This window comes from Larimichthys crocea, chromosome VI (genome assembly GCF_000972845.2).
Source record: "Larimichthys crocea isolate SSNF chromosome VI, L_crocea_2.0, whole genome shotgun sequence".
Taxonomy (NCBI): domain Eukaryota; kingdom Metazoa; phylum Chordata; class Actinopteri; family Sciaenidae; genus Larimichthys; species Larimichthys crocea.
In genome coordinates this window covers 21951811-22008720 of record NC_040016.1, presented here as the reverse complement: position 1 = coordinate 22008720, position 56910 = coordinate 21951811, and the positions used below count along the sequence as shown (strand labels likewise).

Genomic DNA, 56910 nt, shown 5'->3' with positions numbered 1-56910 from the left:
ATTTAAAGCTTCGTCTCCTCACCCGGCCCAAAAGTCAGATTAATAGGAATTTATGTTGTTATGTTGTTATTGTTGTTGTGTTGTTGTTATATTATGAATAGTAATCATAGTAGTCGAAGTTGTGGTCAAAGCTGCAAATGCTTTTGACCATTTATCATTTTTATAACAAACAAACACATAATTCATGGAATCGTTAATTTTAATCAAAGTATCAAAGTATCAATACTTTTGACAACCCTAGTTCGACACTATTGGTTGCTGAAGTGAGCAGACATGAATCCTAACGTCTGCAGTTAAACTCGCATCCTTCAGTGAGCAACAGGGCTGTCCCACTTTCTATTTTAAGAGATCAATTTATTTTTTACATTTGGCTGGTATAACTTGAAACCTTAAGCTTAGCTCAAATTAATCTTCAGGTTTCCACGTTTAAAAATGATTATAACCACTTCTGAATAACGCACTGACTGTCTGACCACTAAAACAAGACAAAAAAATACATGTATTATAAAGTGAAAGACTTTATTCAATTACATAAAGCAGCAAATCCTCACATTTGAGAAACCAGAAGCAAAAGCTTGAAACATTTTATATCAGTATCATAATTTTAAAAACCTATCGAATTTTGAATTTTTTGGTATCACCTCAAGACAAAAGAGGAACACTCTCTGACTCCCGACTGTGCTCACAGCGACATGTTTCCGTTACCCCTCGAGTGACCCAGCCGGGCGTGACATCAGGAGTTAGTGGGACGTCTCGTGCTGTGAGGGCACAGCGGGAATCCAAACGCTGATGACACGTAACACCGCAGCCACTCAGTGCATCACAGTGACGGAGGAAGACGGAGACATATGGATGTGTTTACCTACACACAGCAGGGCCGACTGTGTTTCCATGTTAAGGGTTACACAGGAACAAATGGTGGCTCCGCTTCCCTCTTACTCAAACATGAACATTGACATTTTGTCCTGTTACAACCAAATAATAGGGGTATGAGGAAGTAACATAAAACCAAACGAACAGTTCAATTGTTCTTACAAAAGGAGGTGAGGCAAAAAGGGAACGAGAGCTGTTTAAAAGAACAACCAAAAATAAAAAAGGAGAACTCTGAACAGAGCCTGTACATCTGACAAAAACCTGTCGATAAAAAAACACATCAATAAACAGACCCCTGAACTAGTGGATCTACAGAACTATCCTCAATGTAATAGTGTTAACCTAAAAAAACCCGCCCAGTCCCAACAATACAGTTACCATCCAGCACACCATACAAACAAGCCGCCTGGATTCCTGGTTTAAATGTCCATGATGCTGATGTGGGCGCTGCACAACTCGAAGACGTGTGCCGGTGGTGACCCCAACCTCCTCCAGTTGGGTCCGAACCGGCAACCGGGGCGGCCGAACAGTACCATTTACTCCAAACGACATACACCTCATAGAGCTGCGACCATTCTTCAAAACACATTTTCGTGTCCTCCCTTGCAGGCAGCTGTCGGCGTTTCTTCATTTTATCACAGCATCAAATTAATCTGCGAGAAAACTTGGAACTTTTTTGCGCCACCCATCACAGCGTAAATCACATTTCCTTTTTTATGTTTGTCAAAGTGCAGTCTGAAAATGATGAAGGCTTTTTCTCAGTGCTATTTTCTTAAAGCTTTGTTAGTTCCAGGTTTGACGTTGACAGAGCCCAAAATACAGTTTAAACACAGTGAAAGTCAGAAAATAAAAGCGGGTCTTTAAAGCTTCAAGAGCCTCAGCCTGTGTAAAGATCCAGAACTGAGGCGTCACTACAGAACATCGTCCCTGGCCGGGACGCAGCCAGCATGCCGTGTTCTGTAGACGGTGAGACACGCTCAGATATATGCAGGAGCGAGTTTAAAATGAAAATTAATCAATTAAGACATTTTTAAAAAGTGGCAACACAATGACAAATGTACCAGATACATTTCAATGAAACACTTAAATTCTTTTCTGTTTTTTTTTATTTTTTTATTTCAAAGCTTCGTCTCCTCAGCCCGGCCCAAAATGTCAGTATTAATATGAATTTATGTTGTTATTGTTGTTGTTGTTGTTATTGTCGTTGTTATTATTATGAATAGTAATCATAGTAGTCGAAGTTGTGGTCAAAGCTGCAAATGCTTTTGACCAGTTTATCATTTTTATAACAAACAAATACATAATTCATGGGAATCATATAATTTTTATCAAAGTATCAAAGTATCAATACTTTTGACAGCCCTAGTTCGACACTATTGGTTGCTGAAGTGTAGCAGACAGTGAATCCTAAACGTCTGCAGTTAAACTCTGCATCCTTCAGTGAGCAGACAGGGATGGTAAGAGTGAACTGAAGCCTGTCCAACTTGCTATTTTCAAGAGATCAATTTATTTTTTACATTTGGCTGCGGTAACTTGAAACCTTAAGCTGTAGCTCAAATTAATCTTCAGGTTCCCAGCGTTTAAATGATGTACACCACTTCTGAATAACGCACTGACCTGCTAAAGATATTCTGACCCACTAAAACAAGACAAAAAATACATGCATTATAAAGTGAAAGACTTTATTCAATTACATAAAGCAGCAAATTCTCACATTTGAGAAACCAGAAGCAGAAAGCTTGAAACATTTATAATAGCAGTAGTCATAATTTAAAAAACCTTATCGAATGTTGAATTTTTATGGTATCACCTGTCAAAAGAGACAAAAGAGGAAACGCTCTCTGACTCCCGACTGTGCTGCACATGCTGACATGTTTCCGTTACCTCGAGTGACCCAGCCGGGCGTGACATCAGGAGTTAGTGGGACGTCTCGTGCTGTGAGGGCACAGCGGGAATCCAAACGCTGATGACACGTAACACCGCAGCCACTCAAGTGCATCACACTGACGGAGGATAGACGGAGACATGTGGATGTGTTTACCTACACACAGCAGGGCTGACTGTGTTTCCATGTTAAGGGTTAACAGGAACAAATGGTGGCTCCGCTTCCCTCTTACTCAAACATGAACATTGACATTTTAGTCCTGTTAGACTAGATATAGGGGCATGAGGAAGTAACATAAAACCAAACGAACAGTTCAGATTGTTCTTAACAAAAGGAGGTGAGGCAAAAAGGGAACGAGAGCTGTTTAAAAGAACAACCAAATATAAGAAAAGGAGAACTCTGAACAGAGCCTAACAAAGACCTGTCGATAATAAAACACATCAATAGACAGCACCCCTGAACTAGTGGATCTAACAGAACTATCCTCAATGTTATCAGTGTTAACCTAAACTAAACCCAGCCCAGTCCCAACAATACAGTTACCATCCAGCACACCATACAAAACAAGCCGCCTGGATTCCTGGTTTAAATGTCCATGATGCTGATGTGGGCGCTGCACAACTCGAAGACGTGTGCCGGTGGTGACCCCACCTCCTCCAGTTGGGTCCGAACCGGCAACCGGTTCATATGGGACAGACACTACAGCAACAAGTCCATTTACTCCAAACGACACACACCTCATAGAGCTGCTGACCATTCTTCAAAAACACATTTTCTGTGCCTCCCTTGCAGGCAGCTGTCGGCGTTTCTTCATTTTATCACAGCATCAAAATTAATCTGCGAGAAAACTTGGAACTTTTTCGCCCATCCATCACAGCGTAAATCACATTTACTTTTATGTTTTGTCAAAGTGCAGTCTGAAATGATGAATAGCTTTGTTCTCAGTGCTGTTTTCTTAAAGCTTTGTTCCAGGTTTGACGTTGAGCAGAGCTTGGGTTGTGGACAGAACTCACACCATACTGTGCTGTCACATGAGGTCTTTGTATTACTTTAAAGAGCTGGGATGATTTATAGTTAACAGTCTGTCTTAAAGGTTCAGCGTGTGTTTATACCTGAAAATAAAGATTGTAACGTTTTGTTATCTACAGACACCGTGGGTCCGTCATGTTCCTACAGTCGTCCAGAACAGACAAACTAACTCGAGTTTTTTTATGCATTTCTTCTTCACACTGGGCAGGGTGAGGCTGAGGTGATTTGAGTTGCAATCAGCGACCACACCGCTCGATGCTGAATCCTTCACAGTGGTCCTTTAAAATGGTAGAGGCTTACAGCACTGCGCCCTGCAGAGGAAGCAAACCACTCGGTTCATCCAACCTCCTGTCTGGAGACGGGTTTAAAAACGGTAACGATAAACGTTCCAGCTGTGTCACACACTCGTGCATTGCTGTGTGAATTTTAGTGTAGGGAATAGGGTTGGGTCAGTTTCTGGCTGGTCCGCTGCACAAGCTTAAACCGGCCTGATAGGGAACTGGTGTTTGTCATTACGAGCCATTCAGTCAAATCAAGATGAGAAGAAGCAGTCCTCAGCGACGTTTAACCCTTTCGTGGCCAGTTGTTTCAATCCTCTCAGCTCTGTGGCAGCATTAGCTCCAACTGTGGCTACGACTCTGCTTCCCGTCAGCACTCACCTGCACCTGTAAACCTCTTCTTCTTCTTCCCGGTGGTCCAAAAACAGCTCCGGTACTAACACGAACACTCCCCCCCCGGTGCTCTGAGCTCACAGTCCAGACGGCCCAACTAACAAACTGAGCTAACAGCGGCTACAGTTGGCAGCAGTTTACTTCACTGTCCATCATAAAGTCTGTAAATCACAGAGAGGACATCAGAGGGAAAACCAGAAAACATTTTCTCCATAAAATATGATCCAGTGAAACAGTTGGTGGTGACTTCAACACAAAGTTACATAGTGCATGAATGACTGAGGGACCATTACCATGATTACAAGTCACTGTAGCATCAAAATGATTTATTCTGTGGGAGAAAAATTACACAATGTTGCTTAAACATCGACCAAAGCGTCATGGCATGGACAATAATGTATCGTGAGGACAGTTGTCACTGTTTTAAAGGAAGACTTGGTTTTAAGGTTTCAGGGACCGCAATGCAAGTGTCCTCAGCAGTATAGAAAGACAAAGAATTGAGTGTTTGTAACTGAGAAAATGAGGTGCGTGTGAGTAATGGTGCTGTTCTTTGTCAGCACCAGCTTCTCATAAAAATAAACTCCCAATAAAACATTTGTTTTTGAGGTCGAAACAGACAACTGGGACATTGTTAGTTATGAAATATTATAATATTTGGATACTTTAAGCAGAGCGATAAAAACTGAGAAGACACAAACATCATTCAAGTATGGATGGAAGACAGAGTCAGAGGAGCGGAGCTGAAAAAGAGAAACACCTGGTGATCATTCTGAGTGCATCCCGGTCAACACACAAACACACAAACACACACTGTGGTCATTAACTTTGTGTTGAACCATCATGACCTCACATAACCTACATCCCGCTGTCTGCCATTGTTATCATGAACGCCGACTCCTGTAACAAGATCTGGAAGCCGAGCGCCAAGAACAAACACAAAAATCTGTATCTACTCCCACCATCTGAGGAATGTGAGGACCTGGTGGACTGACTTCATTTTCGATGGAAACAACAAGTGTGCGCTTACTGTTGTAGTTCGGACTGATTTCCCAACGAGGGTCAGTAAAAACCAGGATTCGCTTCAAAGCTGAAGCTCAAGGATGAATCAAAACCGATTATTTTGCAGGTTGGTCTGTTGAACTCGGCTGCTATTGTGGCCAGCATCTATTATAGAGCCACATGGTGGAGCAGTGTTGGAATATTGAGGGACGGCCAAGAGTTTTAAGCCTCATTTGAAGCCAATTACCAAAGTAGTAGTTTGGACGTGGGAAACTGTTTTTTCCAGTTGGCTTTTTGTTCAGCAGGCGTTGTTGTTGCACACATTGTTCGGGGTACTTGTCCATGTGAAGGTTTACAAGGATTTGGTGAAGTCTCTCGACCCATAGTACCACAACGTCACATTTTTTTGGCCCCATCACTTCTGAAACGAATCCAGCGCCCTCGACTGCAACAATCCGCAAGTGGGAGGTGTCAAGAAAGAGGCACGTCAATGCCGTGCGAGGACTACAAGCACTTCAAATCTGGTTATAGGCCCAAAAGAAAGAGTAATAATTCAGACTTTAATAGTTAATTAAGGTGCTGGTGATTTTTGCGATCATATAAAACAGAAGAAAAGCAGCAAATCATAACAATTTAGAGGCCAGAGTCAAAATATTTGGTGATTACTAATCATTTTGGCCCTAAAACATGACACGCAGATACATTCAATAACCAACGGGGTGGGGCAGGGGAGCAGGGGATGGAAATAGTTGCATACGAGGAACATTACAGCCTCGAGACAAACAGCAAATAAAGCTCTTTTATTGATATCCAAGCCAACTGCTCAGATTAAGCTGTTGCCCTCAGCCATGATATGTTTTGTGGGAATGCCACACAGATAAGGCTTGTTGTTTTTGGTCTTTACCGATAAATACTTTGACCGAGTACCTGAATATAACCATGTGTTAGCCACAGGGAGGGCGGATCTGAGAAAGCTCCTACAGTTTGTGTTATTTAGGAGAATTTGTGAAACTACCCTGCTGAAAAGAAACCGGAGGTCATCTGATGTACTCAGCTCCTCGTATAAGAGATAATCAAACAAAAAACAGGAGTTTTTTCAGATATAGCATGTTGGACTTCTGCCACTGGACATAATCACACCCATGCGTCTGAGATTGTTCCAAGATCTGCCTTTAATTTTCATTAAGAAAGGTTGTTTTTTTGTAACCAGATATAAGACATGGGGATTTGCTCACTGACAGTTGTACTTTGGACACGAGGACAAGCGCCAATTTCTGCTGCAGATGTAGATGGTGGGATTCCAGCCACAGAGGGGGGAGAAAGGATAATGAGCTGTCTAAGAACACTGGCCAGACCCGGACGGCTCATTAACGCTCCGTCTGAAGGCAGCGTTCACATCGCGTGACACGTTACACGCGTTTTCCACTCGATCACAGTTTTTCAATACAGGAGCCGGATCCTCTGAAGGTTTACATTTGCAGGTTTACTGCCAGGCTAATTTCAACCCTGGAGGTAGAGCTGGCAAACAAGTCAGGTCAATATATCTATTAAAAGTTGAATTCATCATGAAAAACATATTGGAACAAAAACTAGTTCGTTGATCCTACAAAACTTCACCCGCCAACGACAGAAGCATTAATTAATTATTTAATTACCACTAATGTCATCCTCCTCAGCTGAACTTGTGCATGATGCCTGCACACTTCCTTTTGCACGTTGATAGAGTTGGCAGGTCTAATTCTGTGGAAAGAAATTAGTACCTACTGGTGCTGTCAAAATTAATGCATTCATTTTGACGATTAATTTTAAACAATTAACGCGGTTTTGTTTACTTCCGGTGGTGGCTGACCCATAACCTTTTTAAGTGTTGAGTCGTACGTCGACTTCGACGCCATTTTGGATGTGGCAAAGTAGAGCTTTGTTTCCCAGATATATTAGTGTGTGTGTGTGAATGGGTGTATAAGAGGCATTAACTTAAAGCCCTCATGGTGACTGCGCCCTGGGCGGTCGCCCACATTGCCCACAGCTAAAACCGGCCCTGCTTGTATTAGTTTACGGGCAGATCTGCCACATCCAATATGGCGGACGCGTTAACGTATCGCAGCAACGGACCAACCCTGTCAACTGCTGTCGTCTCATTTATATATGTCTATGATCTATCCTAATATAAGGAGAGTCTATGTATATATGTCTATGATCTATCCTAACTAAAGGAGAGTCTATGTATAGTTCTATGATCTATCCTACTAAGGACAGTCTATGTATATTGCTATGATCTATCCTAACTAAGGAGAGTTATGTATTATGTCTATGATCTATCCTAACTAAAGGAGAGTCTTATTATGTCTTGATCTATCCTAACTAAAGGGAGTCTATGTATATGTCTATGATCTATCCTAACTAAAGGGAGTCTATGTATATATGTCTATGATCTATCTAACTAAAGGAGAGTCTATGTATATAGTCTATGATCTATCCTAACTAAGGAGGTATGGGGAAAGATGATAAGGACTTTTAGGGGGAACATTTCATTTTAAAAAGTTGCCGACAAAAACAAGGCAATTTGCACAGTTTGCAAAGCCGAATTTAAAATCTCGATTAATCGCGATTAATTACAGATTATTTTTTTAGATTAATTAGTTGTTTTTTTTTTAATCGATTGACAGCCCTAGTACCTACATGAAACTGCTCACAACAAGGTCTGGGAATTATCTTCGGTAAAGGGGTCATGATTTCTGGGAAGAGAACAATGAACCATTTCCCAACAGTCCCTTGAATTCTGACAGACCTGCAGTACACTGATGACACAGCCCACCCAGATATCTGGGTTTGGAGGATTCATCTCTGACTGCGACACTTTTAGTGTCCTCCACTTTGAGATTCTCAGAATCCAAGAAAAAAAAAACGAATATGGATATCCAACATAGTGTCAACAGCTGCCTTCAGCGATATGACTGATGTCTTCAAATCGACCAGGCGCTCATTTGTGTCGAAATAAGGGAAGCTGGCCAAATTTCAAACAGCACTGCAAATGCCTTAACAATATGCTAGTTAATGTGTACTTAAAGGGTGTTTTAGTGTCACACATATCTTTCTAATATTCATATTCAGTTTTCACCTGCACTTTCTAACCGAGAGCTATAACTGCCCATATTTCAAGAAACACAATCACGTCCATTTGTTCTCCACTGGAGCTGCCATAGGTTATTATGTGTTGTGTGTTTCTTTCAACATCTGGTGTTTTATTAGTCGAAGCTGAGGGACAAAATAGTATGTACTATGAAAAACTTTCTACCCTTTCCCCTATCACAGTTCATCTAGTGTTTGAATAAGGGCGGTTATCCGCTCTTAAAGAGACCGGAGTCCGTCTGAAAGCAACTTCAGTTCAGCTTAATTAATAACATATAATCAAACAGGTACAGTCACTGAATGAATGTTAGTTAATGGCATTAGTCTGACAAAAGTCATAATTATAAACATTAAAGCAGCTCTGCCAGCGTGTAATACTGCTGTAAGAAATATGGACAGCTGTGCACGTCTTTGTTATGTTATACATGACTTACGCTCCAGTTCTGGCATGACATCAGCTCTGCTCCCCGTCAGCATTCCTGCACACGCCAAAAGCCTGACGACCTCCTCTTCCTGTGGTCCAAAACGCTCGTGGTACAAACAACACTCGCCCTGTGCTTTAAGCTCAGAGTCAGAGGGAAAACCAGAAAACATTTTCTCCATAAAATCAGTGAAATAGTTGGTGCTGTGTGACGTGATCGTACCTGGAGCAAAAACAGGCACGTCTCATCGTCTATAGTCAGACTGAATTTTGTAGTTTGTATAATTGAATTTATTTCATTCTCTAAAAGTAGTTTGAGTGCCACATGCAACAGTTTGGTCTTACAAATAACAACAAAGTTTGAAGTGATGAACCTCACTCTGTACTCTAAACAACAGGAAATGATATAAAACACCATTCAGCTTTAAATACTGCCCTCGAATTTCAAAGCACTTGTTTCAAACATATAAATCCTGCACTGACAATAAAGTATATTACATAATGATTGATCGTACTGACCATGGCTTGCAGTCAGTGAAACTCCTCTAAATAAATAAAGGTCTTTGTGAGTTGCATTTGTATTGTGTTATTCATGCACATGTGTGTCTTTGTTGGTTTCAGACAGACTGATTTGAGGTGGTTTCTCTAATAATCTGACGAGGAGCTGCTGACAGTGTGTGAACGCGTGTTTATCGCTGCGATGCGCTGCAGCTGTACGTCGATTGATGCGGCGGTGACGAGCTTGTGTGTGTCTGACGGAAATAAACAGAGAAGGTGCTTTCAATCGTCATGTATAACTAATACATGCCAGTTCCAATCTATAGAAACCTGCTGTGTCCTGCCCACACTGTACTGAGAGGACGTCTCATGAGAATAAGTGAAAACACCTGTGCTTGTGACAAGGCGGCGTTTTTCTTACAGAAACTTTGCGTTCAATAGTCAACCTTCTCTTCCTCTCTCTTATTCGCTCACACACAAACATGCAAACCATTGCAGGACAGTTTTAGTCTTTAATGGAGGAGCATCTTTGGACAGCAAGCTGCTCCCTGCAGCCGGATCAACCCTTTGGAGGTGCAGTGCCACAGTTATCACTTTGTATCATACAGTAACTATACAAACCTCTGTGAAACATGTCGTGCTATCTAAATAATGCTCCAAAGTTCAGCTGAATGCTGGCGACTTCTAAAATAACACTGTTCACGTCCGGCCTTCCTAGTTGTGCTTTGTATTCGTTTGAGAAGGCAGAGCCACTTGACCCCATGTCCTCTACGCCACAGATCCCCAACCACCGGGCCACGGACCGCCATAGGTGATTTGGTACCGGTCCGTGGGCCTTGTACTATTAACCCTAAATAAAAAAATATTTTATTGATTATCGAGTCTGAACGATCTTTTAATTTGAAAAAACGACTCGTCTCGGTCACGTGATCAAAAATTTAACCCACAAGCAGAAATGAGTAAAAAACAAACTTGAGCTTCTTTGGAAAAGGAAAAAGGCCCAATGAGGAAACCGAAGAAGATTCTTCGACTTCGAAGAAAAAGAAAGCTGCATTTAACAGACTACAGGTACTTCCCAATCACAAAAGACCCCCGAACTTCGAAAGAATGAATGGACCCATTTGTGAACAGACCAGATGAATCGAGCCTGTCCGATTGCAAATGACGGTGCCCTTGAAATAACTCTGTTGGTGTTCTGGATTAAGATCAAGGCAGAATTTCCAGAGATCACCAAAAAAAAAAGAAAAAGCACTGAACGCCTTGCTTCCATTTCCAACATCCTATCTTTGTGAAGCAGGATTTTCTGCAGTGACAGCGACCAAAACCAAATTACAGAGTAGACTTGACATTGGTAACACACTTCGGGTGTCGTTGTCTCCCATTACCCCCAGATGGGACCGGCTCGTAGGAGGGAAACAAGCTCAGGGCTCCCACTAATTCAGCGAGATGGTGAGTTGTGTTTTTACGCACTTTGGTTTTAGTTGTATTTTATTGGTCAAAGCGTTGAAAAGCGTATGGCAAACAGACGCCAAAGCATTAAGATATATTTTTTTGTAAACTTTATTTTTATTTTTATTTTTAATAAATGCACATGTTAGGGGTTTTGGAGATAAAGTCAGAGAGAGATAGTGAATATATTGGTAGAAGGATGCTGAGTTTTGAACTGCCAGACAGGATTTGATTTGATTTGATTTTAGCACATAGTTAATTACAATATCCACAAAAGATAAAACAAACAAGAGAAAAAAACCCCTCAAAAACAAACGAACAGCAAAAGGACATTATACGAGAACCTCCTGAAACAATTACAGAGCGTGAATAAGAATGCAAGCTACTGTATTATACAGGGCATACACACAAAAATAAAACACAGCTGAACACATAGATCCGGCATATACACACATCAAGGTGTTATAAAGAATAAAACGGAACATTCAGTTCTTGATTACACAACATACATTTCACAGATTTTTTAAAAGGTGGTTGAGTGAGTTTAAGAAGAAAGAAGTGAACTCCATATCTTGGAACCTCTGTAGGAAATCATTGGGAGGCCTAGAGGAGACCAAAGACCAAAGACCAAAGACCAAAGACCAAAGAGGAGGTTTATGGATGCAGTGAAAGAGGACATGAAGGTAGCTGGTGTGAGAGAAGAGGATGCAGAAGACAGGGTTAGATGGAGGCAACTGATTCGCTGAAGGGAGAAGCCGAAAGGAGAAGAAGAAGAAGAAGAAGAAGAAGAAGACCATAATATTCCAACAATTATTTATTTTTTTTATCACAAAATGGGGAATTACATTTTCACAGAGGGGGACCTCGATATACTTTGTCTGTAAACATTTATCTGCAGTACAAATATTGCAAGAATAATCGTGGCCACTTGCAACTGAGAATGCAGAATGTTGTAGAAGTAGGACTGCAGTATCAGTACATTTACTTTATCTAGTTTTTAATTGTATAAAATATATAACACTAATGCTAATTTAAATTTTCTTCCATGTTCTTGTTGGTCATTTTTATGATCTGTGCAGATTGTTGTATGCATTTTAAAGACGGTTTTATAATTTTAACATGATTTAAAAATTTCTCCTGTTAGTTTAACACTCCACTGTTGGAAAGGACTGCACACACACACACACACACACACACACAGTCAAGTCTGATACCACCAGTCATGCTACTTGCTATGAAAATATCAGTTTGATAAAATTTGAAATTTTAAGATGCATGGACTCCACATGTTTGTGTAAAACCTGATGACCCATGTTGTGACGTCACAGACCGTTTGGTTTCCTGCCCTCTTAAATATTCAGTGGGGTTAAGGTCAGGTCGGGTGGAGTTAAGTTGGACTCAGTTGGTATTCTTAAAGTGTTTTGGGGTCATAATCCTGATGTAGTATGAATTCTTCTTCTCGACAAAGATCTAAACCAGAGGGTGTGACTTGTCTCTGAAGAATGGAGTGCTACTTCATGGACAGTGTGTGCAGTCAATTCGGTGCAGATGTCCGTCTCCATACACTCCAGTTTCATCCTCTCAGTCCCAGAGGCGGTCCTGGCTACGTTTACGCCCTGGGCAAACCCCCTCCCGCACCCGCAGCCCCCCCAACACAAAAATGTATTAGATTTGTATTACTTTATTATATATGAAAGGTAACAAGAACAGTGTAGCACTGACATTAACATTAGCTACAGGTGTGAAGTGCAATCTAAAACTTTTCCAGCCTTCTTTGATGCAAAATCATCAATTACATCCAGAGAGACGCTCCTGTGACATAGTGGACCTCAAGTACGTTTGAATAAGCTTCAGCTTTGGAAAAACTCCTCTCTGCTTTAGCTCCTGTCACTGGAAGGGTCATGACATCAGTGGAAGTCCATGATGAAGACTCCACATCATCAACCACTGCACCTTTGCCAACACCGTCGGTTCGGCGGTCAATCAACTGGAGTCACGTGAGGTCACGTAGACGACTGAACAGATTTTTTTTATTATTTTTCACATTAACCCAGTTAATTACATGTAGGTATATGGGTCTGTGTTAATTCTATGAATGAAATACAATTTATTTGGAAGCAGTTCAGATCAGTCTATCCCTCGCCCCCCTCCACCTTTGACACACACACAACCTGTATGACTCTCAGCAGTAAGCTGACGTGACAATGATGGCGCCCACTCCACTAACTTGCCGTGGAAATGAGCGGTATAGAAAACTGGCGCCCTCACATAGATTGCGCCCACATTGCCCATAGCAAAAACCGGCCCTGCTCAGTCCCCTTACAAACCCTTTAAGTGTTGGCCTTATTTTAAACTTCTACTGATCCTCAGAGACCACGTCCTGTGGTGGGATTTTGCTGATTGGAGTACTGTGTTCTGTATTTAGCAGATTTAGCAGATGTGATTAGTTTTTGTAACCCTCCTTCTTGATGGCGTGGTCACTTTTGGTCGCCCTGATTGTGCTTTGGACCCCATACATCCTTTTTTTCAAGAAGATAATTATTGACAATTTATTTTGATGATGATGACCAACTATAAATAATATTATCAACTCTAATAATAACCCAGAAAGATGCGTTAGTCATGTGATCTGTAGTTTTGATGCATCATTAGTTTAAATGAAAACTCAAGTTAGTCTGCAAACATTTAGCTGCAGGCCTGCAGACTGAAAATGTTTTACCTGTCTAATACAATGTACATGTGTGTATATATATGTATATGTGTGTATATATATGTATATGTGTGTATATATATATGTATATGTGTGTGGTATTAGGAGGTGAGGTGTGGATTTCCCAGGACAAATCTCTTGAGTCTGTCGGGTTACTGACATTTCAAAACACACTGCTCTCCCTCTGCCATAAATTAAATAGTCCTCAGCCCAGAGTCTCCTGTTAGGAAGCTTTCCTCGAGAACTAAGTGGCTTTCATCCATGTGAAAGCTTCCCAGAATTTCTTTCCTGCTGGGATTTCAAAACACACTTATTTCCTGAACTGTGTCTCACACACACACAGACACACACAAACAGACCCCTTCGTTTTATTTCTTCCGAGGCCTTTAATCTTTAACTTTTTTGATTATGATAGAGAGAGAAACATTTAAAATGATTGTGGGTTTATCCAAGTTTAAGGTTCAAATGCTATAATCTTGCAAATTAAAGCAAAGCGTTCGACGTTTAATGGGTCCTGACTTTACTGAGGGGTGCCTGTGTGGTTTATGAGGTAACTGAGGTATTCTGAAGCTGCTTTATGAGATCTTTAGTGATTTAGGTTCATGTTTGCTCAACCATCTTAGAGGAAATGTTTGTTCATAAACCTTCATTGTTTTGGTTTTGTTGCAGCATTCTGTTTTTTTTTATTAAGATGATATCTTAAAAGAACACAGAAGAATACGAAGCTACACATTTCAAATCTCCAAATATCTGTGTGCTCCTCAGAACTCAAAACCAGAAACAATGCTGAGAACAAGATGTAGGCGCCTTTAGCTACAACCCTGGACGTCAGTCATTGGTGAATATCCTGAGATGTTTTTCAAAGCTGCGGCTTCAGTTAAATGTCAAACATTTTGACACGTAGTTAATTTTTGATTCACATGTCAGTGCATCCATTCCCCGTCTTCCCTGTTATGACTTCTGCATGTTGTGGATCTGGTGGGACGGATCACTCACTGTCTGAATTTCAGTGTTTTGACTAATCACTTCCTGTGTGGAAAAGTTTTCCCACCAGTGATTGTACAGCCGCTGGAAATTTATTTTGTTTGCTCGGCTGCACCGACGCTTTCTGTAGAAGGAAGAAAAAACCGTTTGGTCAATTGGGGCCATCTGGTTAAAGTTCAGGACTCCGGGAGGCAAGGAAGGGTCTGGACTTCAGATGAGTCTCCAGAGAGTGACACCATCAAAAACTGCTGACGTGATACTCCTCTAACAAGTTTAAACTAGCTGTTAAATGAGAACAGTGTGAGGTGGCTGCCGTCACTGGTCTCTGCTGAAAACACATCCAGTTAATGATGCCAGCGCCTGCTCGAGCGGCTCATCACACGATACGTGAAGTGCTGTTTTGTTTTGTTGGGATTTCTTGCAGCGTTTCTGGACCGCCTGAAGTAAACGCTGGGCCAACAAACAAAGATGTCTGGTCTTTGTTTGACGTTGATGTGAAGTCGAACCAGATCGCGGAGTGGCTCTGTTCACACTGCAGCCGAGATGTTTGGCATCTCTGAGTTCCTCATGTGGAGATCTGATTATTTCAGTATGAAGAAAAAGAAACATGCAGCTCGCAAACTCTCATGTTCTCGCAACATTTGTGGTGAAACCTATGCTGACTTGTACTGGGATGTAGAACACGTGACATGACTAAATATTGTGTTTAGCACTGAGATGATTCTGATAAATGAATCAACCAGTTTTATTAGTTTGCATTGCACGTTTCATTATTCAGATCTTTCTTGTCTGGCTGAACAACACAAGCTATTTGAGGACTTCTAAGTATTTTCTGGCATTTTTATTTTAAGTTTATTAATCTAAAAAAACAACTAACATATTAATTTATACTAAAAATAATCACCAGCAGCTCTCGTCATGTTATTCACCCGAGACAGCAGCTTGATTTTTTCTTCCTGGACTGAAATCCTTCAACGATAAAACGGTTTCTAAACTTCCTGACCTATGCAAATGTTTTATAGGCTGCCAGGTTGTTAAGTTGCTGTGAGTCTGGCTCTCTGCACTAACGAAGCGCGAGTCTGAAGTAAAATATAAAAGACATTTTGTCAGAGTTGCAGCATCATTGAGAGTTCATGCAGTGCAGCCTTAATACAACTGACATGTGAGAAACACTTGACCCAGTTTTAGCTCAGCTGAGTGTGTTATTGTGCAGCTAAAACTCACTCTGTGCATGAATGAAAGCTGTGTTATTAATCAAGTAAATCGCAGCAGGTGACTGTGGTTACACGCCCAGTTATCAGAGGTGCTGAAACAAACAGAGCTGTTAGAATAATTAAAAGCATGAGTCGAGAAATATCCTTTGTTTTTGTTTTGTTGGCAGGTAATCCAGACAAGATGACAGATGACACAAATATATCTCGGATCTTCAAAACAATGAACAAGACAACAGAGAGCCTGGATTGCAGTGGACAGCGCCACCTGGCATCAGCAACGTCGAACCAAACAAACAACAACAACAAAAAAAAAGCAGCTGTCCAGTGGAAGAAACTCATCAGACGCCACCGCGGAGATCAAACAGCCGCATGTGGAACATGGAGTTCTTCTTCAGGGAGGAGGAGGAGGAGGAGGAGGAGGGGGGGGGGGAGGACGGGGGGGGGGGGGGGGGGGGGGGCCGATTGTCACCAGTGATAAAATAAAAATACACCCACAGCAACGCACCAGAGACAATAAAAGACTTTAAAAGACAGAAAGTTTTCTCTTAACACGATCCAGTCTTCCTCTTTTCATTTCTATGACATTTAAAGTTCCCACATTCAGTGTTTTCATTTAGATTATCTACACTGTACATGTGACATCAAAACTATGAAATAATGGAAACTCACATGGAATTATGTGTCAACACACAAAATATCTTTTATGTTACAGATTTAAGACGGTTCCCATGGATGCTGTGTCATTCCAACGGTGGTGGTTAAGTCCCTTGAGTTTCTAATAAAGGATGAAGCGCTGCAGTGAAACCAAACCACGACATATGGGGACGCTGTTTCACTGTATTCACTGTATCTGAAGAACATTACACAGATTAGACTGACACTGGATTCAATCTGGTTTGGGATTAGAGGTGGGAATCACAGTTTGGTTTCGATTCAAGCAGCATTGACCCGACAAAGAGGGATTCTCAAACGTAAGGTCAGTTTCTTGTTCTTTGCTTAAATTGATAAAGATTTAAAGAACATTAGTGTGGATGCTGAATCGGCGTCCGGTCACTATTGTTCTTCAAATCTTTATTATTAATCTTGCATCTAGGTTTTTTTTTGGGCACTTAACTCCTCCCACATACTTTGTCCTACAGAAACCGTTCAAATATCACAACGTTCGGCTCATTCAGCACATTACGCCGTGTATTTTATTTATTTATTAATCCATACCTTTCATACTTTTTAAAATGAATGGCACAACCTTCAATTTTTTTTAGTCAAATTCAAATTGTTCAGCTACAGACTTCATTCAAACTTTAAACTGTACACAAGCCTTTGTAACATTAAACTTGTATTCATCTTTTTTAAATCTTTCACAGTTTTTGAATTATTACACTTTAACTTTAATCATTTCACATTTTTTGCATCCACACCGCATTTTCCAGTTACTGATTACGTCTCTGGTCACAGATTCATAAAGCTCCTGCACATATTCTGCTGATGTTGAAACATTTTGAACTCTGTTACAGCTGCTGCCAACGCCGTGTATAACATTGTTTGTAGTTTGTGGTCGCCTGCCCCTGATTGGTTCCAGTTGATGAAGCGTGGCCACCTTCGCCGTCCCTTCCTGTGTGTGTGGTACCCAGTCTGACCGTCCAATCCACTCCGTCATTTAAGTTGGAACAGGCCGACAATCGTGGGTTGAACTTGCCAACGTACCTCTCTGTGTTATACTCGTGAATTTTATTGTCGATGTTATCGAGTCTACTAAATAGTTTTTTGTTGAGGTATTAACTGAGCAGGTCTAGTTCATTTGCAAACACAGAGATATTTCTGTTTAAGGCCGCTCGGTTTATGGGTGCTGTTTCGTTTAGGCAGTTAAGACTTTGATTTTTAAAGAATACTCTTGGTTATATTTATTTCTTTGGCTTGAACAGCAGCCACATGTTTCCCTTGTAGTCTACCTCACCTTTTCTTGTTGTATAATTAATCCTAATTCCTTCCTTACCGAGTTCTTGTTACTTACCTTTCCCTACACATGCTGGCTCGTAACAAACTCGCACAGCCTGTATTTGCTTCTGCCCTCACAGTAAGACGTAACATTGCTACTTACAACAGCGAGTGTTTAGTTCCAGTCTGAATGAATGCTGCAAAAATATTGATTGCTGCAGAATTCAATGGTTGTTTGCCTCGTTTTCTTTGTTGTAACGTTGTGTTGTCTTGTGTTGTCGTCTCTGGGGAGGAAAGCTGCTGGTTTTATTAAAGCCGTTATGAAGCCAAACACTTCACTCAGCTGTTTTGGCAAAAGGAAACCGGCATCGGTCTCTGAGTCTTTGGCACTTTTGGGAAAAACATTCCATCACAGCTTTTCTAAAACTTAAAATAAACAAAGAAAAATGAAGTAACAAGAAATACTATGTAAGCTGCATTATCTCACTGTATAGCAGCGTTTTCTTCAATATGTTTTCTGTTATGGTAGCTCGTCAGGTTAACGCTACATCATCTTGTTAAAAAGCTTTGTAAGGTTTTATTTCCAGTCTGAATGGCGTCATAAAGTAAAGAACTGAGGCGGCTTCAATTGTAAAGTCAAGATGATAAATGGCTCTAAAGGGTTCGATCACATCTCCGACTTTCTACTCACTGCGTTTATTATTTAGGTTAAAACCAAACGGGGCTTGTAAAAGAAAAAGTCACGAGTTCAAAAGTTTGTGGAGGTTTTTCTAGTGACGGCAGGGAATGTGAGGCAGAGGAAACATTTTGTAGAAATGTGGACAGCTATACACGTTTATATTTGTTCTGATTACATTACTGATGATCAAAAACTAGCAGCCAATCCTCTTCACTCTCTTCTCCTCTGCCATCATGTCCATAGAGGCTGCTGAGCCCGGTTACCTCCTCTTCTTCTACCTGGTAGTCCATAACGCCTGTTGGTACAAACACTCAGTGCTCAGAGCGACGGGTACCCGTCGCTCTGAGCTCACTGCCAAGCTGACGAACTGAGCTAACAGCAGCTACAGTTGGCAGCAGTTTACTTCACTGTCCATCATAAACTCTGTAAATCACAGAGAGTTGAGGCGGAGCAGCCGGAGGACATCAGAGGGAAAACCAGAAAACATTTCCTCCATAAAATATGATCCAGTTTCACCAGAATCAGTGAAATAGTTGCTGCTGTGTGACTTAGTGCCGTAAAGCGTTACGTACTTCTCCCGACCCGGAGCCCAAAGTTACATAGTGTGAGAACAGACGTACGAATGACAGAGACACCGTTCAGCTGAAGTCAGCGGCGTGTCAACAAGATTTCAAGAAAGAAAAGTTAGTAGATGTTGCTGATCATAGAATATAATCCGTTTTCTTGTCTTCATTTTCTGTCAAGTGTTGACGCTGAAGCCCTGATAGGACTCGCTGTCTTGTCTGCAGTACTAATCAGTCTCATCATTTTGCACAGCAGCTCACAAATGTTTAAACCAGCACTGTGCAACAGGAAGATATACATATTTCTGCCAGTTCTTCTGGTGACCCAGAGAGCTCGACGTACTGCAACTCAAGACAACACGAGCAAATTAAGAAAACATATGAATCCAAAACTTTATGCAATGATCTCAGGTCACGATGCACTAGACGTGGCTGAAAGGCACCAAAACTAATAAAAAACCTGCTATGCATTGCTCATAATATCCTCACTTGGCTTGGACGTCCATGTAGCAGCTGGACTTTAGGACTTTAGGTGCAGATCAAAGTATTTGCTTTATAAAATACCGTGTCTGGGTAAAATGTGGCTGGAAATTGTCATATTATAATGATGCTACTGGCATCAAACGTCACAAAATCTTAAAATACATTTATAATATTCTCCTAACTATTAGTCTGTATGATTTCACTTTGTGCTTCACATTACAAAGAACTCCTAAATACACTCCCCCTGCACTAATCAGCACATGGTCTCTCCCTGCTGGGACTTTCAGTCCCAACTCCCCGTAGAGGTGAGTGACCTCAACACAAACGTTTCATTAATAATAATGCTGCACAATCAAGCCACAGTCAACACTATAATTTTAGTTTTCCAACCACAATGAGCACATAATGACAAAGACAACTGTTTGTCTTCAGCCAGGCTCAGAGAGGCAGAACAAGATCTACAAACACATGAACACATCCATCGATGAAGCATTCATCGCTTTGGTTTGCGCCTTGTTGAGATAAATGACACCTACCTGATCATTAAGTCGCTCTCTGTGTGTGTTTGGATAATATTAATGTTAATCAGGGGTGTTAGTCACTTCACGCTCTATTAGGTTGTTGTGGAGAAAATGCTGAAAGTCAACGGCACCAGGTCAGGAGGGAAGAGACAATCTCAATCAGAGACATTCTCACATACAATCAGGTATGCATGAGTCGGCCAAGCTCAAAAACGGGGTTCAACATAAAGAGGCTCACCTGGGAGCGTCCAGGTTTCTTTGCTGCATGTCACCCCCCTCTCTCTATCTCTCTCACACACTTTCCCGTCATTCCTCGGCCGCTTCTATACATAATAAATGTTCAAAAATGAAAATACAGGTAGATTGTTAGAAAAAAAGCTAAACTAAAATTCAAATAAACACGTGTGTACAATATTTTATTATTTCCTGTTTTTCTACAGCACGTGTTGGAGATCTTTCACCAAGATTTAGACAGATAGTGTTGGTAGGTGTTTGGACGTGGACTGTTTTTGGTCTCAGGACGCCGTCTGACAGACAGACTCGGTGATGTAGTGACTTCTCGTGTTCTTGGACTGGACGGTATCTGTTAATTAAAGGAAATATTTATTTGCATGCTCTGGTTCACTGTGGCTTCTTTTATGGAGCATGTTTTCCTGCAGCAGTACAGAGTCGTATAAAAGTTTAACAGCGCAGCAAAACTTTAACGTTTTCCTGCAGTTTGGATTCTCTGCTCTGTGTTAAATGAGCGCCATGGACAAAACTGATTCTAACTCAGTGGATGTGATTTTTGTTGCTGCACTTTAGGACAGGAAAATGAAGGTTTACACTAGTGATGTGTCGGTCGCGAACGAGCCGGTTGAAAGAGCCGAATCTTTTAAGTGAACGACCGTCCGTCCGCGAGCCGTTCTTTTTTATTTATTGATTTATTTTGAACTGCGGGCATTGGCTACAGGTGTCACATGCATGCTCTGCAACCAATCATGTGAGGATTGACAAGGAGCATACCACCAAGCAGGGAGGGGCGGGGAGGAGACGAGAGGAGGGAGACACGCTGAAGACGAGAGACGAGTGTGGTGCAAAGATATATTATTTTTTACACTATACCAAAAACATTTTGGTTTTATTTGTCCAGATGTCAGTGGTGGGCATTAACAAAACACATTTACTTGAGTGTTGTTATTTAATTTCTCTTTTTTTCAGTACTTTGTGTGTGTGTGTGTTTATATAAATATAAAAAAATAAAATGTCTGTCCTTTTTTAAATTTCTATGCTTGGGTTTTTTTAGGCGTTTCTATCTGCTTTGTGTAGCAGAGTGGTTCTTCAAGCCGGTTAGTGCATTCATTGGGAGGTTTCAGGGAGTTACAAGGGATTTTACAACTGTAAATGCAGTTGGCTACAGCAAATTATTGAAATTCAAGTGACATATGCGTTCAAATACAAATCACAAGTAAAAACGTTGCTAAATTTGGCTGAATTATAAAAGGTGAAATGAAGACTCGGGAGCCGAAAGAGCCGGATCTTCTCGGTGAGCTGAGCCAAATGATCCGGCTCACTAAGAAGAGCCGTAATTCCCATCACTAGTTTACACTGATACACCCACAGAGACGTGCAGAGATCAGAGAACACACACTGCCATCTGCTGGTACTTTAACAACTTGGAAACAATTTGCAAAACAACAATTAATTTCTACTCAGGAATCTTTCAAATAAGATCACGTAGAAAATCACTGCCACTGAAAAACATCAAACATTGAGAAATTATCATAATTCTGCAATAATGAGAGGAATGGATTGATTGGAATCGGATTTGTATTTTTAAATATTTTGATTTGAAGCTCAACCATGAACTAATTTGCATGAACAAATATATTAGGATTATAATGATTTATTTATTTTCTCTTGGAGAAAATAAATAAATCAAGTAAATAAAAGTAAGAAAGGAGAAATGTGCAGTGACTGTAAATCATGACCTGTGTTTTTTTAGCTGTTATTATACAGTGTGATGGCATGTGGCATCCTGTGGGAGAAGCCGCTCCGCTGTCTGTCCACTGTGTGGTGGACAGGATGCTGCTCATTGTCCATGATGGAGAACAGTTTATTCAGCGTCCTCCTCTCCACCACAGTCTCAAGAGACTCAAGTCTGAGTCCAAGAACAGAGCAAAGCCTTCCTGATGATTTTATCAAGTCTGTTGGTGTCGCTGGCTCTGATGCTGCTGCCCCAACAAACAACAGCAAAGAAGATGGGAACCGACAAATAAACGAAAGTTGGTGGTGTTGACGGTGTAATCCCGGTCACATCACAACCAAAGAACAGCTCTGCAGCCCGGATGCTGACCTGTTGACCTGCTCGCCGTTGGACTCCATCCATACTGTCTGCTGAGAGATCCTGCATGTCAGCACCTGACTGTCCACCATGAAGCACTGGACCTCTTTACCCGCCCGTCATAAGGAACATCAACTCACTCTCACAATTCAAGTCTGAACTCAAACCCTCCTGTTTAAAATCTGATCCTTTTCCATCTGATTCAATGGCATTGTCCTATTTTAACCTGTTTTTAATGTTGTATTCTTGTAATTTGATACTTTATGGTTCTTTTGGTTTGTTTCTGTCATTTGCTGTCTACTCTCGTTTATTTTAAGGTGACAGAAAGACACCTATGAAATAAAATGTATCATAACATTCATGAAGACCTGGACCCTTTTTATACAGTGAAGGTTTAAACACACGTCTGACTGAAGAAGATGATGATGATGATGGTCTTATGATGATTCCCAACACCCAGACCCTGCCTTTGTTCTTCTTGGTTTAGTTTAGTCTGGATGTTTTCTGTGACAGTACTATTTGAAATCCATGTGACAAACTTGTAATCGATGTCAGCTGTATTACACTGCACCTCTTAAGACCTCAGAGGGACAGCTGATGACGTAGAGGGAAGAGAATGGACATGATGTCTTGATTGGACAGAAGAATTCTTTATACATTTTGTAATCTAAAACAAAAAAATAAAGAAAACTAAAGCTCATAATTCTACTTTATATTTATCATTAAGCTCGTAGTGGGTGGTGCATTATGTTGAAAGGCGTTTCAAACCTCGATTTAATGCAGTTCAGCTCAACTCCAAACGCAACGGTAGATAAATAGTGAAAACTGAACATCGTCTTTGTAAGAGCAGAGCCGTCATATCGGATCTCATCAGATTGGACACGTGTACCTTGTCGTCTTATCTGAATTATGCTTGTAAGAGTTTTAATTCAATCAGCAGACTTTCAGAGCGGTTCTCAAAAAGGTTTAAAGCGCTCCACATCTGCTGATCTGACATCTGGTTTACATTTCGTCAGTTAACTCGATTTCCATAATAAAATAGAAGCTCTGATTGATGCCTGGAAGACTACCGTAGACGATCGTATCGAAGGCTTCATCTGGCCGGGCCTGTTTGGATTGTACAAGGCCAAACAGCAGCTTCCTTTTCAAAATATCATTCCCACAGACTGGATCGACAAAACATTCAGTTCAGTGCCACTAATAGTATAATCGTAGTGTTTCCTTATAATGTTTCTGCCGTCACTCTTGATGTTTTTACATCGAGGTCACAGCTGATGGACAGTCGAGGTACATGAACCACAAACCCTGACAGTTCCTGCAGTCACGTCGAATCCTTCAAAGCTTTGCAGACTTCCGAGGACGTTTGACTGACAAATGTCCACCATGTGAGTATTTGAAGTCCTGGGACGCCACCTTTTAGTATTTATTTACGTGAATAACGTAAAGAGGTTACCAGAAATCAGTGACGAGAGAAGGGGAGTGGCACATCACAGAGATCCCCGGCTGGAATCGAAGCAGCAATGGTGTCAACGTTTGTTTAGCTTGAACCAGCAGGATCCTTGTTTGTTTTTAGACTACTCACTTTTCTCACAAAGTCAACAACTTACCCAATAACGTGTCCCTCTGTACGAGGACGTTAGGTCTGTTAGAACAATGTTTCTCAGTCCTGGTCCTCGGGGACCACTGCCCTGCATGTTTTAGATGTTTCCTGCTCCAACACACCTGGTTCAAATGAGCGGCTCATGATCAGGCCATTGCAGAGCTTGATGACGAGCTGATCATTTGAATCAGGTGTGGTGGAGGAAGAAAACATCTGAAACATGCAGGGCGGAGGTGCCAGAGGACCAGGCTTGAGAAACACTGTTAGAACTTCTCATAGTCGTTGTGCTTCGACATCCAATGGGTCAAGAAACAAGCCAATAGTTTGTCCAGATCTAAACACATTAATCCAGTGAAACTATAGCTACCTATATTATTTAACTTTGACTCATCTGTCACAAGTTGTAGGGCAAGACTGCGATTTGGTACGCAGCCAACATCCTGAAGAGTATTGGAACATAACCACTATGTCTACTATTTCATCTATGCGGTCTGTAAACTGACGGACAGTTTGGGAAATTAATGTTCATTGTGTTTTCTTGTTTGATGATTTAATGAGTCACATCGTGTTTCTGGATCCGTCTGCCACAGTCGAGCTGTTAACTGGTCATGTACCCAAGTTAACAGCTCGAATGACGATACAAGATCAGTGATAGGAATGAAAATCGCAGCAAACAATTGTTCTTTAAGAGTTACACTTTATCAGGAGAAACAATCCAGAGTCAACATGGTTCTCTTTATTTCTCATAGTCAAACATGAGTTTCAATCATCATAGTTTACAAGCAGCTGAGCTCTGATTTCAGGCTGTAACCGTGGCCAACGCTTTATCTTCATTGGCCACAGTGAGAAATTAAAAATTAACTGGGGGGCGTTGCACATGTTTTTTTTTTTGGCCCTTCAAGTCAATTAAATAAATCACTGAAAGAACAGAAAGAATAAGACTTGCTTTGACGTGCTTTGGTGGTCGCTTTGGCAGCAGTGCTTCTCTTCACCCTCTACCTGGATAATCACCCAGTAACGCCGAGCACTTCGTGACCAACTCCAGTCTTCTTGATAAGTGCTAACAGAGGGCAGCATCGATACACAGGGGGGATAAGGCCGCTGTACACTAAACCGTTAATTAAAGATACAGATAAAAACCTGGTCGGTCACCTTCCACCTCGAGCTGTGACGAGACGGAGAGAGCGCTCAGATAGAAAAGCATCAGGGTTTGTTTTTATTCCATGAACGGAGAGGGAATGACAGAAACGACAGGAGGAATTCTCTCTAACAGCCACAGAAGCACTTGATGGTGTTTCAGAAGAGCGTCGATGAAAGAGGAAGTCGAGGACAGAAGATGTCGGCGTGTCGGAGCTAAATGAGACTTGTTGGGTCGATGCAGGTTCGGCACCAAAGTCCTGCTGCGACCAGAAATTTGATTTTAATCAAAGATTGATCTCACCTCAATGAAGCAGAACAAGGGTTCCAAACTTCAGCCATGCCAAAAATCACTGATCGACACAGGACGTGATGCGAGATTCATTTCTTCAGCATTTGATATGAAAAGCTATTTAAAGGGGGGGAAGATCCCTGAAAAGCCGAGAGCGCAACCTGCTCAAACTCTCAGAGTGCTCCCACCCACCAAAAACACCAACACCCTTCTACCCACACCTCCTCCTCATCAGCTGGACGGGGGCTCAGTAGCGATAGTGGTCTGGTTTGAAGGGCCCCTCGGTGGGCAGACCAAGGTACTTGGCCTGCTTGTCGGACAGTTTGGTCAGCTTCACTCCGAGTTTATCCAGGTGGGCAGCTGCGACCTGCTCGTCCAACTGTGGACACAGAGAGAAACAGCTTCTGTTAACACCGAGTCGAAGAGCAGAGGTGACTTATTTCACAGTGAGGCTGCAACTAGTGAAAAGTCAACAAGACTCTGGCCAGTTTTTACTTCTTAAGCTCAAACTTTGAGGATTTGGTGACCTCTAGTGTTGGAGTTGCTAATTGGAGCCACGGTGACTCATTTTAAAGTGATGATGAAAAACACCACTATCATTAATGTCTGACCTTCTTGGGCAGGAAGTAGACTCCCAGAGGGTATTTGTCAGTGTTCGTCCACAACTCGATCTGAGCCAGAACCTGCAGGAGGAGAGGACCGCTGATTAGATTCATGTTTAAATCGAAATCAAGGCTGTGAATCTTCGTGTCCCTGTATCATGATACCTGATTGGTGAAGGAGTTGCTCATGACGAATGATGGATGTCCCATGGCACAGCCCAGGTTGACCAGCCTGCCCTCGGCCAGGATGATGATGTGACGGCCGTTCTTCAGAAGATAGCGATCGACCTGAGGAGGGGACGGAGACGGTTCAGATACAGATTGATGTCAAGAGGAGGCGAGCGCGGACTGAGCGAGAACACGGAAGAATGTGAAAGTTTCCCTACCTGAGGCTTGATGTTGACTTTCTTTGCAGCGTTTTTGTTGAGCCAGCTCATGTCGATCTCACAGTCAAAGTGTCCGATGTTGCAGACGATGGCGTCGTCCTTCATGTTCTCAAAGTGCCTAAAAGGCAACACAGTTATTAACATGCAATCATGTGATAAGAATTCACACTGAATTTCACTGGTCTGTCAAAACGTACTCTCCCAGGATGATGTCCTCGCAGCCAGTGGTGGTGACGAAGAGGTTTCCTTCCTTGCAAGCCTCCTCCATGGTGGTAACCTCATAACCTACAGCAGGAGAAGGCTTTAAACTGATGCTCACATAACGTGTGGCGACTTTTTGTCCCTCCCAAGTTCAGCTCTGAAGACGAGTCTTCTCACAATTTGTGTTCATGGTATAAATATACTTTTGGCCGTCGTCACTTACCCTCCATGGCAGCCTGCAGGGCGTTGATGGGGTCGATCTCCGTGACGATGACGCGAGCTCCGAAACCACGCAGAGCCTGGACGCAGCCTTTACCCACGTCGCCATAGCCGGCCACCACGGCGACTTTACCGGCGATCATCACGTCGGTGGCTCGCTTGATGCCGTCGATGAGGCTCTCCCTGCAGCCGTACAGGTTGTCAAACTTACTCTGCAAGAGTAAAAAACAAGTATTATTCAGGAGCTTTTTACAGGCAGAAGAGATGATTGGCTCTGGTGTCAGATTTAAAGATTTTCATGACCTCTAGTTAAGAGCCCTTCAGTTCAGCTGAATAATTAGTCAGTGAACTCTCACGTGGCGTGCACTTATCTCGATGTGTGGAGGATTAAAGGTCGAGGCAGGTTACCTTTGTAACGGAGTCGTTGACGTTGATGGCGGGAATCTTCAGCTCGCCGCTCTTCAGCATCTTGTACAGGTTGTGGACGCCTGTAGTGGTCTCCTCTGACAGTCCACGGATACCTGAAGACACAAGATCACATGATTATGGAAAAATACCCAGTAAACTTCCACTTTTAGACAAAGCTTCATTCAAATTATCGACATAAAAAGACAATGATAGCATGTAAAGTGCATTTCCAGCATGTTCCCCTCGAGTACAGGAATAAACAAAGCGATAAGTGTTGGTGGTGAGAATCACTCCGAGTCCTCGGCGTGTCGTAGAGTCTCAGTGCAGACTACCACCGCTCGCTCTCTGCCACCTTATGACACAGCTGCAACACTGACGGTTGGGCTGCAACGCCTCAAGGGGCATGAAGATCAACGTTAGGGGTTCGGTGAGTGAAAATCCATCAGCCACTTTGGCGCTGAATTCTGGGGCGTACCTGCCAGAAGTTTGGGGTACTTCTGGTGGACCATGTTGGTGAGGTCTCCTCCGTCGTCCAGGATCATGTTGAGGGGCTGGCCGTCTTTGAAATACAGAGTCTGCTCGATGCACCACACATACTCCTCATCGGTCTCACCTTTCCAGGCGTACACTACACAAAGAAAGAAAGAAAATAAGACAATGATATCACAGTCTGCTGAGAACATTCCCACAGACGGGCAGTGAATCTAAAGTGTCGGTGGTGAGAATCACTCCGAGTCCTCGGCGTGTCGTAGAGTCTCAGTGCAGACTACCACCAGTCTCTCTCTCTGCCACCTTATGACACAGCTGCAACACTGAGTTGGGCTGCAACGCCTCAAGGGGCATTAAATCTATTAACGTACAATATATTGTATAGCACAGTGATCTCACAGCCCAAAAAACCTTAATACAGTCCTCAGCTCATTTCATAATTTAGTCAACACCAAGGTGGGTGTGTTACCTGGAACACCAGCCTTGGCGATGGCAGAAGCAGCGTGATCCTGAGTGGAGAAGATGTTACAGCTCGACCACTGAACCTGGAGAGAGAGAGCGCATCGGAAAAGATTAAATTTGAATTCATCTAAATTTTATTAGAAAACAAAGTTAATTAAAGACTTCTTCTGGGCGATGTATGCACAAAAACTGGATTTCTACCTAACAGGTTTACCACTGGGCAACTTAACCTCACAGCTACAGTGTGTGTTTGTGTTCAAGTGTTGGTGGTGAGAATCACTCCGAGTCCTCGGCGTGTCATAGAGTCTCAGTGCAGACTACCACCGTTCGCTCTCTGCCACCTTATGACACAGCTGCAACACTGACGGTTGGGCTGCAACGCCTCAAGGGGCATGAAAATATTAATACAGTAATAATACTAAAAACTTCTGTTTACACAGACGACAACTGAAGCGCGTCTGTTGAGGAATTCAAGGTTAATCTTTGAGGACAGACAAATGTTCGGTCGCTCTCTGCATCATCATAAATATAAACCTATATGATCATCATGGACTTTAAAACTGTCACAATAAAAGCTGAATGAATGCACTGCAGCTTCAAAGTTCAGCTGCATGTAAATAAAGATTTTGATCAGTTTCCTCTTAATAACCTCACCACAGTAAAGTCAACTTCAATCCAAGCAAGACACTGATCATCTAAAAATGTACATGTTATTGTATCAAAGCTAAGAGAATGTGAGTTTGTAGGTGACACAGCAGTGAGTAAAATCAATCGGCGGCCTGAGAGAGCAGGTCACTCTCTCTGTTGGTTCTCAGGCTGCAGGTTTCCGTGAGACAAAACCAGTTCCCGGTCAGACAGATAAAAGCCGACATGAGAACAGAACACACTGGCCTTGAGGCAAAGCGAGGGGAGAGACAAACCCCAGACTGGCAGAGAAAGTTCATTAATGGATCAACAGACTCGTCCTCCCTCGGTAACTGCTGCTGCACTTTAGTGAGGCAGAAGATGAATGAAGTTAAAGATATCAAAAGAGGCCGCACTGCGTTATCAGTAAACTGCTCTCCAACCTGTGCACAGTCACAACAGCTAATCTGTTAATCTACTGGCCTGTACTCTGATTTATGATGAGTCATGTGACTGAAGAAACCACAATGAGGAGAAAGACTAACTGAGGCAAACGATCTGGCTGAGGGTGTTTTGATTCCTGGTAAAGATTGACTGGACCCAAAAAATGAACAACAAGTTGACTGAACACTCCACTGAAACTCTCACACGTCACCTCTGTGTTGTGTTTCGTGACTGATCAGCTGGTAAACGTCACCTCAGCTCCGAGGGCGGTCAGGGTCTCGATGAGCACGGCGGTCTGCAGGGTCATGTGGAGGCAGCCGGCGATACGCGCTCCCTTCAGAGGTTTGGACTGACCATACAGCTCCCTCATCTTCATCAGACCGGGCATCTCGTTCTCTGCGATTTCGATGGCCTTGCGCCCCCATTCGGCCAGGCTGATGTCAGCTACGAGAGAAAACAAGAGGTTCAAAAATGTGACGATAAAACAGCAGTGAATTATTCACAGTCAAACTATAGTATGCTGTGCAATGAACTGTTTGTAAAGGGCGTTAACAAAGCTCAGATCTACGGTCAACATGATCTAAAACTCAAACTTTGATGAGATTACATCTCGCTGCTGCAGAAAAGAATCAGGATGTGGTTTTGGAAAATCAGCAGATCTGTTGTACTTTAAATGGAGAAGTCTTGAAAGAACAAAAATCAGTTGATGACATCTGCTGACATTATTCCCGACGCATCTTTCTTGCCTTCTCGCTGCCTGCACAGCCGCTCTGTTAACGTCTGTTGCCACATGACCCTGCTAAATGAAACACGACACTGGAAAACGAGCAACAGCAGCTAAAATGCATCTCATAACTAACTTGATTTGTTTGTATTTGTACGGAGTAGAGCTGTTGAGACTCTCACATCAGAGCAACGAGTTAGTCGAGGTTTATTTCTTCAACGTGTCAGAACAAGTGTGTGAACGATAAAGAGTGGAGGCGTAGTGTGTGATAAATAAAAAGGATTTACACAGATCACGACGCAGCTTGTTCTTTTTCACTTCTCGTTTCTTTAGCTGCAACTCTGACCTGATGATCGTTTGAAAACTGTTTTTCCCTCATCATGTGCCTCTGTGGCTAAAACACCATCACAGCTTTTAACAAAGGTGGGAATGAGTGAAGAGACGCTCGTCAGCAGGTTAAACACCAGGCTGATATAAGAGATCCACCGCTCTTCATACAGCACGTCAGCTGAAATCTACAATAGTGTAATTACTTTATCCCATCATCTTGTTGAAAATACGGTTATTAACACACTTTGACTTGTAGTTCATGATAAAATAGAAAACATCGTCCCAGTTTAACAGGAGGTGAAGCTCAGGCTACCACAGAGGCTGCAGCCTGTGCAAACACCTCAGCGGGGATAACTGCTCTGAACCGGCGCTGGGCTGAATGTCCGGACCAGGCCAGAGAGTTTACGCCGAGGTCAAAGTCGTGACTAGTCTGAGTTCAATGTTGAAGGATGTGACTTAGTGTGTGTAGTCATCCACCAAAAAGGCATTTCATAACGATGGAGATCATTTTTGTGCCAACAGATCAAAACTAAGAGAACAAAGAACTTAAATCTTTAATTCTGTTCAAGTCGAGACTCTGAGGGGTCGCACCGAGGACGAGAGTGAGTTAGTGTTTCATTATATCCTCAACTAAATCTCTAAATAAAAAAAGCCCAGAAAATGTTGATCAAAGTTTATCAGAGCTCCCAATTAACTGATTATCAAGTCTAAAAATTATTTTGTCATTAACCTCTAAAAGGACTTAAAAGCACCAAAAATAAGGCCACACAGAAACAGGCAGCACAATGAAGAGAAAGATTAAAAACCTTAATTAAAGAAAAGGTGATGAAGAAATGACGATCAGTAACAAATATTCTGATATAAAGCTTCGCTGAACTGAATCACCACAGCACCAGTCTGCAGACTGACAGACGGCCTGTAGTAAATGATAAGACGAGGCATTAATTAACATTTCTGGACTTGAGTTGAACTCTGACACTGGACTGTGTATAGTGTGTGTGTGTGTGTGTGTGTGTGTGTGTGTGTGTGTGGTGTATATAGACTTTGACCCACAGCTATCTGCAAGCAAGACATTGAGTAACCTCTTCACACACACGCAGCAGGTGGACGTTCAGTGGAGGATACATGAGTCTGGTTACCGTATTTTTCGGGCTATAAGGCGCAATATCAGTTTTATAAAGGCGCCTTGTGTCAATTTTCACACATAAGGCGCAATAAGTGAAACAAAACATGTGTCAGGTCGAACTTTATTCAACTAATTCACAATGTGTCAGCCTTTGTGAAAGACTGATGCCTTCGCCCAGGCATCATCCACGATCCATTGGCAGACCGTGGCGCAACTCGCCCTGTCTTTGTGAACGTGTGCCCGCCTTCTGTCATCCAACTTTAACTCTGAACGACCTGTTGACACCAACATCCAGCGGGTTCTTTGGTTAATCCACCCGGAACGATGCATGCACCGGATCAGTTTGCCTCACTTGGGTTTTGACAATGTCGGTGAGACGGCGCGGAGTCGTAGGAGATTGGTGGAAAAACATAACATAAAAACGGACGCAACCAGAATTAATACATAAGGTGCACTGTTGATTTGAGAAAAATCACATTTTAAATGCGCCTTATAGCCTGAAAAATACGGTAATAGCCCAACATATGCGCCTTATAGCCTGAAAAATACGGTAATAGCCCAACATGTATGTTACATGCATGACCTGACACGTGCAGTTTGTTCATATAAACAATAACTTTTATTTAAATCAACGTTTAAGCGTCACCACGTGCAGCATTACTACGGTATGTTCAGTCAACACGCTGTGCAGCTCAGCCTGCGCCTGTCACTCAGGCGGCGTGTCGCAGGGCATGACGGGAGTTGTAGTTCGCGAACGGCGTCCAGAGCGAGCAGCGTGACGCGTGCGGCTCCGCTAATAAAACTACAACTCCCAGAGACTACACGAACGTTTTACTGCCTCGGAGCGGAGCATGCTCGACGCTCGGCGCTAATTCCACCGTTTCATGTCGATTCATTCTCGGATTTTTGAGCAAACGTAAAAAAAATAAAAAAAACTACAAATCCCGTTAGAAGCTAGAATAATAGCACGCGCGGCTAACGTGCTAATGCGCGTGCTACATAATAATAACAACGGTTGAGCGCGTGCTAGCAAGTTAACGATAGCAACAACAGAGCCGGGAAACAGTTATAAACATTGTATTGTTAGTAAAACGTTATTTAAACGTTAAACTAACGTTGTTTTGGTTGTATAATTCGCTTTATAAGCTGCTACAAGAGCCGTTACGAGCGCGCGAGCCAACCAACCGCCAAACGTTCGTCTTTAAAACGCGCTAAAACAAATAGTTTATATATTTTTATATTTTTTTGCACTGACCAACTTTGTAGGGAAGTTTCTCAGACATGGTTCTTTCTTGGTGTTCGGTTCCGGGGGAGGTTGAGTGGGTCGCAGCAGCCCGGCCGACAGACGGTTCCGGGGGAGGTTGAGTGGGTCGCAGCAGCCCGGCCGACAGACGGAGGCAGAGAGGGAGGGACGGGCTCATGACGGCTCGCCTTTTATAAGGCGGAGCCGCGTTCAAACACCACGGAGGGCGGCTCAGAGCCGCGTTCTGATTGGCCCGAGGCTGCTCCCGCCCCCCGCGAATGAGGGATTTGATTGGATGACGCATGATGTAGGGGGCGGGCGGCCAACCAATGATCAGTTCTTTGACTTGAGGTTTATGTTTGAGGAGTTTGGAAAAGAGGAGCTGGAACAAGTTCAGTCTGGACCTGCTCGGTAAATAAAGCTCACAGTAAATTCAGGTTACACAGCAGGACGTTATATTTATGCCAATACATATATACATACACCTTTTAAATATGTATATAGTTATTTTTCATGTCAGAGGAAGGAGAACAAAGTCACCAAATCCAAAACAGTTCAGTTCAGACTGTGAAATATCTCTGAGTAGGATTATTTCTACAGTAGGATTATTATTTTTTCTTTTATTGCTTAAGTAGATTATTAATAAAGTCAATAATTCAGCAGCCGGTGTAAATCACAGGTGGCACACACCACATCAAAGTTATGTGAATGGTCTTTGAAGTATAATTAGGGCGTGTTAAATTAATATTTACAATGGGAAAATTTGCATACTAATGAAGACTTTAATTCCTGTATTTTTCATGTTTTTATGTCCCTTGTCTTTTAAACTGTACAGCTCCATCAGTACATTTCAAACCAAAGTAAAAAGTCTGCTCAAGGACACTCAGCTCTGAAGACACTGACACTGTGGGTGTATGTTATGTGCTATTGTGTGTCACTTTGTATTATGTGTCCTGTGTGTTGTTTGCTTGGTACTGTTTGTTATTGTGCTGTAATATGTTTTAATTGTGTCTGCAGGTGAACAGTAGCTGTAAGATAATTCTGGTGCAGTACATCAAATGTAATCGTTTATGTTAATTACTGTACATGAAATAAATGAATAAAGAAATAAATAAATTCTGATTTTATTCAACACACACATGTAGTACACTCCTTGGAGAATGATTCATCCTAACATCATGTAACATTAAAGGTCCAGTCACTTTCTATTTTTTATATAGTTTTCTGTATGTATAGATGTTTAGCACCAGTTAGCGTCTTAACACAGTTAAGTTAGTTAAGTTATATATTTATCTTCTATGCAAATGTTTAAATCCTCTGCAAATGTTTAGTTTCTCTGTACATATTTACATTTTGATCTACCTCAGGTCAGTTTAACATATTGGATACTGTGTTATAGGTTAATTCTGATGTATGTTCAATGTATGTTTGCATGCTGCTACTGGATGCTTGCTTCGGGATCGATCGATCTATCGATCTATCTATCTATCTATTCTAGAAATAAGAACCATTGTGTTTTTATTACCTTAGAATGAGTCTTTGTATCTACAGTGGAAGCAGGTCCTCTTCCAAAGAGTTCACCATGTTTCTACAAACCAAACCACTGGCTTTAGGCGGCCACCGTAGTTTAACCTTCATGCTTTGAATGAGGAGGGTTAGGCGAGGGGTATTCAGTTGGCTGCAATCTACAATTTCACCATTAGATGTCACTAAATCACACACACACACTGCACCTTTAATTAATTGCATCAGTGTCCGATCCCCAGACCTTCAGTAGATCCCCAAAAGCCCAGAGTTGATTGTGTGTTAATTATAATTGTTTGGTTGATTTTCAGTATTCCTGTAGCCTAGCCTATAAATTTAAACAAAATATTGCATTAAAGATACAACACTGGTTTCAAAATTGTGAGTTTGATTTAAAGTTGTAAGCAGAAGCCAAAAGATACCCAACTGCATTGTTAATAGTAGTTGGCCACGTCTCTTTATTGGTTTGTTCACAAAGCGTGAACCCACTAATCAATGAATCTACATGAAGTCTGCAAACAGAAGTGAGAGGACATTAAATACAACTACCTGTATGATCCGCCTCAAACAGATACAACGTAGATACAATGAGGTAGCCGAGTATGTTTTGGCTCAAAGGCATTTTAAAGGTGTGTTATGTCAGAGAATGGTAATTTTCTCATTAGTGTGTTTGTTATAATTGGATACATATGAAGTGGAGTTAGGTAAGAAGGTATGGCAGTTGGACAGCTGAGCAGGCCATGGCATGCAGATGAAACTGCCTATGAAAGCAGCCGATGTAGTTTAGCCTGAGGTGGATATGACGTTGGTGTAAGCTGGCTCAGGAGCCAAGTATCTGCTCTTTGTTTGGGCAGGGGTGGAACGAGAACAGTGGCACAGCCAGCGGGCTCGGCAGATTCATGACAGCATTGCCTGAGTCAATAAAACTACTATTGACTCTACTTTAAATGTATTAAAATGGAGGTTCGAACCATTCCAGCGAACAGTTCATATCTCATATAAATAAGTACATGTGATGATATTTAGAATAAACTTTATTTGTAAAAGACCTTTCATGCACAACATGCAGGAAAAGCTGCAGTATACACTCGTGCATGTGCGTGTACTAAGAACAGCTGCAGCCCAACCTAAACTCTAATCCCGGTCTTGGCCTTTGCTCCGGTATTTCATCCATAAAGGAGCATGTCGGTGTCGCTGAGGGGAAAGGTCCTCACACAAATTCACAACTATGTTTGATTTTAATATTAAATTGGGAATCAATTATGCACTAAAATAAATAAATGCACTCAAAATAATGCAGAGGAGAGGAAGTCAGCTCATTTTCAGATGGAGGTGCTGAACCTTTGACCATTATATTTCCTGTGCCACAGACAGCTGCTGGCTAAAGATATATGTATGGAAATACTACATACAAGTTAACATATCACTCATTTTTGTGCTGATATCTTTCACTTGTACAACATGCACAACTCTGCACAGTACAAGTACAATCGGAGATACATTTAAAGCCAAAAGAAGGAGGTAACATATTATGAAAACATATTTTCTTATTAGGTTTTAAAGTTATACATATATATGGCTGTGAGTATACCGTGCATTTATATACATTTAATACACAGGGAGTGAAAGACTCTGGGCTCAGAGCTGAAGGGGCTAAACTCAGCCGCCTGGTAGAAACATTATACTACAGCTAATTTAAGAGCGAGCATGCTTCAAGCGGTCTCGGTCAGGATCACAGCGGACTGTCACCCAAGTCGCTCTCGAGTCTTTGAGCCGAATTCCCAGTTAAACACTCTCAGAGGAAGGAGACCAAAGTCACCAAATCCAAAACAATTCTTTGTTCAGACTGTGAAATATCTCTGAGTCGGATTATTTCTGCAGTAGGATTATTATTTTTTTTCTTTTATTGCTTAAGTAGATTATTAATAAAGTCAATAATTCAGCAGCTGGTGTAAATCAAGTTATGTGAATGGTCTTTGAAGTATAATTAGGGCGTGTTAAATTAATATCTATAATAGGAAAAAATGCTAGTTTGCATACTCTAATGAAGGCTTTAATTCCTAAATTAAACACAAACCCAATCAGCATTGAAGTGCACCAGAAAGCAGGGAGTGAGGTCAAAGTTCAGGAAGCAGATGGACGGGTTTCTGGTTAACTTTGAGTAAACATGCAGGTCAAGCTGAAGGAGTTTTGGTGCATAATCCTGCCTCTTATTGAAGCTTTGCTCAACCAGGAATTTGAAACATTTCAATGTGTTAAGTAGAAGCTTTGATCAACAGTCAGGCTTTGAACAACGTGACGGATACCTTCTAAAGATTTACACGAGAGTGGCCTCCTTCAGCACGTACGACGTCCGAGTTCTGCAGCCTATGCATGAATATATCGGGGCTCAAAGCACCGAGGGGAGGGAGCGTTGGTGTTGTAAACTGGTAGCACAGGTTTTTAGGCCCGGGCGGGGCTAACGGCAGAGGTGAAGAGGCTGCAGAGGATGAGGGATGAAGCTGAGAAGGGAGAGGAGAGAGTGAGCGTCCAGATGATCACAAGGCACGAAGGAGAACAGATGCAACAGTGCTGATATTTGCATCAAATCCCAATTTTATTTAGATAAACTGTCACAGAGCAACACGTCCAGCTGTCTTTGTACTGACTGCAGGTCACACGGTGTGTCTGCACAGCCGGACAGAACATGAGTGATATCTGAGGTAAACAGAGGAAAGCAAAACAAACTCTATTGGCATGTGTGAATGTCTTTTCAATAGCTTATCTTTAAATATGAGGGCCGGGGGTCGACCCGCTCACAGACTCTGTTTTACAAAAAAGAACCAAAAGTTTCTAATCTACTAACTTTGTTTGATTTAAAGACGAGTCAGCCCGACCGTCTGTTTCCGGGTCGACCCCGGTCCATCCATGCATGAACATGTCAGCTGACAGAAGAAGGGAAGTGGAGCTACAGCGTCTCTCAAATGGAAAAAAAAAAAAAAAAAAAAAAAAAAAAAAAAAGTTCCAGCTCGCCATCGCAGTTTGACTAAATATTCACAAGAGGTCACTGTGTCGAAAGGCTGAAAAACAACACACACTCACTCACACACACACACACACACACACACACACACACACACACACACACACACAATCATTGAATTCAACCAATGCAGGATTTTCTCACAGAACATCACCGTTAAACCACAGACAGACAGACAGACAGACAGACAGACAGACAGACAGACAGACAAGGCGCTGGAGGTGTCAGGCACATGCAAAACTTCCCGTGTGCCCTCTGTCAGCCATACTGCAGCTCCGCTACCGTTACAATGTAAAACATAATACAGAGCAGCTTTGGTTCATATTTCCTAATCCATTAGAATTTTGTATTGAGACGTCAGGATCGCTTTAATTACAGCCCAGTTTACCTGATTATTTCTCGTGGTATTTAGTCATGCAGACCTTTATTTGCAGGTTTTTATACTTCTTAAACGAGACGACGTCTTTGATGGTTGCCAATGTGTTTTGTGAATGATTATGAGTGATGGAGGCAGAAATATTAAAGACAAATTGAAAGACTAGATATCACTGGATCTTTCTCTGATTTCATGCGTTCCTTAAAACAGTATTCCAGTGATTTAGTTAGAAAGAACGGCACCTTTAGTCCATTTGTATGAGTCGAGTGTTTATCATGTATAAATACTTAAAGTTCACTGGGATAAAGCTTTCATTCAAAGAGCATCTCAATCAGTTATTATTATGATTAACGTTGCTCTAACAGAGGGAAGCCGAGCCTCTCTAACATGAAAATGAGCTGACAGATCTGTTTTAAAGACATAAAAGAATCATGAGGTCTTTTTGATTTATTTTAAAGAGTAACAAGCCAGAAAGGTTGGGAACCGCCCAGCCAAGGTATCAAGCAGAAGCTTTTTTCATCTCGTCATTCCTCAACGGTATCTCTAGACTTTCAGCAGCCACGTCTGCTTGAAGGTCTGAGAACATTTTAGACATTTCAGAGCTTAATGTGACCCAGAAGTTGCCCGTGGACACTTTGTAGGCAATATGGCTGACAGAGGGCTCAAACCCTGCACGCTCCCGTCACAAGATGTTTCCACTGGCGTAACGTGTCGTCACCTCGATGGCCTGACGGCGATGTTTCAAGGAGAAAGTCCTGCATTTTTTCATGTTTCATCTTATTTCGCAGCCGTGGAGACTGAGCAGAGACGGTGCAGACGACGAGGCCGTCGTCACCGCCGCAGAAGAGCGGAGAGCTGACAACGCAGGAAGTAGGAAAAAAAAAGGCTGAGTCATGCCGTCTTTTGTTGATTCTTCGCATTCCTCGCAGAAACATGCCTCGTCCTCGTCCACACGCTCCGCCCTTGAAGTATGCACATGCACCCTCCTGACGTTTGATATACGTAACCACAGGCCGTCAGGGCATGACGTTTGCTCTACGCCCTTTAGAAACAAAACGTGTGCACAGCTGGAGCAAAGACATTCGTACTGCGACATTAATCCGGAGAGAGAAGCCTGGGTTCATTTCCTTTCACGTCAGTGACTGTGTACAGGTGCATACTTTAGGGTCGGGGTGTGGTTACATATTGGGGATGTAGGCTTTAAGACGGAGCAGCATGCCAGCAGCCAGCTCAGCAGCCCAGAGTCCCTGTCTCTCTTCCAGATGTCTGAGGCAGCCGGGTAGCATAGAGACGAGAGAGGAGGGGGCACTGGCCAGCTAGCACGGCAAGCCGGCTTAGTTAGCCGCCCAGGCCTCGAGGTCCGCCATGTCGTCTTCGTCTTCTTCCTCCTTCTTCTTGACTGAAAAGGCGAACAGAGAACAAACATGAAGTCTGACGTAGTAGTGATCCGTAGTGATGTGATCGTGTGACACAGTACCTGGTTTAGATGGTAGTGATGTCGATGGTACGCTGGGGAGATCCTCCGTTCCTTCGATTTCCAGGAGATTCTTGTCCAGCTCTTCCTGTTCCAGCTCCTCCAGCTCAGCCAGAAGCTCGTCCTGAACACACAAACACACACGGAGTCGTGATGAAGGTTAGTGTTGAGTCTACATTACGTTACGGAGACGGCGTGTTCATCCTGGTCGTGTTCTAAATGATTGATGACAGTTCGGCAGAACGCCAAAGAGGCACAACGTTGCATTTATTTTATATTAATGGGTCGAGTCTTCTCTCGAGCTGCACGACCTCGTTTCTGTGAGCCTGCATCTCTGCACAGATAAATAATACAGCAGAGGAACACGTCTTCTACGAGCACCTCACTCCAGAGTTACCAAAGAACTGACCCAAAGGAGAGATACAAAGGGGAGCCCCAACACTACGACTACGGCAGATAAATGAAGCTGCAACATATTTAAGGTTTCTGAGTTTTAACATTCTCACCTCGTCGAACTCTTGTCCGAAACCGATCGGTCTGGAAATGACATCCGAGATTTCTTGAGCCACTTCCTGTTGTTCTGTGATGTCTGCCATCAGGTCGTCTACTTTGTCTATATCCCTGTGAAACAGGAGGACAGACAGACAGACAGAGAGACAGACAGAGAGAGACACGCATAAACACAAACATGTCTCAATATAAACCAACGATGGACTGGGTCTTCTGACCTGTACTTACATGTGTTGGTGTGCGGCCTTCAGCGCCTCGGAAGCAAAGCCCATGTTCTTGAGCACTTCTGTGTTGGTGTTGGCGTTCTCCAACGCCTCCCGCTGGAACTCGATGGTCGACAGCGTCCCATCGATCTGATCCAGCTGCTTCTCGTAACGCTTTTTCCTCTTCAAGGCCTGTAGAGCAGCTAGAGAGAGAGAAGGAGACACAGAGAGACATGAGGGTGAGATGTCCAGATAATGTAAATTCTTCCTGCATGGAGACTTTAGAGTAAACATTAGAACAGTGATAGAGACACACCCAAAACATGAAGCCACGATGAAGCCGGTGGACATGTGGCATAATGTGATCGCTTTGTGTTTGATTAAGATGAGACGTTCTGCTGAGACACGAGCTGTTTGCATGATGAATTACAGCGTTTGTCCTGATGGAGGATCAGGACTCTGTTAATCTGATTTGGCCGTCTGAGCCAAATCTCTGCCTGCTGACTTTAAGCCGGGCTGTCCTACTGATCGAGACCTGCAGCTCATCGAGCTCTCAGAGGTCCGGACACATCCAAAATATATCGTGATGATGACACCAAACAGACGGTCAGGACTGCAGAGTGGTGTCAGCCTGACCGACCTACCTACCTACCTACCTACCTACCTACCTACCTACCTACCTACCTACCTTCCATCCATCCATCCATCCATCCATCCATGTCTTCTACATGTCAGGAAACATCACACCCGGACACAACATGTTTGAACTTCTCTGTCTCTGTACGCCAAAACCAAGCAAACATAAGGAACAGGTTCTTCCTGCAGATCATCACTGTGATGAATATTTATAACCAGACACAGTGTGAGGAATGTTACCGGAGAAACTATTTATTCCCAATGTTTACATTTAGTTTTTGTCATTTTTATATGTGAATATCACTCAAACAATCTACTCATACTGTGTGTGTTATATTTATCATGTGTACATATCTTTCCTTGTTTTAAACCTGTGTATGTACACAGAGCAGTTTGTGACAGAGTCACATGTGGCCAATAAATCTGGTTTTTCCCGCCTGGCGGTTCTACACTTAAACAATAACTCGTGCCTCAGACTTGTTGCGGTCCTCCACGTGGAGTTCCCCTTTGGTGCAGACATGGGAAATCACCTAACCGAGGGAGCCGGTCACCTAAATCTGCTGAGTCACACTGCATGTGACGAGAGAGAGGGTTGATGAGGTAAGCCAGGTGTAATCTGGAGTGTGTGTGTGTGTGTGTGTGTGTGTGTGTGTGTGTGTGTGGATTAAAGCTTTGTTTTACAATCAGGATTAGAAGAGGAGATAAAAGTTTAACTTTTAACAAAGATTGTAACTTAACTTATGTTATTTTGGTTCACGGATCAGCTGGTAATTGAAACTATTTGTTTATTAAAGATGAATCATCATCATGGAAAGTTCAGTGGAAGGCAGTCTGCTGTTACCTGACTCAGACAGATAATCATTTCCTTCATCGTGCTGCACACACAAAGAAATAACTCTAACTTCACGCTGACAGCACCGGCTGTGCTGCAAAACGATGACAGCAAGTTTAGTTTGGTTTGTGGTCGACAGTTTGAGAGAGAGAGGAAGTAAAACACTGAATTTTGTTTGTTTCACACGGTACATTCATCACAATAAACAGTGCAGTACTGAGGTGGGAGGTCGTGTTTTTGGCTAATTATCAGTCCTCCCAACAGAATCGCAGCCTCCGTCTCTGGCAGGAAGAGCTGAGTACGTCCGTCTGTTTACTGATCATGTGACGTGATTTCGATTCTTGAACTCGATGATTTATGAGGGAAATAATCACTTTGTGTGCCTGTGTGTCAGATCAGGAGTGCAGTATTGTTTAAGAAGCTTGTATTTCAGTATTTAATCTCTGATGACACAGCACGATCATTTTATGATTTAATACAGTAAATATCTTAAATATTGTTGACACACAGGTTGAGTAGGCAGGATCAGACCAACCGGTCACGCTCTAACATGGAATATTTCATGTTTTGTCTCTGTGTCACACAAACACCTCGACGATCTGATGTATGTGGTTGTTCTGGTCCAGCAGGAGCCGGCAGCAGCTGACAGTTCCAGTTTCATCAGATTATATCGGCGCTCTGTCCTATTCCTGGCCCGATAACATCGTTACCAAACATCACACGGATCATGATCAGATTATGTGGGCCGCACAGCTGCACTCAGATTTCACCAGATCGCTTCAGCGTTTTTCCTGTTGTCCTGCTCTTTTCTAATATTCTAACGAGCTCGTCTGCATGTCACAGTCTGATTTCTATGTTTTGTTGTCACTTCCGTGAAGTAACGCAGCTAAAACTGAAGATGTGAGTCGGTGTCACAGCTGGAGGCATCCTCACCGCCGTTACCGATACTTTGGAGAAATAAATCCATCAACCGACTCCTCTGATATAATTTAAACTAGAAAAAGAAGCTTTTCGGCGACAGATTGTCTGTAAAAACATCATTTTCCCACCATGGCATCATTCTTCAGTTATTTTCTGATTGCCTGGAGGAAGAACCAATGACGAAGGCTCTTATTAGATCAGGAGGTTTGTTACGGATGCTTGTGGTGTGTGTGTGTACGTTTGTGTTGGGAGCTGATGAGTACGGGGACTCCTCAGCGACCACAGCCGGAAATCTGTCCGTGTTATTTGGGGTGTGTCATTCTCTTGACCAGAAATATCATTTTCACAGTCACTGTGTATCACACCACCCACTCCCTGCAACTAAACAGTTGCAACAAATCTGTTATCCGTCTCCTCAGCTGTTTGGATGACAAGAGCAGCTGAACGCCAAAATAAACCCTCCACCACGCTGACTTAGCGAGCCGTGTCTTCCTGCTTCTGTTTGACCAGGACGTTCATGCAGCTCGTCAAAATAAAAGACAGGAGTGCTGTGCTGCGTTCACAGCCCTCTAAAAGTCACTATGCCATGTCTGACCTGCCAAAGTTTCACTGATGAAACTATTTTAATATTTTATATAAACATACATTATGAACTGGGGATCTGTGGCTGTATCAAGCTGCTGCAGCTTCACATTCAAAGTATTTATCTGCTGATACAGCAGCTGGGTTTTAGCAGCCGACACCGTGGAGTCTTTAAGTGTCCATCAACATCATCTCCCAGGACCTCGAGCGGGAGCTGAACATCAGATGAATTCAAGACAATAATGGTGCATTTCTACACCTCCATCATGGAATCCATCCATCCTCACGACACTGCAGCATGTCATTGGGTCTGCTGAGAAAGTGATCCGTCACTTCAGGAGCTGAAGCCCGAAAAAAAAATAAATTTGGGAGACATTTTCAACAATGAACTGCTCTGGCATACTTTCACCGAGAGACTTCATTTAAACTTTAAAATGCAGGTACTCTTGCCTTCTCTTCAGTGATTCACTTCACTCATCGACAGCTTTTACCGTTTTTAAACTATCAAGGTTTAAAGTTGAGCAGGTTTTTACTCAAATTTCTGGGTTTATAATGGGTGTATGTGGTGGAATGTTTGTGCTAGAGTGGATGACATCATCAGCTAGAGTGAGGAGCAGAGAGAAAAATCAGTGAGAAAATAAAACGTATTCGACTACCGTGGCCTCAAATGCCCCACTACAGACATGATTTATACATAGAAACGTAGGAAAATTTGTCTTCTCACTCACATTCGTCTGCTAAAGCTGTCAGCCTTATAGTTTTGGCGTAACACACAAAGATGCGCCACCGACACCCATCCACAGCCCCATAGACTGCCATGTTAAAAAGGTGGGAACATTTCTGGAGGAAAGCAGAAGTAACGTTTCTTTGAATCGCTCTAAAGGTCACATTTCCTCACTTTATCAACACAAAATAACTATGTAGACGTTCAGGAAGGGCTCAGGATGCTCCCAGTGATTTCGGTTCAATGATTGGAAATACGGTTTGGCCAGAAATCCTTCCTGTTCGAGGGGTGGTCTCAGCATTTTCTCTCTCTCTCTCTCTGTCAGCATTTCCAACTGACATTCTAACAGGTGCAGTAACTGCTCTGCTGATTAGGGCCGGCAGGCAGAAGCCCAACAGCGGCCATTTTAGCAGTTATTGGCACTTAATTTGAACTCGTCTGTCTAAAATGACAGACAGCAGAGCAGCTAGCGCGTTAACACTCGCAATTAACACTAAGAATTAAATACATGCTAATTGCTAACATGCTAAGACCCCCAGGCACCAGCCCACTCGTCACTCAAAATTTCTGTGGGAATTTTCTAGTTATTAACCTAATAACCTCCAGCAAACAGGTCAATTAACTGACAATAGATGCTGTAAATGTACTAAGTAAACTGTGTGAGGAGAACACAAGGGGCAGAGGAACCTCAGTTAACCTCAACATATCGTTAGCTTGCTGACTAGCCTGTAGGCTCATTTAAATGAGACATTCATTCAAGTTTACTCAAAGATAAAGAGACCCTCGGATTTTGTTTTTACGCAACCGTGCGTCCGTCGTCTTCGTCCGATTATGAGGGAGCTGGAGCTCGTCCCAGAATGCACTGGCTGAGAGCCAGCGTACATCGTGTACCACTCTCAATACCACCACGGGGGCCCACCAGTGTTTGAACTGAGAATCCTTTTCTGAAGTGGAACATGGCTCCAAACTAACAAGAACCAGATTTTTTTTTAAACAACGTGCATCATAGATGGGCTAAATACAGCAGCAGACACACAAACACACATACTTCAACACACACGTCTTGGGTTACGAAATGGTTGCACAAGCTGAACTGCAGTTGTAACACAGTGAACTGTAAACGTAAAGAGGAAGACTGCCTCACATTATAAAGACTGCAGTCGTAGTTTGATTCCCTGTTTTGTTGATGTTAAGATGACGGGCCTTTGTATCTATACTCGCTGTTCACAGTATTTCAACTCTGCTGGCGCTGGATCCAGATTCCAATATTCAAATTAGGCTGACAGAATCACATGCTTCATTTCTCTTCTTCCGCATGCAGACTGGACGTCTGATGCCTCAGAATCTCAGGCATCTCAGGTGAAAACACCACGACTGATCAACAGAGTCACGAGCTATCAACAGCTTGTGGTGAGATCTAAACCTGCTGCAGGGTTTCAGGTGGTTTCAGCTGCTCAGTGTAACACACTCGAGCACAAATTTCCGGGTAGAACAGCCTCAGCAGCGTGTACTGCATAGCACTGTGCTCATTCTCTTGGACGAGCGACTTGCTGCCGCCATGACAGAGCTGGTAAATCCTGCCTCGAAGGAATTAAACTCAACTCAAACTGATTAGCAGAGTTAGAAACTGAGCCCTCGAGTCACAGCCTTCACAGACTCACTCAAAACTTGTTTAGGCATGTCCTTACATAGCGTGTTGTTGATAGCGATCGGTCACAAACTTGCGGGTAGTCCTGGCCTCTTCCTGTGATGTGACATATCAGTTAATTCATTCAGAATCTAAAGGCAGTCGTGGTATGTTGTATACTTCTGTGGGTCAATGAACAGTTGACAACATCCTTCATATGACAACACACACATGTAACTGTGTATTAGATTATTAAATTAAAGTTCATGAAGCTGACAGCTCTGTTAGGGTTGAACTCGTGGCTGTGAGACAGGTTCAAAGTCTTGCAGCAGACTGAATATTTTCATCAAGATGTTTTTCTTTTTCTGGGAATGCTTTGAACACACGGATGTGTTGTTGAACACACGGACGTGTTGTTAAACACACGGCTGACAGCTTCCCGTGCACGGCTCCATCGGTATGCTCTTTTGTCGTTTAGCCAGCTGAACTTGTGCTCGAGCGTGTCGCTGGACTGATGCTGTAACACTGAAGGAACAGGGTAAACATCAGGTCAAACGGGACCCAGATTCAGACTTCACCTCTCTATAGCTACATGCCACATACATGACATGAACACTCAGGTGTTCCCAATGATACTAATTAAGGCTCCGTTCCATTTAGTGCAGCAGAGATTTTCCAGTGAGCCGACACGCACCAACACGGCAACACCCGGACTCTGTTGTGACTTTAATCAGTATCAATGGAAACACCTGTTTACCTGCATTCATGTCACAGTGGCTGCTGCTCTGTTTGTTGTGTAACTTTGATCAAATCGAAACCAATCCACTGTTGGACTTCTGTTGCCCAACGTTTGTTTTCTTTAAGTTGACCACAACCTTCACTAAACAAGCTGTGACTGTTATTCCTGTAAAACTGATGTTAAACTCTGTAACTTGATAATAAACACAGTCTGAGGTTAGTGTCACACATTTGGAGTAAACAGAAGAAACCATGGTGGAGAAACAGAGATTACATCAAGTACGCCTATAATACTGTGTTAAAGTGCAATACTTGGATACTTTTACTTGGATTATAGTACTAAAAACACGTTTAAATGTCCAACATGTGTTTTTTAATTACACCTGGGGCGTAAACAAGTCGACATGGAATAGAAATAAGATGGAGACGTCAAGTAAACAGGGTACAAACCTAGAATACTGTGTCAAAGTGCAATACTTGGATACTTTTACTTGGATTATAGTACTAAAAACACGTTTAAATGTCCAACATGTGTTTTTTAATTACACCTGGGGCGTAAACAAGTCGACATGGAATAGAAATAAGATGGAGACGTCAATAACAGGTACAAACCTAGAATACTGTGTCAAAGTGCAATACTTGGATACTTTTACTTGGATTATAGTACTAAAAACCATGTTAACTTGGTGTTTTGTCACACCTGGGGCGTAAACAAGTTGACGTGGAATAGAAACAAGATGGAGACATCAAGTAAACAGGGTACAAACCAAGAATACTGTGTTAAAGTGCAATACTTGGATACTTTTACTTGGATTATAGTACTAAAAACACGTTAAATGTCTAACTTGTGTTTTTTTAATTACACCTGGGGCGTAAACAAGTCAACATGAAATAGAAACAAGATGGAGACATCAAGTAAACAGGGTACAGACCTAGAATACTGTGTCAAAGTGCAATACTTGGATACTTTTACTTGGATTATAGTACTAAAAACACATTAAATGTCTAACTTGTGTTTTTTTAATTACACCTGGGGCAGTCGACGTGGAAAGATACAAGATGGAGACGTCAAGAAACAGGGTACAAACCTAGAATACTGTGTCAAAGTGCAATACTGGATACTTTACTTGGATTATAGTACAAAACACGTTTAACTTGTGTTTTGTCACACCTGGCGTAAACAAGTCGACGTGGAATAGAAACAAGATGAAGACATCAAGTAAACAGGGTACAAACCTATAATACTGTGTGAAACTGTAATACTTAGACCCTTGTTAGTTTAAGTCACAGTGTATTTGTTGAATCAGTCTCAGGGCAGTAAACACACCACCGTCCTCGGGCTGTTGCTCGACAAAGCTCGTCGGTAAAGTGGTGTCCCTGTGATTTCAGCTGCCTTTAATAACTCTTGTGCAGTGTTCGCCGCCCTGTGTCGTGTTATAAACCGTCTGTCCGTTGTTTCCCGGTCGCTAACAACCGCGTGCCGTGTCCAGACGTTTAAAAATGGCAGTGCACGGCGCGTGCTGCGTTCAGGTGCCTGTCAACTGCCAACTTCGCCTCCTCTGCCGTTAGCCCGCGGAGCTAACTGACGGTTTAACGGACTTTAACGTCATTAAGTTTAGTTTTTTTAAAGCAGCTCACCTCGTTTGTTTTCGTGCCGTTCTTCTTCGCCGTCATGAGCTCTCGGTCGATCTTCTTCTCAAGAACTCCTGTTCTCGCCACATCCCTCGGTCTCCCTCAGCCGCTGGATCGCCTCCTGCGGGGTCGGTGATTTCCCGCCCTTCCCTGGCCGCCGAACAACTTACCGAACGGTGACATTGTTTTCGTTGTTGGTAAACGTTAACCGCACACGAACCGCCGGTACCGTGACCGTTAACCGCTCTGTCGCCGATCGGAGGGCTCGCGCTGCTGCCGCGCTCCCTCTCCTCCTTCTTCTGACGCTGTTGTTGTTGTTCCGCCTTCCCACACAGGCCCCGTGATGTCATGACGTCAGCGCAGTTACGTCACGCAGCGTGACTCACGGGGATTTCTCCAAACGGGTGAACTTGTGCATAGACATATATACATAATAACATAATGTATAAATATGATGTTTATATGTATATATGTGTATGACAAAGTTTATGTATATACATAAACTTTGTCATACACATATATACATATATGTTTATGTATACATGTATACATATGTGAATACATATATGTATACACATATATGTGTATACATAAACATACATTTATACATATATACATATATGTAGATATGTTTGTGTATACACATATATGTATATACATAAACAATATATTTATACATTAACATATATGTATAAATATAGGGTTTATGTGTAACATATATGTTTATGTGTTTCGTGGATTTTTTAGTGTAATTTTGCATGCATTTTTTTACGGCGTACAGTATGAACGCGCATTGTGTTCTTTGCTCCTGATTGGCTAAGGAGTACTGTACAAAATGCGTGTAAAAAGGTGTATAAAGTGTGTGGTTAGGGGTTTTACGGCCTTAAAACATGTATAATAATTGTAAAACTTACTTTGCGATTGTTTATGTGCGGTTATTTTTAGAACTATCCCCCGCGATAAACGAGGGACAACTGTACATATATGTATATGTTTATGTATACACATATATGTATATACATAAACATATATATGACGATATCTATCTATATGGTGTTTCAGTGTTTGTGTATTTATATTTTACACAGTGTATTGTGTTTTATTATCTTCCAATGAGCTGCTGTAACAAGTAATTGTGACTTATTACGTAGCGCCCTCCTCCTGACGGGCTGCCCAGCCTGCACAGTGAAAACCATTTCAAATGATCCAGGACACGGCGGTGTGCCAACCCAAAATGGCACTGTTACCCACTGCTCATCGAGCTCCACTGGCTACCTGTTCACTAATGCTCGCTTACAAAGTAGTCTCTGGTTCTGCACCAACATACTGAATGCTCTCATACCGGATGTCCTACCAGTTCCAATCAGATCTCTACCTTCAAAAACCTCCTGAAGACCTCCAGCTCCTTAGAGCCTTAACATAAGTTTAAGCCTTAAGCCTTAATTTGTTGAAAGTCCCAGTGCAGCCGTGCTCTATTTAGCACTCGTGAAATGCCTCTTGACCAATCAATGACTTGTTGTGTAGAGTTCTTACACATAAGTGCAAAACTCTTGTAATCATACAGAGGCCAACAAAGTTGAAGGAATATTTTAAACGATAAATCCTTTCAAAATGCATAAGACAAGACCCCAAAACAAAGTTTCATGCTTTATTTACGTCTCTTAACTTCAGCAGAAGCCGAGGCAACAGGGGATGGTGCGTTCAGTCAGATGCAAGCTTCGAGAGGCCACCCAGCTTCTTCATCCAGCTCTGCGCTTCCATGATGCTCCCTGCGAACTTCCTGGAGAGCCGAGTGACCGAGCATGCCCAACCGATCATTACCCTGACTTGCTCTTGGAAATGAAGTGTGAGAAGATGTAATAATGGTAGAACAAAATGGAGGAAAGACTAGATGTGTGTGAAAGTTTGTAGCATAAGATAGATAAGATAGATAGATAGATAGATAGAGATAGAGATAAAGATAGATGATAGATAGATAGATAGATAGATAGATAAAGATAGATAGATAGATAGATAAAGAGAGACAGATAGATAGAGATCACGTCGATGTGTTTCTTCACAGGGGTCGGTGGTGTGTGCTGGCTGGGTCTTGGGGAAGCTTCCTTCTGGCCTCCTCGTTCAGCTTCTTAGACTCCCTCCCTTGAAAAACATTTAACAGAGACAGCTTATCACACCTCACTTTAATGCAGCCCCTTGTTGTATTTTGTCTTGTGCGCTTTAATGCAGTCCTGTCTCCATTATGACTAATAATAAAACCCACTGACTTGACTTGTTGTTCATCAGTAGAGGGCAGTGTGTTTTGCATGTGTACTCCTCGTCTCGTCGGCGGAAGGATGCCCCACTTTTGGGCCAGTCTCTAGCTGACTGCCTCTCGGCGTTGACTCGTGCTTTCCTACAGAACACATAATATGTATGTTTGTATAACATCACATGTGACATGCAGCACTGTTTGCTTCGTTATTTTTTTTAATCATCTAACCTCCATTTAAATCTGCAGAAATTCACTCACGTGAGCTATCGCGTGCTGAACAAAATAATAAATCTGCGGCATGTGGTTGCTGCAAATGTATAGATCCTTTTCACATTTTCCCTTGTATTTACATATTTTTTCTGTTAGTATTCCATACAAATAAATAATTTTTCACAAGAGACCAAACCGGTCCATGCATTCATGCACTTGTTTCCTCCGTTTCTCGTGAAAATGAGTTGATTTCATTTGTTTTCATGAGACAGCTCTCAAGAAACAAATGAAATCAACTTTAATTGTCAACTGTAATTGTCTTGAAATAACAAATGTTATCCTGAGGACACCGGGATAAGTTCTCGAGATCTCAACTAATGAAAACTTCATTTTTCCCGAGATGACAACATAATTAAATTGTGATTTCGAGAAAACAGAAGGAGAGGTCTAATATATTAAAACACTGCGTGGCGACGTTCTCCTCAACTCGGAATATTTTTCCTGCAAATTATTTTCTCGAGATCTGAATTAATTATGCCGGTTTCTCGGGAAAACAAAGTTTCATTGTCTTGCGTCCTTGAGAAAATGATTCTGGGATAACAACATTTGTTATTTTGAATAACTAAATATATTGACATAAAAAACTCCCAGGGAAATAACATGCATGAGTGTATGACTGTAAACTTAGCACTCCTGCTACACGAAAACAACCAAAACTCCTTCACATGAACATCGAGGAAGGAAAATGAACCAAACGACAAAGCATGAAAAGAGGTGAAAAATGCTAACAACATTAAATAGAAAAATAAAGATAGTATATAAAATACAAATACTGTACACGCTGTCTGTGGATCATTTCACAGAAGAATCAGTGGCTGTATACACACATGGGGTAGCATTATATTAAGATGCACATATAACCGTAAGTGTAAAGATATAATGAGCAAAAGCCAAACTTTACAATCAGTGGAGATGGGGCTGGTGCAGGTGTTAGTGAAATGATTCTACAGTCGTATGATTATTAATTATTAGTTATATTCACGCCCTCTGTCACAGATGATCAGACCACATGAAAAAGATGTGATAGACATCAACATGGAGATGAAGCCTCCTGTACTCACATATCTTTTAACCCTCTTTCATACACAGCAATGAAAACAGTGAAGAAGCAGATTTTTTTTTACCAGAGTTCATCTTGAGGCACTGAGTTGATGGGTTCAATGTTCGCTGTGAATCCGCCATCTGTCCTTGTCCGGTGTGTGTGTGTGTGGTGTGTGTGTGTGTGGTTTATCAGAGTGTGTGTAAAATGTTCATATGATAGCGGGTGGTTTCGTGTGTCACCTGTGTGTAAGTCGCACTGACGGACTGTTTACCGTCGCCATGGAGACGGAGTTCCCTGGAAGGCCGAGCAGCAAATAGACAGCATCAAATATGGCGGCGTGTCCGTGAGTCACCCCAGGTCGCTGAAAAGCCGTCGTGACGTCAGTTAGCGTTAATCAGAGTCAGAAATAAATTACTTTTGGTTACAATACCCAGTATACAACAAACAAAAACCAAATTGTGTAAACAATACAATATATATATAGTATATTGTTCTTAATAGGTTCTTGTTTACAAAATGTTGTTTTGTTTTGTGTGTGTGTGTATGTATGTTCTGTAATATAAATCTATATACTATATATGATCATATATATATATCTATATATATCTATATATTATTATAGCATATCAAAGGGTCACGTTTACAGTTAATATAGTGCTCACAATTCAAAAAGTGATTGCATGTTAGTGTCAGGATATGATGGTGTGGTGTGGTGCTGCAGGCCCGAATGTTGTTCAGGACAACATGCGACATGCAGGGATCTCTCTCGCAGACATATGTGACGGAGTCCAACGGCGAGCGGTCAACAGGTCACATCCGGGCTGCAGAGCTGTTCTTTGGTTGTGATGTGACCGGTAGCGTCAGGTGGAAGCGGCATTTAAAGAACAGCACGGAGAAAAAACACGAGAAAAACAAAAAAACTCTCTAAACACAACCTGGTTAGAGAGGGCAGGACTCACAGAGTTACAGTGAAGAAAACAAAACAACAAAAGTAAAAAGCAACCTCAAAGGTGGAGGAGACGGAACAGGCAGCGTGCAGCTTTCGGGAATTCCAACAAGTGGTGGATGACTCCCTGCTAATCCAGAAAATGAGACAGATAATAAACATGGAGCCGTGGCAACAACCACCGTGCAATCAAGGACTGCTCTCTTAACCGCATAACTTTAACCTTAATATAATGTGAACCAGGTGAGTTGTATATAAATTCACCTCAGTACAGTTGTCATGAACGGGGAAATTAGCTACAGAGACCAAAATGTTTTTTGTACCAGGCTGTAAACATGTTTATTTCTGCTGTGAAGTTGGACATTGGAACATGGGGACTTATGGAGACTGGGTTTCTGGTCACCGCCATAGACGTGGAATCAACTGGCAGACCTCAGACCCAGGCGGCCCATATACGCCTGGGTGCTCTAATAAGTCATCTGTACCGTACACGGATACCCAACTCAAGCAGCCACTCGAGAATTACAGATTTTACACGGAGGGTGAAAATAATCAGGAAGAGGGGCGGAAACACAAACGCAGGAAATGAAGCAACACAAATGAAAGAAGAGAATTACAAAATAAAACAAAAACTCAAGGTATGACAGTGAACGTACTTATTAATTCACTTTAGACAATGACACATACAATACAAAGACTTCTATTATATAGTATAATTTATGGATTAATTAATACAAATAATTATGCTGACTTTTTATCATAGAAACCTGAACTTATGAATAATTTCCACTTGGTTTCCCGTTCATAGATCAGAACTCACATCCCAGTGGAAGTGGGGCTGTTCAGAAGGTTCATGTTAGATTCACCCCCAGTAACTGATTTAATGAATTCCAACAAGGTAGACAATATCATTTTAAATCTGTCACGTTTATAACAAAACAAAGAAGTTAAAGAGTTATGGTCGATTCATTGTGAATCTCCGGCTTTCATCATCGCGTGCTGGTGATCTTGACCCTCCCCAAAATGCCGTCCATTGACGTATCTATTTATCTTTTTTAATTGGATTATAACAGCAGTTGAAAAGCGTGAATCACCTCGTTTTCTCCTCCTGTAACTGTATCAGTCCCAAGGACAGAAACACCGCTCCCAACACCAGAAAACAAACTCCACCAATCACGACCTCCTATCTGACTGATTTAAGTCTGCAACAAATGAGAAGAGAAACATTTGTCAGATCAATTGGATGCATCATGAGTAAAACTGTCGCTCCATCTCACATCTGTGATAAATCTTTGGTTCCCTGAGGCTGGCGTGCTCCACCATACAGCTGACTCTGTCCTGTCGGATTGGAAGGTGTGTACTCCAGGTAGAGTGGACCTGATAGGCCAATCCCCGTTTGTCACACGTCGCTAAAGGTCACGCCCGAGTCACTTCCTGCCCGTTCATGAGCCACGTCACCGGATGTGTTTGGGGTAAAAGTCGTAGGCGCTGCACACGAGCATGGCGTTTTTACTGGAGCTGGTGGACTCCACGAGAGTGACGCTGGGCTCAGCTGAAAATCAGATAGTATGAGAGTTTTTTACTGAGAGCTGGCACTGAAGCTTTTATATCAATAATGAATGTAGCCAATTGAGTGTGGAATATGATGAACATATGATGTTTCAGTCATGTGGGAAACTTCTCTGTTTTAGTTAGGGATTAAATGGAGAGTATGTGCACGCTCTAAAGGGTTGATGTGACAGTGAGGTTGCCAGGTTTGGTACCCACATACTTGTAAATTGTGTGTATCGTTCCTGAGTTCACAAAAACCACTTCAACTGTTCAAGAAACTGTTCCAACACATCCCTTAAATCACAAAATGTATTTTTACAGTTCTTTTTAATGAATTAAGTCACGCTCTAGACCTGCGCCCATATTTAAAAAACAAAAACCTGAAAATGAACGTCATTACATTGGATACCTTGATTGTTGTTTTGTGGGTTTCCACTAGTGTTCCACATAAAAATATGCATACCTGGTTTACCAAGGTTTGTATGGAAGCGTAAGATTGTGTTATAGCCCACTGTGCATAGAGGACAGCTACAAAGACATTGTAAGTTCAAGTGTTTTGCCGGAAAATCACATCATCAGGGGACCCAGCTCTCACGGCCAGACGGAGGTGAATTCGCCAGAGTCGGCAGGAAGGGACGGATGATACCGTTACATGTTTGTCATAATATCCGGGTCGCCTAAGTTCATCATGCAATCATCGTAAGAGTAAACAGAGGGACTTAATAACTGGCTCCTCGACAGAAGGTGTTTTCGGTGGGGACAGTTCGCCGAAGAGTCGCACGGAGGGACTGAGCGGGTTGCGGTGACTTTGCTTAAATTAAATTGGTATGCCTGTACAAGTTTGTTCCTCATGACGGAACATATCTGTTTACAAACATGTTGGTTATTAATTTTTCTGATGTGTTGAATTAACTTCGGGTTTAAAAAGCTACAAATTACAAACATATCCAGCGTTTGAATATTCACAATGCTTCCTCGGTTACGTTGAAATTCCTATCGACATGTCGACACATATCAGGTCTGCTTCTCCACTTTCTCTGCTGCAACGTCGTAGAAGTCTCCATAAACAGGAGCGTGATCATCCGCCCCGGAGTGAAGCCCGTGCATTGCCGACCGTGGCTGTTTGTACTGCATCACAAACTCTTCGGTTGAAATGCCAGTCCACAGATACTCCACAGCGTTGCGCTCCTGGAGTACATGGCGCACCTGAAGTCGGCTTGTCATGCAGATCCGATCCATTGGGTCACAGTGCTGAGAGGAAAAGACCCAAAGTGTTACTCCCCATAACTGAATTTCTTTTCATCATCATCCCCCAGGCCTTTCACTGTCACTTTACAAATCCATCTACCAGATATCCGTCAGACTTTCCCTCCTCACTCCACATCCATGTCCTTCATTCTGCTCTCTGCAGCCTCCTCATCTGCATCTCATTCCCTTTCTTTTCCTTTCTTGTTTTATGCTGTTGTATTGTTTCTCCCTCACAGTCCAAAGACTTAGTAGGTTCATAGGTGACTCAATTGCCGTAGTGCGCTGGCAAACTTGTCTAGGGTGTACCCTCGCCTCTCGCACCATGTCAGCTGGGGATAGGGTAGGATATCAAGCCCCACCGTGACCCTGGGGGATAGATGGGTGCTTGAGTAACTGCTCGCCTCCTGTGAGCATTTTCAATCAATAAATCACTGAAGTCATCCCGCTCCCTGCTCAAATCTTCTGAGTCTTTTAAAAAGAGGAGTTGTTTCATATTTTAGGCGACACCCACAGGATTCACAAGATATCACGTGACTCGCAGCCGAAAACAACCGCTTCTAATTTGCTGCAATCAGTAAAGAAACAGTGTCTTCATTCAGTGTCACTGGAGCGCTCACACAGATAAAAAAAAGAGAACTGGACACCCCAACACACACACACACACACACACACACACACACACACACATATACATTGCTTTCAATGGTATTGCCCGTCTATCTTCATCTCTTCATAACTGAGTTTGTTTTAGACTTCCAGTAAAGTAATACGTAAGTAAAGTATGACTAAATAAGTAAAGTCATTTAAGGAAATAAGAGTGTCAGTTTGAGGATATACGATACTTTACGTTTGTCGAGATCTTGGATGTTAAATATCTAAATAATACATCAAAAATCTGAAGTTAAAAAAAAGTTGAAATATTTTCATCTAAAAATATAGTTGGAAAGTGCAAAGTAGCATCAGAGTTCAATATTCAAGTACATACTTAAATAAATGCACTTGGTTCTATTAATTTTTGATATGGATTGCAGATATTCATATGATAGATTATATTTTTAGTACAGCACAAAAACATATACAACACAGGAAACAACAGCAACGTTTAGGACAACAAGTCCCTGGATACGCAGCTTAAAAACTGGCTCTGACCTTCTAACTGTCATTTTTGAAACCCGGGCATTGTGTGTGAAACCAAAGACTTGCAACATAAATATCACCGGACACATTTAAATGGTTAAAAAGGGAAAGACGCACCCAACAATGGCGGAGAGAAAAGGCACAGAAGAGCAGGCACCCGGAGCGATTCATTTTGAGCGGGCCAGTTCCATCTCACCATTGTTGTGGCATCCTCAAAGCACTGGGAGGAAGTCAGTTGTTGAGTTTAGCACTTCTAACACAGAATCTCGCTGACTTCAGACAAACTCATTTCATCATGGAATCATGATTTCTTAACAAGTCCAAAAAACGTTGATCCTTAAAAAGTAGTCAGATTGTCACGCAGGAAGCTGACACCAAACACCAACGAGAGAACGAAAGTAAGGGGTGTGAAACAAGCTGCTGATTCCTCTTTTCTTTTTTGTGTTTTACACACAAAAAGTCAGTTTCACACAGACGTTAGAAGGACAATACAAAACAAAACAGGTCTATAGCGGCCTGAGTCCAACGTGAACCCAGATTTCCCTCCTTAATCACTTCAGCATTGGTTTGGAGTTTGCCACACGATCTCGGCGATCAGACTGGTCAAACTCTCCACGTCCGCCTGAAATATCAGTGAATCCAGGCGCTATCCAGGTCATACTATGGAAATACACACATAGGAATCTATGACCAAGTTGTCTTTTGGCTTTGTTCATGTCGTGCACTCAGTTTCAACGTTGTGTCTGACTTGCAGTCTGTCCTGTCCATCCAGCGCTGCTTCTCTTTAGTGGTGCAGTGCGAAGAGCAGCTGTTTACCTTGGACCCCCTCCTGTCCTGTACAGCATTCTGTAAACTCCCCGAAGGTGTTTGCAACACTGATTTATAGGCTTCAGAAGCACTACAGACTGAGCTCAGACGTCATTAAATAACAGTACTTAAAGCGAGATCGAAAGCTCATCCAACTGCAACAATAAACAAAAACGTGTACATTTGTATCTGCTTAATTTTCTA

At 42.3% G+C, this 56910-nt stretch overlaps 2 protein-coding genes and 3 non-coding genes across 5 annotated transcripts; all 5 read right to left on the bottom strand.

Moving 5' to 3' along the window:
• Positions 1–24680: 24680 nt before the first annotated feature.
• On the bottom strand, positions 24681–32693 carry ahcy (adenosylhomocysteinase). Its single transcript, XM_010749207.3, has 11 exons — positions 32666–32693; positions 29484–29674; positions 28170–28245; positions 27687–27839; positions 27212–27324; positions 26808–27015; positions 26581–26668; positions 26384–26501; positions 26163–26285; positions 26007–26078; positions 24681–25774 (listed from the first exon to the last, which is right to left on the bottom strand). The coding sequence occupies exons 1-11, from the start codon at positions 32691–32693 to the stop codon at positions 25643–25645; spliced, it is 1302 nt and encodes a 433-aa protein (XP_010747509.2). The 3' UTR covers positions 24681–25642.
• On the bottom strand, positions 27482–27617 carry LOC113745942 (small nucleolar RNA SNORA17). The gene has a single exon (XR_003462524.1). It is a non-coding gene; the product is annotated as a small nucleolar RNA SNORA17 (small nucleolar RNA).
• Positions 27920–28055, bottom strand: LOC113745943 (small nucleolar RNA SNORA17). Its single transcript, XR_003462525.1, has one exon. It is a non-coding gene; the product is annotated as a small nucleolar RNA SNORA17 (small nucleolar RNA).
• On the bottom strand, positions 28422–28557 carry LOC113745941 (small nucleolar RNA SNORA17). The gene has a single exon (XR_003462523.1). It is a non-coding gene; the product is annotated as a small nucleolar RNA SNORA17 (small nucleolar RNA).
• Positions 32694–36749: 4056 nt separating the features above from the next.
• Positions 36750–47637, bottom strand: LOC104933698 (charged multivesicular body protein 4b). Its single transcript, XM_027279031.1, is given in 8 exon segments — positions 36750–38974; positions 39053–39173; positions 39556–39670; positions 39788–39965; positions 45663–45666; positions 47461–47542; positions 47544–47607; positions 47610–47637. Coding segments are annotated over 8 exon segments (657 nt in total). The 3' UTR covers positions 36750–38909.
• Between the last annotated feature and the right edge of the window lie 9273 nt (positions 47638–56910).

Excerpts from the sequence above, each read along its gene's own strand:
- ahcy (XM_010749207.3), bottom strand. The coding sequence starts at position 32,693 with ATGTCTGAGAAACTTCCCTACAAAGTTG. Across the intron at positions 27,840-28,169 it reads CGCCAAGGCTGGTGTTCCAG|TGTACGCCTGGAAAGGTGAG; the intron begins GTAACACACCCA and ends TTCTTTGTGTAG. Across the intron at positions 26,079-26,162 it reads GCAACTCCTTCACCAATCAG|GTTCTGGCTCAGATCGAGTT; the intron begins GTATCATGATAC and ends CTCCTCCTGCAG.